The sequence below is a fragment of the Mauremys mutica genome, chromosome 15 (genome assembly GCF_020497125.1).
Source record: "Mauremys mutica isolate MM-2020 ecotype Southern chromosome 15, ASM2049712v1, whole genome shotgun sequence".
In the NCBI taxonomy this organism is placed as follows: domain Eukaryota; kingdom Metazoa; phylum Chordata; order Testudines; family Geoemydidae; genus Mauremys; species Mauremys mutica.
In genome coordinates, this window is record NC_059086.1 from 28,884,262 (window position 1) to 28,942,913 (window position 58,652).

The window sequence follows — 58,652 nt, forward strand, 5'->3', positions numbered from 1 at the left end:
CATGCGGGGAGGCTGAGGGAACTGGAATTGTTTAATCTGCAGAAGAGAAGAATGAGGGGGGATTTGATAGCTGCTTTCAGCTACCCGAAAGGGGGTTCCAAAGAGGATGGATTTAGATTGTTCTTAGTGGTAGCAGATGACAGAACAAGGAGTACTGGTCTCAAGTTGCAATGGGGGAGATTTAGGTTGGATATTAGGAAAAACTTTTTCACTAGGAGGGTGGTGAAGCACTGGAATGGGTTCCCTGGGGAGGTGGTGGAATCTCCTTCCTTAGAGGTTTTTAAGGTCAGGCTTGACAAAGCCCTGGCTGGGATGATTTAGTGGGGAATTGGTCCTACTTTGAGCATGAGGTTGGCCCTTCCAACCCTGATATTCTATGATTCTATGAAAAAGGAAAACAAACAAACAAACAAAACCCCATTTGTTATTTGGGGACAGGTGGATCATAAAATGTATATAAGAAAGTTTTAAATGTGACAGAAGATCAGAGCTGTTTAAACGCCCCAAATCTTTTTTCCTGTGAGAAATTTTGAACAAATAAATTTAATGTGAAAGGTTTGGTTTTTCAGGGAAAAAATTCAGAATGAAATTAAATGACTTTTTTCACTTTTAATAGAAAACCTGGATTCATTTTGAGGTTTCATGGACCACAACATTCAGTCTTTACTTTTTGCTTTTTTAAGTTTTTGTTTCTCCTGATTTCCTGACCCTTTTTTCCTTTTTCTCCTTTTAATTTCTTTCCTTTTTTCTTCTCTGTATTTTTTCCAAGATTAGAGAAGTTTTGTGAAGTTCTAGAAAAAAAAAGAAACACAAACAAACCGTGGACATCATTCAGTTAATCTATTGCATTCAGTGGTGAAAAAGATTTCAATTTGAAATGAAACAAAACAAAAACATATTATTATCCCTCAATATTATATCATGGGGATTTAAATAAATAAATACATTAAAGGGGAAAAAAACAGCCTTCACAACTTACAAGACCTTTAATCATTAAAACAAGAAAACTACTGTCAAAAATGTATCCATATGAAACACCGATAAATCTTGACTATGAACCAACTGTGTAGGTTTGGTAGTCCAGAGTTTTGTTAAATACTCTGCAGAATTCGGGCATTTTAGATATCCATATGAACTTATCCTTTGACTTCCTTAAAATTCTGACAGTTCCTAAGAGTGCTGTCTTCTGGGAGGTAACTCCTAGTGTGTTCCTGGGTTGTTCATTTGTGCCCTTAGGGAGCATTCACAGTGCTCCACTGAAAAATAATGATATAAACCAATATTTTCCCATGAAAAATCTCATGTTTATGAACTCCTATATGTGACTGGAACAGCCACATGCTCATGTCATGAGAATGCATGCTCATGACAAACTGCAAGCAATAGGGCAGACAATCCCCCAAACTGCTGGTTTACTCTATACTTAAATTCCAGTAACAAAACAGCTTCTGCATTATCACTCTGGTTATCAACAAGACAAAATACAGTCTCCTTATACATTGGAGCTACTGGCTCCCATCCACACAGCCAAGTCTAGTACGTTGCGGGATTACTACAAATCTTTTTCACCATATCTAAAGTTCTACCAATCCCAAAAGTCTGGACACATTGCCCACCAGATCAATGAATATTTCAGATCTCACCAAAATACACGCTTACAGCCAATCCTTATTAACGAAATCTAAGATTTCATAATAAAAGAAAAATGAAAGAGTTACTGTGGTTAAAAGACATGCATATAGCTATGAGGTAAAGTTCTTAGGTCAGTTTCATAGCAAGGATAGTGAGGCTGCTGATTTGTAAAGGTCTTTCAGAAATCAATTTAAAAGGTTATAGTTCAGTAGGCAGCCAATGTGCAAAGTTTGTTCAAATTCTTCCATGAGAATCCCAGGGGGAGTCCAGAGTAACCTGGAGATCTCAGTCTTGTGGGCTTAGACTTTCCTTGACAAAGTTTAAGCAAATCTGAGATTAAAAGGATCGGGTCAAAGCTTTCTGTGTAGTTGCAGCAAGCCACCATCACAGCAAAGCCTTTCTGGGATGAAGAATAGACAAAGTATACTGTTGCTCTGAAGGTAATCTGTTTCCTACACATACATAGGTAACTAGTTGTATTCATTAGCATAATGCAATTAACTATTTAAACAGTTCACCAGTAGTTTACTATGTGGGGTTACAAGAGTCAAAGAGAAAAGAGGATAATAAAATTATTACACCACAAGTTCCATCGAAATGATATTATCCCCCTTTGATGTGTGAATCAATAGAATGCAGTAAGGAAGCATTGTGAGACAGGAGCAGAATTTAGGCATCTACAAGCTAATTAGTTCACATTTATAAACTTCAAACAAGATATAGGAAAACAGCGAGAAATCTAATAGAATCATAGAACTGGAAGGGACCTTGAGAGGTCATCTAGTCAAGTCCCCTCACTCATGGCAGGACTAAGTATTATCTAGACTATTCCTGACAGGTGTTTGTCTAACTTGTTCCAGTGCTTAAGCACCTGGACAGTTAGGAAGTTTTTCCTAATGTCCAACCTAAACTTCCCGTGCTGCAATTTAGGCCCATTGCTTCTTGTCCTACACTCAGAGGTTAAGAAAAAAAAATTTCTTCCTGCTCCTAACAACCTTTTACATACTTGAAAACAATAATCCTGTCTCCTCTTAGTCTTCTCTTTTCCAGACTAAACAAACCCAGTTTTTTAAATTTTCCCTCATAGGTCAAGTTTTCTAGACCTTTAGTCATTTTTGTTGCTCTTCTCTGGACTTTCTCTAATTTGTCCACATCTTTCCTAAAATGTTGCTCCCGGAACTGGACACAACACTCCAGCTGAGGCCTAATCAGCATGGAGTAGAGCAGAAGAATTATGTCTTGTGTCTTGCTTACAACGTTCCTGCTAATACATCCCAGAAGAATGCTCACTTTTTTTGCAAGAGTGTTACACTCATATTTAGTTTTTGGTCTGCTATGACCCCCAGCTCCCTTTCTGCAGTACTCCTTCCTAGGCAGCCATTTCCCATATTGTATGTGTGCAACTGATTGTTCCTTTCTAAATGGAGTAATTTGTACATGTCCTTTTTGAATTTCATCCTATTTGAAATTTAATGTTGATAAATGCAAAGTAATGCACATTGGAAAGCATAATCCCAACTATATCTATAAAATAGCTGTTACCACTCAAGAGAGATCTTGGAGTTATTGTGGATAGTTCTCTGAAAACATCCACCCAATGTGCAGCGGCAGTCAGAAAAGTGAACAGAATTCTAGGAATAATTAAGAAAGAGATAAGTAATATGACAGAAAATATCATCTTGCCTCTATGTAAATCCATGGTACACCTACATCTTGAATCCTGTGTGCAGATGTAGTCACCACACCTCAAAAGAGATACACTGGAATTGGAGAAGGTTCAGAAAAGGGCAGCAAAAATTATTAGGGGTATGGAACAGCTTCCGTATGAGGACAGATTAATAAGACTGAGGCTTTTCAGTTTGGAAAAAAGACGGCTAAGGGGAGATATGATTGAGGTCTATAAGATCATGACTGGTGTAGAGAAAGTAAATAGGAAAGTGTTTTCATGTGAGGCAGTGGATGTTTTCAGAGACCTATCCACGGTGACTCCATGGGCTCTTTCTTGAGTGGTAACAGCTAATTTAGAACCCATCATTTTATTCATATAGTTGGGAATATGTGTTCCAAGGGGCATTACTCTTAGGAAGCAGGGATAGCTCAGTGGGTTGAGCATCATCCTGTTCAAGCCTCAAAAGGGCCATTTAGAGATCTGGGACAAAAATCTGTCTAGGGATTAGCCCTACTTTAAACAGGGGGTTACATTAAATGACTTCCTGAAGTCTCTTCCAACTCTAATATTATCTGGTCCTGGTGACTCTGCTTTCAATTTCAAATACAGAAATTAACCTCAAAATGGCTGCAGTCTCTTTCTCACTCAGCACTTTTGACACCATGGAATGATCTTGGAGTTCATTAAACAACAAACCATAGAGTATCTGTGGTGAACTGCTGTATACAGTTGTACTGTGTTCTCACCCTCTGTTTTCAGGGCACAGCTCAGAATTCCTATAGTCCTTTATAAGGGAGCCTCTCTAAATAATAATTTTGCACAAACACATCTCCACACCTGCTGTCCCTGCAGTGGGAGGGAATGGATTAGGTAACATCCACCCAGGTGCCCTAGCAGGTGATCCCATGCTTCCTTATCACAAACTTGTCCCTGTTTTCCATTGAAAAAAAGTTTGAAAATTTTCACCCAGCTCTGCTAATCCCATTCAGAGATGTTTTGAAAGCAGTGCATGGGATTTGGGATGCTATTTATAAACGAACCTGAGGGCTGTTTACTTGAATTTTGCAGAGCAATAAATACACAGCCCTGCCTGCCCCCTTCCCCACACCGAGAAAGCTGCTCTCATTTTTCACTCCTCACTTAACAAATAACTTTAGGGAATAACCTCTCTGGCTTCATTAGCAGCCATTCCTCAGTGGCAGAGTTTAAAGGTAGCACTCAGGTGAATGAAGTGTTAAATTCCTGTTCTAGCACAATTGTACTTTGTACAAGGAAGTAATTGATATTTGAGTTTGTTATATTTTTAAAGCCCTCTGGGAAGAAAAATACTGCAGTAGCTGTACAGAAATTGTTACTCCGTGGCCTGATTCTTTAAGGCTCACTCACAGAGACATTAAGTACTTATTTCTCCTATGTTGCTCTCTACTTTACAGGGTGTGTGACTGTCATCTGAGTAGCAGCTGAATCAGCATCACTGGAAACAGAAATACAGTGAATTTACAAGACGATACATCGTGAGTTAGAATTTGAATTTTTTCTTTTAAATAATTTTTGTTAGTGAAAAGTTCTCACATGATATCAGTGGAGGATAAGTTATTTCATAACATCTGCAGCAGAAATAATAATAATAATAATAAAAAAGAAGCACAAATTCCCCAGTCTTGTTCTACAAACCACAATGGTAAATGCCAGGTCATGTCTATGCTACACAAGCCCCATCCAGCAAAGGAGGAGATTAGTACTAGTCTGTTTGTTTTGTGTGTGTTTTGTTTCACTTTTTAGTGAGAACATTTTGCTATTAGAAACTTGGCTGGAAAAATCAGCACATTTCACATAGCCCAGAATAGAATCACTGAATGTGCTGAGTTTACGTCCCCCCACAGCTTGGTCTGCATTTTATCCATGCAGCCACTGACAGGTGAAAGTGTCTAGGGTTAACTAAATATCACAGGAATTATCTTGTCTTCCCTCAGCCTACTTCCACAAAGGATAATTTTTTTCTTAGTGTTTTGTGTTTCAGGAAAGTAGACATTGCCATTTAAAATAAATGCAGTTTTGTATAGAGCTGGTCAAAATTCAAAATTTCCATTCTGTTGTAAATTCTGAAATTTTGAAAGTTTTAATTTTGATTTGGAACAAAAAGTGGAAAGTTTGAAATTTCTCACATAAAGGAAATTCTGAAAAAAAATTATTTAAAATCAAATGGTTTTGATTCAGCTTTCCTAAAATGAAATCGAGCTGCTGGATACCCCAAGTCCTAGAAACTCCCTTGGCTGTGTGGGGAGTCCCCCAAAGTTTGGGGAGTCCTCTGATACAGGAGTCCAGACTCCCCTGGCCAGGCCTCCTGTTTGGTTTTGATGAATAAGCATTTTTGGATGCAGTCACATTGTAGAAGAATTACTGACCAGCTCTAGTTGTGTGAACACCTCATGGTACAGTTTGTGATGTTTTCAATTTCCATTAGCAGAGAGTTGGATGAATTATATTGCAATCACTTCACAATGCACAGAGGAATCATTGTGAAATCCACCTTTTTCTCCAGCATTGCATTTATTTTAGTCATGACATCGTTTTGCGGTAAGAACATCATTTTTTATTACCTACTGATTAGATAATAAATATATACATATCCATTGCTGCCTATCTAAATACTGTGTAAGGAAACCATGATGCAATATAAAGAGGGAAATCCAAACAAAATTTGATAGCTCTAATGGCAATGTGGTGGGAATAACATCATTGTGTTCTGGAGCCTGTCTATCTCTTCAGCTGTTTTTACATGATCTCAGATGTGTGTAAATTCTCAGTGACCCTGCTTCATTAACCGGGGGAGAGGGTAATGACCATACAAGGTCCTTGTCTGAACACAAGTCATTAGTCATGCTCCTCAAGCTGCTGAAAAGTACAGAGAGCCGTGTTTCAGGATGAAAGCACAGTGACACTGCTGCTTAGAAGGGACATTTACCCTACCAGTGGATATTGTTAGGAGAAGCCTAAACTAACAGAATGATTGTTACTATTCCAAAGTAACAGAAAGCTTGGCAATGGCCAGGTACAATTGCTTTTCCTGCATTCAGGGACTACTCTCTCCTACTTCTTCTGGAGGCACAAGCCACCTGAAAGGGTTGGGCAGAAAGCAGGACCATAACTAAGCTTGGAAGGATTCGATTTTTATTGGTATCAATAAATGGCGATTTCACTGTATGCACACAAACTGATGAGAAAATATTTCCATTGCTGCTAATCAAAATACTCAAAGAGGTAAAGTAACAAAAATGGGGCTTGAGAATTTCTTAGAGTTTGATTTAAGGCTAATATTTCAACATATGCTGTTGATAGTTTCTGTTTTAATCATTATTTGCTTTCACTTTTTGAATCACAGAATCTACAGTCATTAAGTAATTGTATGTGTGTTTCTCCCCTCAAATTTCACGAAACTCTGAAATTTTAAATTGATACAAATTTTTAAAAGTCTAAACACCATAAATCTACAAAACTCTGAAAATTTCAGTAAACATAGAAAAAATGCTTAAAAATAAACACTGATTATATATATGTGTGTGTCTGTGTGTCTAACCCTAGCTCTGCTGTCCATCCCACCATGCACAGTCATTCTCAGTGAGAATTGTTTGCTCCTTAGCTGCTGAGGTTTCAGTTGTCACCATGAAATGTTCTGGGGCTGCTTTCCATGGGGAGACTTTTCTGCTCTGGCTTGGAGCAGCCCAAGTGTCAGAGCAAAAGCAGAAGAGCAATTTTGCTATAAGCAGGGAAAACGGCACAGAGGAGTTTCATAATAATCTAGAGGTTAGGCACCTGTGCTTTCCCACATCACAGTCTAAAGGGGAGTTTTCATTGTTGGCAGAGACCCCCTTCACAGTGCACTGTGAACTTTCAGAGCTACTAAGCTAAATATAGTTAAACCTGGTTAGAGTAACTCATTCACTAATGCAGTAAATTGTTTCCACAGAAAATTTCAATATTTCTTATAAATTTAATTACCAAAATTTTGTGGCCGAAACAGAAATAAAAAAACCATCAGCTGAAAAAGAGGTATTTTGCTTGCTCTTTCTCTCATGCATGCTCTCAGCTTGTTCCATCTTTGAATGTGCTATTATAATTAGCAGTTGTTGTCAGTTAGTGTCATTTTATGTCCTTGACCCCTCCTCTCCCTCACCGAATGAGACTCTGGTACCAGCACTGTCTTCTGGTTATTATTTCAGAGATACAAAAGCAAATACAGAAAACCAAAGGCTGAGAGTAGCAAATGAGTTCTGATGGAATTGTACTTTTCTCTTTATATGTGAACTTAAAATTCCTAATAAAGAGATACATGAGATGCACTGGCTCTTTTGGGCCCAGGAAGGAGATGGCTCCAGGAGAGGACTGGAATAGGTTGAGGACCCTGTAACCCTAGTGTAATATGTTGACATATGCATCTGGTTACTGTCATTTTCCTGCAAATAGAATCATGTGGCAATTCCATATATTTTCTTTCTTTTCTTGCCATCTTATTAACATAACGTATTTATCGCTGAGCAGATGGGGCAGTTGCACCCATTAGTTGCTACACAAAATGAGTCCTTCATGTGCCCTTTTGCTGAACTGTGCCACTGTTAGTATGGCAGCTGTCTAGTAACGACATAGAACAGTGATATTTGTCCATTTTTGGGTTGATTTTTTTTCTATAAAGGTTGTGAAGAGTGATGGGGTTATTCAGGCTGAGACACACTCTGTAAAGGTGCAGTGATTGGGGCTTTGGCTGGAGCTCAGTCTTTCTCTTTGTGGAGCACATTCAGCACAGTGAAAATATTCCGGGCAAATTCTGCCCTCTGTTAACTCCGTTAGCCCCTTATTAGCTTCACTGAGGTTGTACAAGTGTAAATGAGAGCAACACTTGAAACTTCATCTTTGTTCAGGCAGTGCATCTGCTTCTGGAAAGAGGAAGATTATTTCCCATTGTTTCCACTGGCTTTAATCTTAAATCACATTCACCAACCCCCCCCCCTTTTTCAGGTAGTTGAAAACAGCTATCAAATCCCTCCTCACTCTTCTCTTCTCCAGACTAAACAAGCCCAGTTCTCTCAGCCTCTCTAAATCATGTGCTCCAGCTAGGGTGACCAGATTTTATAGAGACAGTCCTGATTTTTGGGTCTTTCTCTTATATAGGATCCTGTTACCTCCCATGCCCTGTCCTGATTTTTCACCTTTGCTGTCTGGTCACCCTAGTCCCAGCCCCCTAGTCAGTTTCGTTGTCCTCTGCTGGACGCTCTCCAGTTTGTCCTCAACCTTTCTGTAGTGGGGAGCCCAAAACTGGACCAGGTCAGCCCAGAGGTGGGGGCAAGTGGGGCAATTTGCCCCAGGCCCTGCAGGGGCCCCCACGACAGTTTTTCAGGGCCTCTGGAGTGGGGTCCTTCACACGCTCCGGGAGCCCCGGAGCTTCTTCCGCTCCAGGTCATTGTTGGCAATTCGGCAGCGGGGGGTCCTTCCGCTCGGGGATCTGCCGTTGAAGAGCTGGGTCTTTGGCGGTAATTCGGCAGCAGGGGCCCCACACCGCGGGTCTTTGGGGCACTTTGGCAGCGGGTCCCAGAGCAGAAGGACCCCTCGCCGCTGAATTACCGCCGAAGTGGGGGCCCCCTGCTGCCGAGGACTCCAAGACCCCTGAATCCTCTGGTCGGCCCTGAACTGGACAAAGTACTCCAGATTTGGCTTCACCAGTGCCAAATAGAGGGGAATAATCACTCCTGTCGATCTGCTGGCAAAGCTCCTACTAATGCAGCCCAATATGCCGTTAACCTTCTTGGCAACAAGGGCACACTGTTGACTCATATCCAGCTTCTTGTCCACTGTAATACTTAGGTCTTTTTGTGCAGAACAACTGCTTAGCCAGTTGGTATCCAGCCTGTAGCAATGCATGGGATTCCTCTGTTCTAAGTACAGGACTCTGCACTAGTCCATTTAGAACCTCATCAGATTTCTTTTGGCCCAATCCTCCAATTTGTCTAGGTCACTCTGGAGCCTATTCCTACCCTCAAGTGTATCTACCTCTCCTCACAGCTTAGTGTCATCTGCGAACTTGCTGAGTGTACAATCCATCCCATCATCCAGATCATTAATGATGGGTGTTGTCATAAACAGATAGTTAATGCCTCTTTTACCTGTAAAGGATTAAGAAGTTCACCTAGCCTAGCTGAGACCTGACCAGAGGAACCAATGGGGGAACAAGATGTTTCAAAGGGGAGAAGGGAAGTTTCCTTTGTTTAGTAATGGTAATAATTGGAGATATACTAATCTCCTAGAGCTAGAAGGGACCTTGAAAGGTCATTGAGTCCAGCCCCCTGCCTTCACTAGCAGGATCAATTTTTGCCTTAGATCCCTAAGTGGGCCCCTTAAGGATTGAACTCATAACCCTGGGTTTAACAGGCCAATGCTCAAACCACTGAGCTATCCATCCCCCCTAGTCAGTTTCAGTTTCAGTTTCAGTTTCAGCTGGAGTGAAAAAGATCAAGGAACCAGCCTCTTATCAAAGTAGTAAGTTTTAGAAAAGAATAAATAGGTTTATGTTTATTTTCTTTTGTAACTTGTCTTTGTGCAATTACAGGAATAATCTAATTGGGAATTCTTTTGTGTACTCAATTTTCCCCAGGGGAACATCCTCTGTGTTTTAAATCTGTTCTCTGTGAGAGTAGCTGGTTTGCTAATCTCTCCCGGAGGTTTTTTTTTTAAAACCTTTCTTTTCTTTAATTAAAAGCCTTCTTTTTAAAAACCTGATTAATTTTTCCCTGTTGTTAAGATCCAAGGGAATTGGACCTGGACTCACCAGGAATTGGTGGGGGAATGGAGGGGGGATGGTTAAATTCTCCTTGTAATAAGATCCAAAGAGTTTGGATCAGTGTTCACCAGGGAATTGGTGGAGGAGTCTTTCAAGGCTACCCAGGGAGGGGAAAGTTTTTGGGGGGAAGATAGAGTTTTTCAGATGACTCAAACATTTGGATGATGGCAGCAAAACCAGATCTAAGCTGGTAATTAAGCTTAGGGCTTCTCATGCAGGTACTCATATCTGTACTCTAAAGTCCAGCGTGGGGGTGAAACCTATGACAGGGGTCACTCAGGATGAGAGATTGCTTAGCAAGGCTTTTGTATCTCTTGCATGCGAAGGAGGAATAGCTGTCTGCCAATGGTTTTATCAGTGATCTAGGAAAGGAGCTACTGTTATGGTATATACATGTGTACAGTCAGATCAGAGAATGGCTACAACTGCTGTTGCCACCACCAATGTATTTATCTCTCCTCCAGCCCCCCCCTCTCTCTCTCTCTCTCTCTCTCACACACACACACACACACACACCCTCAAAACCTGAAGAGCTCATCACAGACTCCAATTGTTATAACTTTTTGGATGATTTCAGCCATATTTACATACCTAATAAGGCTATCTGACTTCTATTTAAGAGTCTCTCTTTAGGTCCCTATTTTGAATATTTTGACCAAAAGCTCCAAATCACTCACATTGTACGAAGGCTGGTCTCCACCAAAACTATTTTAGTAAGAAATTGGGCTTTTGACTGAATTATTTTTTGTGTAGAAAGTGTCTGCCTCCCTCAAATTTTTCTGATGTTTCATTAGAAACCCCCAAACCCCATTTTTTTAGGAAAAAAAAACATGCTGACTTTTGTTAAAAAATTGCATTTTGGTTTAATAACAAAAAAATGAAAACTCTCCATGGAAGGGAAAGAAATTTTCCAACCATTATTATACCACATTACATATGCTAATGTTGCATTACTTTTATGAATTGGAATTTATTTCTTAGTTTGTTAGTGATAACTAGGGCTGAGTGCATTTTTCACTATATATGATGATTGCCCTCTCATTATCTGCATATTTCATAGAATCATAGAATCATAGAATCTCATGGTTGGAAGGGACCTCAGGAGGTCATCTAGTCCAACCCCCTGCTCAAAGCAGGACCAAACCCAACTAAATCATCCCAGCCAGGGCTTTGTCAAGCCTGACCTTAAAAACCTCTAAGGAAGGAGATTCCACTACCTCCCTAGGTAACCCATTCCAGTTCTTCACCACCCTACTAGTGAAAAAGTTTTTCCTAATATCCAGCCTAAACTGGAACTTGAGACCATTACTCCTTGTTCTGTCATCTTCTACCACTGAGAACAGTCTAGATCCAACCTCTTTGGAACCCCCTTTCAGGTAGTTGAAAGCAGCTATCAAATCCCCCCTCATTCTTCTCTTCTGCAGACTAAACAATCCCAGTTCCCTCAGCCACTCCTCATAAGTCATGTGCTCCAGCCCCCTAATCATTTTTGTTGCCCTCCGCTGGACTCTCTCCAATTTATCCACATCCTTCTTGTAGTGTGGGGCCCAAAACTGGACACAGTACTCCAAATGAGGCCTCACCAGTGCTGAGTAGAGGGGAATGATCACATCCCTTGATCTGCTGGAAATGCCCCTACTTATACAATCCAAAATGCCATTAGCCTTCTTGGCAACAAGGGCACACTGTTGACTCATATTCAGCTTTTCGTCCACCGTAACCCTAGGTCCTTTTCTGCAGAACTGCTGCCCAGCCATTCGGTCCCTAGTCTGTAGCAGTGCATGGGATTCTTCTGTCCTAAGTGCAAGATTCTGCACTTGTCCTTGTTGAACCTCATCATATTTCTTTTGGCCCAATCCTCTAATTTGTCTAGGTCCCTCTGTATCCTAGCCCTACCCTCCAGCGTATCAACCACTCCTCCCAGTTTAGTGTCATCTGCAAACTTGCTAAGGGTGCAGTCCACACCATCCTCCAGATCCTTAATGAAGATATTGAATAAAACCGGCCCCAGCACCGACCCTTGGGGCAATCCACTTGATATCGGCTGCCAACTAGACATGGAACCATTGATCACTACCCGTTGAGCCCGACCATCTAGCCAGTTTTCTATCCACCTTACCGTCCATTCATCCAGCCCATACTTCTTTAACTTGCTGGCAAGAATACTGTGGGAGACTGTATCAAAAGCTTTGCTAAAGTCCAGAAATAGCACATCCACTGCTTTCCTCTCATCCACAGAGCTGGTTATCTCATCATAGAAGGCAATTAGGTTAGTCAGGCATGACTTGCCCTTGGTGAATCCATGCTGACTGTTCCTGATCACTTTCCCCTCCTTTAAGTGGTTCAGAATTGATTCCTTGAGGACCTGTTCCATGATTTTTCCAGGGACTGAGGTGAGACTGACTGGCCTGTAGTTCCCTGGATCTTCCTTCTTCCCTTTTTTAAAGATGGGCACTACATTAGCTTTTTTCCAGTCATCCGGGACCTCCCCCGATCGCCATGATTTTTCAAAGATAATGGCCAATGGCTCTGCAATCTCATCGGCCATTTCCCCAAGTAGAAAGTAAAATTCTCAAATATATTAATCATTTGGAATTATTTGCCAAATGGACATTCTACCCACAGGATAAACCTCACCCGCAGATAATTGGAGATTCCTAAGACATAACATAAATTAAGAGTAGAGTTTTACCCTATTATGTAATTTGTGTTATTTCCTGGGAGTCTCCAATTATAGGTGCACACATAGATAATGCCAATGAATTTCCCCAATCACATGACCCAATATAGCAAACATAAAATTGAGTGTCCTGTTAGTCTGTGCACTTTGTAGGAGCCCTTGATGACCTGTGACCACGGTATCTTCTGTGCAGCAGTAGTTAGCAGCTTGGCTAACTGGGCTCAGTGTCGCCCAGATGATAAGGCAGTAAGTCCGTCCACGTGTTTAATGGGCAGCAGGTAGTGAAATCACCACTCCCTCACCCCCTGGCTTGAGGACACAGTTCAGGTTCAGAGATGGATCTGGCCTCCTCAGTCACTGCAGAGGGGCTGATGATTGCTGCTGGCAGGAGTAAGGCTGCTTCTGGTCCCAGGCTTTACCCTTACCACAAAGGAGAGGGGGCAGGGCTCAAGGTGAAGATTACAACAACTCTACTAAAATCCTAACTGTAGTCTCCCACCCTAGGGCTCAGACGCACTGACATCAGGAGCAGGGACGGTGCAAGGATGTTTCACGCCCTAGGCAAAACTTCCACCTTGCGCCCTCCCCCATCCCCGAGCCCCGTCCCTGAGCCCTTGCAGCAGCTCCCCCGCTCCACCCTGAGGCATCCCCCCACCCCAGCTCACCCCTGCTTCGCCTCCTCCCCGAGCACGCCGTAGATGCTTCACTTCTCCTGCCTCCCAGGCTTGTGGCACCTTCCTTCAAGGTTTTTAAGGTCAGGCTTGACAAAGCCCTGGCTGGGATGATTTAGTTGGGAATTGGTCCTGCTTTGAGCAGGGGGTTGGGCTAGATGACCTCCTGAGGTCCCTTCCAACCCTGAGAGTCTATGAACTTATCTCTTTTTTTTTAAACACCATTATATTTTTGCCCATTACAACATACTTTGGCAACGAGTTCACAGGTTGACTGGGAAGCAGTAATTCCTTTTGTTTGTTTTAAACCTACTGCCTAGTCATTTCATTGGGTGACCCCTGTTTGTTGTGTTATGGGAAGGGGTAAATAATGCTTCCTTATTTACTTTCTTCAGCGATTCATGATTTTATAGACTTCTATCATATCCCGCCTTAGTAGTATCTTTCCTATGTTGAACAGTCCCAGACTTTTTAATCTCTCCTCATATGGAAGCTGTTCGATACCTCTAAACATTTTTTGTTGCCTTCTCTCTACTTCTTCCAATTCTAATATATCTTTTTTTTTGAGGGGTTTGGAAAGGGTCCCATATGAGGAGAGATTAAAGAGGCTAGGACTTTTCAGCTTGGAAAAGAGGAGACTAAGGGGGGATATGATAGAGGTATATAAAATCATGTGTGGTGTGGAGAAATTGAATAAGGAAAAGTTATTTGCTTGTTCCCATAATATAAGAACTAGAGGCCACCAAATGAAATTAATGGGCAGCAGGTTTAAAACCAATAAAACACACAGCACACAGTCAACCTGTGGAACTCCTTGCCTGAGGAGGTTCTGAATTCTAGGACTATAACAGGGTTTAAAAGAGAACTAGATAAATTCATGGAGGTGAAGTCCATTAATGGCTATTAGCCAGGATGGGTAAGGAAGGGTATCCCTAGCCTCTGTTTTTCAGAGGGTAGAGATGGATGGCAGGAGAGAGATCACTTGATCATTACCTGTTAGGTTCACTCCCTCTAGGGCACCTGACAGAGTACTGGGCTGGATGGACCTTTGGTCTGATGAGTAGGGCCATTCTTATGTTCTTATGTTGTTGGTTTTTTCCCCTAGATCAAGCAGGGGACAACAAACATAAATTTTCTCTGATGGCTGCAGTTTGAAGGGGGAAGGGCCTGACATTTGCACAGTGAGGGAACTCAAGGCAGTTCAGACTTTTTCACTGGAAGATTGTGTCTCTGCTTGGTCAGAGTGAGAATTTCAGAACAGGACTTGACAGAGGAAAGATGTGTTTGTTAAGCCAATTTGAAGAAAAAACAAAAACAAAAGAGGTGACACATTGAGAAGTGTCTGCCTTTGCAAAACAATGACTGGAAGGCAAGGGTGAAGTTGCTTTGATTGCAGAGCCAATCACACACAGTGAGGTTTCATTATGGAAATGTTTAGCAGTGAACTCTAGCTTCCACAGCACAATTTTTTATAACAACTGTAGCATAAATACCTTCTTTTTGCCAAGGAGAATAATTTCTACTAAAGGGCCCGATCATCCCCTCTTATGGGAAACCTCTGCTGGGAGATCCAGAAGCCTCTCCCAGGGATGTTTCCTTGGTATCCAGAGAGTTATCACCTCACAAAGTGGAGAGTAAAGCAGACAGAAATTTCCACAGAGCCCAAGACTGATGGGAAATGAGGCCTCATGCTCATGAGTCTTGGGCTTTGAATACTAGTATGCTCTTTTCCAGAGCAGTTTCCTGGCCTCCCTCATCTCTGCCAGCCTCATGTTCTTGAGTTCTACAACCAAAAGTTCCTTTTCTGTGCCCCTCTCTGCTTCTTCACCATACACCACACACAGTGGCTGTCCTTGGTCAGTGAGGACCCAGGGTTCAGAGGTGCACCTGTATGAGTTCACCTCCGATCTGGGGAAAAAGGCACCTTGCTTGCTCCGCTATCTGAGCACTTGCTGTGGCTGGCTGCCCCACCTGTCACTGTTTCTCCCTACTGGCCTCCCTGCCAGCCGTTGTTCCTTCCCCGCTTGCTTCCCAACCAGCCACTGTTCCTCCCACACTGACCTTCCTACCAGCTGCTGATCCTCCCACTTTCTAACTCTTCATAATCTGCTTTCCACTTAACTATTATGATCAATTTAGTATCATCTGCAAAGTTTGCCACCTCACTTTACCCTTTTTACCAAGTTTACCACTTTTTACAGATCCCCTGGTCCTAGTACAGATTCTTTGGGGAATCTTGTCTTTCTACTACCTAGGGGGAAGAGCATGGGACCAGCCCACAGATTGACTAGTTTGTGAATAGTCTATGCCCTTCATTAACTATGGCTGATATTTATGCTACTCAGAAAGGGGAGAGAAATGATCTCATTCACCCTCTTCAATGTTTAACTCCATCGACATATGCTGAACTGTTTCCTTGTTGTCCCTACTTTTCTTTTGCAGAGGAACTCCATGAGGAAACAGGTGAGTTTGCCTATTTTAATGAATACTTACAGTCCACAGACCCAACTTTGCATGCCCTTTATGGGTTCTAACAGCTCCAACTGCTGCAGGGACTCTCACATTGCATGGTTCTTCGGTCTGGGAAGAGGAGGGTTCATATAGGGGACTCTGGAATTATAGGCTCTGCAATCATAGACTTTCATAGAACTGAGACTTCACCAGCACTTTTCAAAGAAGGTCTGAACAGGAGAGGTTGAAGGAGTCAGGAATGAGCAAAAACATGTACGAGCTCCAGGAACTGAACATATATCCTATAGGACAAAGCTCTCAATATGGAATGCAGCAGGACAGAGTTCCTAAAGCTGGGCCTGAGCTGTAGCTGAGGCCAGGCTGACACCACATCTGCTGCCTCAGGGATGGGAAGAGAATAGTCTTCCCCAGAAAGAGTCCTCCAAACTGGTAACCTACATCCTGTGTAGAACACAGAGGAGGCTCTTTGAAAATCCCTCTGCTAAGGAAGTGGTGATAGTCACACAGGAATGTTTGCTAGAGGAGGACATAAAACCCAGATAGTCTGTTCTCTGGCCCAGTGTATTCAGTACCAGTACTAGTACCCTGGCTCCATGGTTACAGGTTCACTAACACATGAGTGCCCAGTGGCAAGGAGCAGCTCACTCAACAGCAGGACTTGCTGCTGTTCCCTAGGCTACACAAAGGGTTAAGGCAGTGGTCCCCAACCTTTCCGTCTGGCAGATGCCAGACGAAGAACCACGGTGGCCGTGGAGCACTGGCATTTCGGCGGCGATGCCTCTCGATGACGTCTCTTCTTGGCGGCAAGCGGCAGATGCCGCAGAATTTTGGAGGGTGCTCCACCCGGGGTCAGGATGCGGGCGCATTTAGTGCCCCCGTGGTCGCCATGGCGCCCGCAGGCACCGCGTTGGGGACCCCTGGGTTAAGGCAAGGTACCCTGACACTAATAGACTGGCTAGATGAACCTTTTGTGTGATCCAGTATGGCCATTCTTATGTTCTTAAGACAAATATGTGACACGTGGAGCTGTATGTCCTTTTGGAATCATAGACTATTAGGGTTGGAAGAGACCTCAGGAAGCCATCTAGTCCAAACCCCTGTTCAAAGCAGGACCAACACCAACTAAATCCTCTCAGCCAGGGCTTTGTCAAGCCTGACCTTAAAAACCTCTAAGGAAGGAGATTCCACCACCTCCCTAGGTAACCCATTCCAGTGCTTCACCATCCTCCTAGTGAAAAGTTTCCTAATATCCAAACTAGACCTCTGCCACTGCAACTTGAGACCATTGCTTCTGCTACCATTGAGAACAGCCTAGCTCAGTCCTCTTTGGAACCCCCATTCAGATAGTTGAAGGCTGCCATCAAATTCCCCCTCACTCTTCCCTTCTGTAGACTAAATAATACCAGTTCCCTCAGCCTCGCCAAGCAACTTTCTGTAGGACTTAAACAACTCAGTGGGGTTTAATACCCTGCCCCAAGGGGGAACTCTTCATAGTGAAGTGCAAGAGCATCCCCTTGGATGGGAAATTATAGCTGGGAACTTCAGGGGCCTTCACTGTACTTCACTGTAGCCTCTCCTGATGAGGAGGGCTCTCCCCTCACACAGGAGAGTGCAGAGCATCCTGGAATCACAGCAAAGCTAACAAGACTGCTGGAAGAGAGGCATCATGCTCAGTGCTTCTGTGCCTTCTCTGCTCTTGGCACCAGGGTGCTGAGGGTGCTGTCCCCCTCGGTGCCTGGAATCTTCAGGAGGAGCTGTTCATCTCTTGAGGCACAATCACACACAGAGCTCCACAGGGCGGTGCAGTTTACCAACCCATTCACATTTCCCACCGCCCACAGCCACAGCCATGGAGCTGTTTCTTAAATTGCCCAAAGATTGAATAGCTAGCTCACTACCCATGGCCAATATTTATGCTAATCAACAAAGAAAGGATCTAATTCACCCAATCATGTGGGGGAAGTGTAGGCACAGGCACCAAGTTTTTGATTTACTCAGAGGTTCTTGACAACCTCTCTGCCCCAGGCTGTGCCTCTCCTAACCCCCTTCCCTTAAGACCCAACCCTTGCCCGCTCTCACTTGGCCTCTTCCTGCCCAGGACTGGCACTAGGTTTTTTGCCCTGGACTCCCCTGCACCCTCTGCCGTGCCAGCACTGGACTTTCCTCCCCACCCCACCCGTACCCCCTGCTACCCCAACCCTGGGCTTTCCCCCACCAGTGCTGACTCCGCCTGCTCCCCGCTCGCCTCCAGCCGGTCCAGTGCTGGCATGGTCAGGTAAGCATCGGGGCTCCTGGGCCGCGCCTCAGCCCAGGGTCCCTCCAGCCAAGGCTCCCGCCTCCAGGACCGGCCAGGACCCAGGACTGCAGAGCCGGGGGACCGCCCAGCAGGGGACTGAGAAGCCGGGGCAGGGCAGCTCCAGAGTGAGCAGAGTCCCAGAGAGCAGGACGCGGGCCCAGCATGGCAGCGCCCCATGCACCGGTCCCCTCTATGGCCCCGCTGCTGCTGCTGATGATGATCTTGGCCGCCCTGCCGCAGTCCCTGGGAGGCTTGGGCTGCTTTGCCCAGCCCTGGCTGCAGCGCTGGGTGGTGGCCACCCTGCGGCACCTACAGGTGGCTCCACGAGCCCCGCGGAGCAGCCCTCAGCCCAAGTGTGCTGCGCTCAAAGCCCGCCCAGCCATAAGTCTCCCCGACGCAAACCGCAGCAGCTCCAGGGCACTCCCCGTGCAGGACGCGTGCTGCTGCCGGAGCTGGCTCTAAACTTTTGCTGCCCCAAGCGAAAAGAAAAAAAAGCTGGCTGGAATTCCGCCCCTGAAAATGTGCTGCCGCAAGCAGGTGCTTGGTCTGCTGGGGCCAGGAGCAGGCTCTGTTCTCCCCCTCCCAAGAGTGCCCCACCCTCGTCCCACCTCTTCCTTCTTGAGCTCCTCCCCCACTCAATAATAGCTGATCAGTGGTGAGCAGGAGGCGCTGCGGTGGAGGGGGAGGAGCTGATTTGTGGGGCCTGCCTGTGAGTGCAATTTCTGTCTCAGAAAAGGGTACCCCTTTCACTGGAGCTCACATAAGCCCTTCAGTAGGAAAGTGTTCGCTAGGCCCCAAACCAGAGGGCATAGGGATTATCTTAATTAGGACTATAGAGGTTATATTAGCTCAGTTTTTGGCTCTGTTGCTGGAATACTGAGTGCAGTTCCGGTGTCCCAAACTGAAGAAAGAAGTTGTCAAACTGGAGAGGGTTCAGAGAAGAGCACCAGAATGTTTAAAGGATTAGATACCATGTGTTCTAGTGATAGACTCAAAGAGCTCAATCTATTTAGCTCACCAAAAAATGGTGTGACTTGATTACACTCTAGACGTATGTAGATAGAGAACATATATGTGATAATAGGCTCTTTAGTCTAGCAGAGAATGGTCTGATGAGATGTGCTACCTTCCAGCTTTAGACACTATGGTGTTCATTGTGTCACTTGTTCCCTCACAGCTATTCTCCAATAAATACTGCTTTAGTTATTTTAACTATTAGTTATCTTTGTTCTTGGCCATATTATTACAAAAGGTGCTATTGTTATATTTAAATATATATATTTTTCTTTTTTAGGGGACTTGGAAAAGAGAATGAGTAAGTCTGTGTCCTTTTGCTTCTGTGTGCTCTACTGCTGTGTAGGAATCTTGTAGAACAGCTCTGCACAACTCATAAAGCGGCAAGGGCCATATTACTCCAAAGCAAACAGCTGAGGGCTGAACACCCCCGGCCTCGCCGAACCTCCCACCCAGTGCCACCCAGCCCCCCTGAAATACTCCCCCCCTCAGCAGCGCCTGCCCCACGGAAACAAACCCTCCTTCGCCAGCGCTGCCCCACCGGAACATCGGTATTGGACCTTGGTAATATGTTATAGCGGGCCCCTAAGGTAGTATAATTAAGGTAAAAGAAAAATGTCTTTTTGTTAGAAGTAGAACAAGTTCTTCACCCAACTTTGTAATCAATTGCCCTGTTCAATGAAAGAGGTGTGACTGAGGAAGGTGTGGAAGGCAGACACCTCCAGACAGCTGCAACCCTTGGAGAGGGGATGGGAGCCAGACCAGATTAGCACAACAGATCAGCCACTGACTCACCACTCCCCTCCTCAGCCCCTCCCCCTCCCCCAGCTCATCTCCTCATCCCCTGCCACTGCCCGCCCGCCTCTTCAGCCCCCCCGCCGCTTCCCTACTCCCCCCTCCGCAGGCCGCACAATGAGCCCACTTACTGACCCCCCATGGGCCATACAGTGAGCCCACCTGTTGTGCAGGATTGTTGTTGAATGAAAAGAAAAATCATTGAGTTATTAGACCTCACTCCACTTTCCTGTTTTGTTAGAGCAGGAACTGAGACACGTTAAGGTTTGATTCAGTTACAAAATAATGTGGAGGCAGTATAAGCACAAGCACCAACTTGTTGATTTCCTTGGGGGTACAAGACAACCTCGGTGCTCCAGACCCTGCCTCTCCTAACACCTTGCCCTTAAGGCCCCAACCTTGCCCGCTCTCCCTCTGTCTCTTCCTGCCCTGTTCTTCCCCTCACAAGAGTGCCCCACCCTCGTTCCACCTCTTCCTTCCTGAGCTCCCCCCCACCCCAGCGCCTTCTGCCCTCTCCAGAAGAGCTGATCAGTGGTGAGCAGGAGGCGCTGTGGTGGTGGGGGATGAGCTGATTGGTGGGGCCTGCCTGTGAGTGCCATTTCTGTCTCAGAAAAGGGTACCCCTTTCACTGGAGCTCACATAAGCCCTTCAGCAGGAAAATGTTCGCTAGACCCCAAACCAGAGGGCATGGGGATGATGTTAATTAGGACTCTAGGGGTTATATTAGCTCTGTATTTGACTCTATTGCTGGAACACTGAGTGCAGTTCCGGTGTCCCCAACTGAAGAAAGAAGTTGTCAAACTGGAGAGGGTTCAGAGAAGAGCACCAGAATGATTAAAGGATTCGATAGCATGTGTTCTAGTTATCAACTCAAAGAGCTCAATCTGTTTAGATCATCCAGGAAAAGGGGTGACTTGATTACACTCTAGAAGTACATAGATAGAGAACATATATGTGATAATGGGCTCTTTAGTCTAGCAGAGAATGGTCTTGCAAAATCCAACAGCTGGAAACTGAAACTAGGAAAGTCAGACTAGAAATAAGGAATACATTTTTAAGAGTGAGGATGATTAGCCATTGTTACAATTGACGAGGGGTTGTGATGCATCCTCCATCACTGGAAATATTTTTCTGAAAGTACTGCTCTAATGCAAACATAAATTGCTTGGGGGAAGTTCTCTGCCCCATGTAATAGATGATGAGAGTGCTTCCTTCTGGCCTTAGACACTATGTTGTTCATTGTGTCATTTGTTCCCTCGCAGCTATTCTCCAATAAATACAGCTTTTGATATTTGAATTATTAGTTACCTTTTTTCTTGGCCATATTATTACAAAATGTCCTATTGTTATCTTTAAATACATTTTTCTCTTTTTTAGGAGAAATGGAAAAGACTATAAGTAAGTCTCGTGCCTTTTTCTTCCGTGTGCTCTACTCCTCTTTTTGATAGAGCAGATTACTTGGCTAATTTTGTGAATAACATATATGAGCATTTGGTGGTTCTGAGCAGTGCTGCTCATACATTGTTGAAATTTAAATAGACTCTCCCACTACTTGTTTTTATTCTTCAAGAACCGTGACACCATTGCAGAGAAACACTATGAAAGACAATACACATATTGAAAGGATTCTGCATTGAATTAAGCAACTGGAATTCAACTCATGATGTAAATTGTGTTACTGCTCCTTTCATAGCAGATCCCATATTAGCAGAGGAGCATAGTGTGTCAAATTCACCTTTTCCTGATTACTTTTGGCTATGAAGCTTCTTTTTAAATGTATTAACGCAAGAATATAATCTTCTCTATCTACTACGTAGTGGGCCATGTATGGGGCTAGCCCACAGATTGAATAGCTAGCTCACTACCTATGGCCAATATTTATGCTAATCAATGAAGAAAGGATCTAATTCACCCTCTTCAATTCATAAGTCAATGGATATACAGTAAACTGTTTTCTTTTCCTCCCTTTTCTTATTTTACAGAGCAAATCCAGGAGGAAAAGGGTGAGTTTGCCTACTTTAATCAATACTTACAGTTCACTGACCAAACTTCATGTGCCCTGTATTGGTTGCAACGACTTCAGCTGCAGAAGGGACACTATCATTGCATGCCCCATGGACAGGGGAACTGGAGGGTCTGTGTAGATTACTCTGTAATAGTGGTATGTCATCAAGCTGAGACCTCACCAGCAATTTACAGAGAAAGTCAGAGGGGTAGGGTCTCAAGGACAGTCAAACATAAGAGAAAAAAAATATGCTACAGGAACTGAACATGTCAATTGAAAAAAAAAAAAAAAAAAGCTCTGGACTGAGTTGCTAGTGCTGTGCCTGACCTTGTAGTAGCTGAGGCCATGCGGCCACTCCACCCTGTACCTCAGGGATGGAGGGAAAATTGTCTTTCCCAAAAGAGCTTCCCCCAAACTGGGACCCCACATCCTGTGCAGAGCACCCAGTGCAGGCTCTTTGACAATCCCCTTGCAAAGGAAGTGCTGATCATCACACAGGAAAGTTTGCTACAGCAGGAAATAGAACCTAGATACTCTGTCTTCTGGTTTGGTGTATTCATTATGAGAGGAAGGTGTGGGCAGAAACTTTCCATGGGAATGTGTGTATTTCAGGTGGAAAAAAACTTTTAGGATGAAAAAAAGAACAAGAAAGAAGCAAAAGCATCTCAGTACAGTCAGAAGTTTCTGTTTCCTCTGATTTGAAAAGGAATGTTCTGATTTTTCACTTCAAAAGAAAGGAGACATTGTTAAGTTTCGATTCAGTTACCCAATCATGTGGGGGAAGTGTAGGCACAGGCACCAAGTTTTTGATTTACTCAGAGGTTCTTGACAACCTCTCTGCCCCAGGCCCTGTCTCTCCTAACCCCCTTCCCTTAAGGCCCCACCCTTGCCCGCTCTCACTCGGCCTCTTCCTGCCCAGGACCGGCACTACGTTTTTTGCCGCCCCAAGCAAAAGATCTTTTGGCTGCTCCCCACCCCAGCTCTGGACTCCCGCCACACCCTCTGCTGCGCCAGTGCTGGGATCTCCCCCCAAACCCACCCGCACCCCCTGCCACCCCAGCACTGGACTTTCCTCCGCACCCCTGCTGCCCCAACCCCTGGGCTTTCCCCCACCAGTGCTCACTCCGCCTGCTCCCCTCTCGCCTCCAGCCGGTCCAGTGCTTGTAGGGTCAGGTAAGCATCGGGGCTCCCGGGCCGCGCCTCAGCCCAGGGTCCCTCCAGCCAAGGCTCCCGCCTCCAGGACCGGCCAGGACCCAGGATGGCAGAGCTGGGGGACAGCCCAGCAGGGGACTGAGGAGCCGGGGCAGGGCAGCTCCGGAGTGAGCAGAGTCCCAGAGAGCAGGACGTGGGCCCCGCATGGCAGCGCCCCATGCACCGGTCCCCTCTATGGCCCCGCTGCTGCTGATGATGATCTTGGCCGCCCTGCCGCAGTCCCTGGGTGGCTCGGGCTGCTTTGCCCAGCCCTGGCTGCAGCGCTGGGTGGTGGCCACCCTGCGGCACCTATAGGTGGCTCCACAAGCCCCGCGGGGCAGCCCTCAGCCCGAGTGTCCTGCACTCGAAGACCGCCCAGCCATAAGTCTCCCTGACGTGAACCGCAGCAGCCCCAGGGCAACCCCCGTGCAGGACGCGTGCTGCTGCCGGGGTCGGCTCTAGGATTTTGCTGCCCCAAGCACACACACAAAAAAAAAAAAAAAGCTAGCTGGAATTCCGCCCCTGAAAATGTGCTGCCGCAAGCAGGTGCTTGGTTTGCTGGTACCTGGAGCCAGCCCTGTTCTCCCCCTCCCAAGAGTGCCCCACCCTCGTCCCACCTCTTCCTTCCTGAGCTCCCCCCCACCCCAGCGCCTTCTGCCCTCTCCAGAAGAGCTGATCAGTGGTGAGCAGGAGGTGCTGTGGTGGTGGGGGAGGAGCTGATTGGTGGGGCCTGCCTGTGAGTGCCATTTCTGTCTCAGAAAAGGGTACCCCTTTCACTGGAGCTCACATAAGCCCTTCAGCAGGAAAATGTTCGCTAGGCCGCAAACCAGAGGTCATGGGGATGATGTTAATTAGGACTCTAGGGGTTATATTAGCTCTGTATTTGACTCTATTGCTGGAACACTGAGTGCAGTTCCGGTATCTCCAGCTGAAGAAAGAAGTTGTCAAACTGGAGAGGGTTCAGAGAAGAGCACCAGAATGATTAAAGGATTAGATAGCATGTGTTCTAGTTATCAACTCAAAGAGCTCAATCTGTTTAGATCATCAAGGAAAAGGGGTGACTTGATTACACTCTAGACGTACATAGATAGAGAACATATATGTGATAATGGGCTCTTTAGTCTAGCAGAGAATGGTCTTGCAAAATCCAACGGCTGGAAACTGAAACTAGGAAAGTCAGACTAGAAATAAGGAATACATTTTTAAGAGTGAGGGTGATTAGCCACTGTTACAATTTACAGGGGATTGTGGTGCATCCTCCGTTACTGGATTTTTTTTCTAAAGGTACTGCTCTACTGCAAACATGAATTGTTTGGGGGAAGTTCTCTGACCCATGTTATAGATGATGAGAGTGCTTCCTTCCAGCCTTAGACACTATGATGTTCATTGTGTCACTTGCTCCCTCACAGCTATTCTCCAATAAATACTGCTTTAGTTATTTTAACTATTAGTTATCTTTGTTCTTGGCCATATTATTAAAAAAGGTGCTATTGTTATATTTAATTTTTTTTTCTTTTTTAGGGGACTTGGAAAAGAGAATAAGTAAGTCTGTGTCCTTTTGCTTCTGTGTTCTCTACTGCTGTGTAGGAATCTTGTAGCACAGTTCTGCACAACTCGTAAAGCAGCAAGGGCCATATTACTCCAAAGAAAACAGCTGAGGGCCGAACCCCTCCGGCCTTACCAAAGCCTGCCCCCAGCGCCACCCAGCCCCCCCAAAATACTCCCCCCCGAGCACCACCCACCCCACGGAAACAAACCCTCCTTCCCCAGCGCTGCCTCACCGGAACAGCGGTGTTGAACCTTGGTAATATGTTATAGGGGGCCACTAAGGTAATATAATTAAGATAAAAGAAAAATGTCTTTTTGTTAGAAGTAGAACAAGCTCTTCCCCCAACTTTGTAATCAATTGCCCTGTTGAATGAAAGAGGTGTGACTGAGGAATGCAGCACCTCCAGACAGCTGCAACCCTTCGAGAGGGGATGGGAGCCAGACCAGATCAGTTTAACACGTCAGCCACTGACTCACCACTCCCCTCCTCAGCCCCCTATCCTCCTCCGGCTCACCTACTCCCCACCCCATGCCACTACCCAGCCAGTCGCCTTCTCAGACCCCCACCCCTCGGCTCGCCTACTCAACCCCCGCCACTGTCCATCCGCCCACTCGCCTCCTCAGCCCTCCACTCTTCCTCAGCTAGCCTCCTCATCCCCCACCACTGCCCGCTCATCTCTTCAGCCCCCCTCCCTCACCTGCCGCTTGCCTACTCACCTCCCGCGGGCCGCACAATGAGCCTACCTACCCTCCCCCCATGGGCCGCATGTTGTGCAGGACTGTTGTAGAATGAAAAGAAAAACCACTGAATTATTAGACCTCACCCCACTTTCCTGTTTTGATAGAGCAGGAACTGAGACATTGTAAAGGTTTGATTCAATTATGAAATAATGTGGGGGCAGTAAAAGCACAGGCACCAACTTGTTGATTTCCTTGGGGGTACTAGACAACCTCTTTGCCCCAGGCCCTGCCTCTCCTAACCCCTTTCACTTAGGGCTCCACCCTTGCCCACTCTCACTCTGTCTCTTCCTGCCCTGTTCTCCCCCACACAAGAGTGCCCCACCCTCATTCCACCTTTTCCTTCCATGTCTCCTCCCCCACCAGAGCCTTCTGCCCTCTCCAGAAGAGCTGATCAGTGGTGAGCAGGAGGTGCTGTGGTGGTGGGGGAGGAGCTGATTGATGGGGCCTGCCTGTGAGTGCAATTTCTGTCTCAGAAAACGGGTACCCCTTTCACTGGAGCTCACACAAGCCCTTCAGTAGGAAAGTGTTCTCTAGGCCCCAAACCAGAGGGCATGGGGATGATGTTAATTAGGACTCTAGGGGTTATATTAGCTCTGTATTTGACTCTATTGCTGGAATACTGAGTGCAGTTCCAGTGTCTTCAACTGAAGAAAGAAGTTGTCAAACTGGAGAGGGTTCATAGAAGAGCACAGGAATGATAAAGGATTAGATAATGTGTTATAGTGATCGATTCAAAGAGCTCAATCTATTTAGCTCACCAAAGAAAAGGGGTGACTTGATTACACTCTAGACGTATGTTGATAGAGAACATATATGTGATAATGGGCTCTTTAGCCTAGCAGAGAATGGTCTTGCAAAATCCAATGGCTGGAAACTGAAACTAGGAAAGTCAGACCAGAAATAAGGAATACATTTTTAAGAGTGAGGATGATTAGCCATTGTTACAAGTGACGAGGGATTGTGGTGCATCCTCCATCACTGGAAATATTTTTCTGAAAGTACTGCTCTAATGCAAACATAAATTGCTTGGTTGAAGTTCTCTGCCCCATGTAATAGATGATGAGAGTGCTTCCTTCTGGCCTTAGACACTATGATGTTCATGGTGTCACTTGCTCCCTCGCAGCTATTCTCCAATAAATACAGCTTTAGTTATTTTAACTATTGGTTACCTCTGTTCTTGGCTATATTATTACAAATGTTATCTTCAAATACATTTTTCAATTTTTTAGGAGAAATTGGAAAAGACAATAAGTAAGTCTTTTTCTTCCATGTGCTCTACTCCTCTTTTTGATAGAGCAGATTACTTGGCTAATTTTGTCAATAACATATATGAGCACTTGGTGGTGCTCATATATGTTATTGACAAATCTGTCTGGGGATTGGTCCAGCTTTGAGCAGGAGGTTGGACTAGATGACTTTCTGAGGTCCCTTCCAACCCTAATATTCTATAGAGATGTTCATTTAAAAATGCAAAAATAGAAAAGAAACTCTCCTCAGATCTAGCAAATATTCATAGATGCTCTTGTGAAGCCAGGAAAAAAAGACCTAACCAGCACTTTGCAAACAAAGTCAGAGGGGTAGGGGTTCAAGAGCAGTCAGACATTAGAGAAAAAACATTCATGTGCTACAGGAACTGAACATGTCCATTAAAAAAAAAAAAAAAAAGCTCTTGACTGAGTTGCTAGTGCTGTGCCTGACCTTGTAGTAGCTGAGGCCATGCGGACACTCCATCCTGTGCCTCAGGGATGGAGGGAAAATTGTCTTTCCCAAAAGAGCTTCCCCCAAACTGGGAACCCATATCCAGTGTAGGCTCTTTGACAATCCCCCTGCAAATGAAGTGCTGATAGTCACACAGGAAAGTTTCCAGAGCAGTTTCCTGGCCTCCCTCATCTCTGGCAGCACGGTGCTAAGATAGCTTTGTCCTCTCCATGCCTGGGATCTCAAGGAGGAACTGTTCACCCCTTAAATCACAATCCCCGCTGGATGTCTCCTCTGGGCAGCGTGGTTCTGCAACTCAGTCCCCTTCCCCAGTACAGATCTGGTCCTATCATGCAGAAATATTTGATAGGTGCAATGTCTTCAAAGAAAACTTTTCAGCAAAGAGCCTTGAACAGCTATTCAATCTATGAGGCTCGCCATATGCCCATACCCCTGTATTGAAGATTAGAAGAGAGATTAAAGCCCAACCATTTTTGAACAATTTTGGCAAGAACCTTCATAGTCACTATTAAATAGAAAAATAATAAATAAAACTCAATAGGACACAATTCAACTCTCCTAATATGGACATCAGCTATTAAAAAGTCATGATACTGCTTATGTAATAAATTATGTCCCATTTTCTGTTTCCATGTGCAGTTCTTTTCATATATACATTTTCTTTCATACAAGATTTGTTTTCTGGAGAGTTACATTTCTAGAGGATACTGAATAGCACACAGGGAGAGGAATAGCTCACTGGTTTGAGCATTGGCCTAATAAACCCAGGGTTGTGAGTTCGGCTTATGTGGCCTGCATCTTGCAGGAGGTCAGACTAGATGATCATAATGGTCCCTTCTGATCTTGAATTCTATGATTCTATGATTCAATCCTTGAGGGGGCCATTTAGGAAACTGGGGTAAAAATCTGTCTGGGGATTAGTCCAGCTTTGAGCAGGGGGTTGTACTATATCACTTTCTGAGGTCCCTTCTAATTCTAATATTCTATAGAGGTGTTCATTTAAAAATGCCAAAATAAAAAAGAAACTCTCCTCAGATCTAGCAAATATTCAGAGATGCTCTTGTGAAGCCGGGAAAAAGGGATCAGGAGAGAGCAGAGAAGTTTAAAAATAAATTCTTCCACTTTCCACTCTACAAGTTTCATGTAAAAGCAGCAAAGAATCCTGTGGCACCTTATAGACTAACTGACGTTTTGCAGCATGAGCTTTCGTGGGTGAATACCCACTTCTTCGGATGCAAGACTTGCATCCGAAGAAGTGGGTATTCACCCACGAAAGCTCATGCTGCAAAACGTCAGTTAGTCTATAAGGTGCCACAGGATTCTTTGCTGCTTTTACAGATCCAGACTAACACGGCTACCCCTCTAATACTTTACAAGTTTCATGTGTATTAACCAGACTGTATATGAGAAATAAGACACAGACTTACCTATTGTCTTCTCTAAGTTTTCTGAAAATGAAACAAATGCTCAGTGATAATGACTGAAACTTCCATTGTGTAAGGGCCAGGCAGGAAGATAGCTTACCGGTTAAAGATGTGCAGTATTGTCCTGTCTGTGCAATCAGAGGGAGTAGGAAGGGGAGCAATGTGCATTATCTGCACTTCCCGCACACCAGTCCCTCCAGCATTTGCAGTTGTATGCATCCTAGAACCAGATAAGGGGCTTTGTGACATCTGGGTGAAGGGTGACATCACAGGAGTCAGCTGAACCCTCCTCTTTTGTGGGGGAGAAAAAAAAACTTTGGGCTTGGCTACACTGGCGCTTTACAGCACTGCAACTTTTTCACTCAGGGATGTGAAGAAACACCTCCCTGAGCACAGCAAGTTAGAGCGCTGTAAATCGCCAGTGTAAACAGTGCTCCAGCACTGGGAGCTGCACTCCCAGCACTGTAAGCTAATACCCTTGTGGAGGTGGAGTACCTGCAGTGCTGGGAGAGCTCTTTCCCAGTGCTGTCGCTGGAGCCGGATTAATTTTTTGTGGACCCCTCTGGGGAAAAATTGTAAAAAGGGCCGGGAGTAAAAGCACAATGGGGCAGGAGCTAGGATTGGTCTCTGGAGCAAGGGAGGAGTCAGGAGTAAACTACAAGCACAGCAGGACTGGGAAGGCGGTAACCAGGATCGCCCCCCCCCCCCCTGCCCACATAGAGCGGGTACCTACCTGGTTCTAGCCCATTCTCTTTGTCTCTCTCTGCACTGAGCTGCACCTCCTCCCGCAGCAGCAGGACAGGTTCTCTTCCAGCTCTCTGGGGTGGGTGTTGGGAGTAGGAGGACCGGAGGCTAATGTGGTTACTCCTATAACCAGACATTTAGTTTCCAGTCAGCACTGCTAACCGGACAGTCAGGTCCCATTTTCTACTGGAATTTCCAGTCTAAAACTGGATACCTGGCAATAGGGCTGCCGGAAAAGCCTGAGGGGCGGGGAGTGGGAGAGGGGCAAGCAATCATTTTTAAAAGTAAGAGGGCTAAGCCTTAAGGGGGGAGGCAAGTGGTGGGTGGGCTCGGAAGTGGAGAGGAGCTAGTGGGCAGGGCCATGTCTGCTGTACTGCCCAGGTAGGCTGGAGACTGTGGGGATCAGCTGACAGAGTATCCAGGGCCGGTTGAAGGATATTTTGCACCTTAAGCAAGACTTCCACCTTGTGTGCCCTGCCCCAGAGCATCACTTATTATAAATAAATCGGCTTGTGTGCCACCTTTGGCATGCGTGCCATAGGATGAGGACCCCTGTTCTAGTGTATACTGTGTATACTGTATTTTCACTATACATGCATATATACTGTATTTTCACTTGCATCCGACGAAGTGGGTATTCACCCACGAAAGCTCATGCTGCAAAACGTCTGTTAGTCTATAAGGTGCCACAGGATTCTTTGCTGCTTTCACTATACATGATTTTCCTCTTACGTGGTGACTTTAGAACCTAACCCCCATGTAAGATGTGATTCCACTATAGTGTAAAAAACAATTTTGGGGCACCACTTTTTGGCACCCCCAAATCTTGGTGTCCAAGGTGGTCGCCTAGTTTGCCTAGTGGTTACACCAGCCCTGACAGTATCCCTAGCCCAGGTGACATGACAGCCAGTGGTGGATTTAAAGTTAGTGGGGCTCCCAGCCCTGTGCTCAGCTTCATTTTTGGGGCTCCTCCTTGGGACCTAGTCAAGAAAAAGAACATTCTCTCTTATTTCCCCCTGCCCCAGTTTTTCATTCTTTTTTCTTCATCCTCCTCCCATAAGTAATAGCAAGTAAATGAAAATACCTTGATTGTTCTTGTAGTCTAACTTATTTTTTCCGCAGACCACTTGAAATTCACGGAGGGTCTCAATGGACCACTTAATGATCTTTCCAAAGATTGTAAAAAAAATGTTCGAGGACGGGGTCTGGCCAGGAGCTAGGACAAGGGAGAGGGCTCAGGGTTGGGGCAGGAGTTTGGGGTGCAAAGCGCTTACCTGGGGCATCACCTGCTTGGTTCTCAGGATGGGGGTGGGGATGTGGGGAGTACAGGTTTCAGGGCAGGGGCTGGGCGCTTGGGAGGTGTGAGGGTCTGAGAGGTGGATGCAGGGAGCTGGGGAGGTGTGGGGGTACAGGGGTCAGGGAAGGGGGCTGGGGATGTGTGAGGGGGTGCTGAGGAGGTTTGAGGGGAGTGCAGGGTCAGGGCAGGGGTCTCAGAGTGTGTGAGAGGGTGCAGGGGGAGGGTGGTGGTGTAGGGGGGTGCAGGAGTTAGGGCAGGGGCTGGGTGTGTGTGAGGAGGTGCAGGGGGCTGGGGTGGTGTAGGGGGGTGCAGGAGTCAGGGCAGGGGCTGTGGATGTGTAAGGGGGCTGCATGGGGCTGGAAGTGTCTAGGGGGGTGCAGGAGTCAGGGCTGGGGGCTGGGGAGGTGAGAGGGGGGATGCAGGGGTTAGGGTGGGCAGGGGCTGGGGGATGGGTTCGGGTCATAGAGGTGCTCACACAAGGGGCTGGTCGGGGTATGCCCCAATTCCAGTCCCTTCCCCAAAGCTCACCCTGCCTCTTTTCCTCCTTCTTGCTGGAGCGGCGTGCTGCGGTTCCCTCCTCCGCACTTTCCCCCTCCTGCCGGCAAGGCTGATCCAGCTGATCGGTGGCAGGAAGAAGGGGGGAATGTAGCATGCTGGGAAAAGGGGTGGGGCAGGATACAGGCTGATGGCAGAGGCTGCCATGGAGCCCCAGCAGCAGCAGAGTCAAGCTTCTCTGACCCCACAGGAGAAAGCAGGAGCAGAGGAGACTGGGCTGGGGCCCCTTTTGACCCTGGGCCTGGCACCATGGCGACAATGGCTCCATTGTAAATCCAGTATTGGCTGGCACGCGACCACACTCACACTTCAAAGCGCTGCCGCGGGAGCGCTCCCAGGGCAATGCTTTGAAGTTTCGAGGGTAGCCACGGCCTTAGTGTGGAGGGGATTAGTTTGGCAGAGGCTCACTGGAGCATGTAAGGGACACTCAGCAGGAAGAGGAGATCACCAACATGGCTAATATTTATTCTATTCTAACCCTTCTGCCAGGTGGAGCCGGCAGCAACCAGGGCTGGGTTCAATATCTAGGGGTTCCTTTTCAACAATACAACACGGAACTGGCTTGATCCCCCACACAGTAACCTGGGTAAATGTCCCTGAGAGGCAATACTGCCCCATTCGCAAGCAGAGAGTCTAAGTGTAGGAAAGAAACTTTTAATGAAAAGAGAGAAGTGACCCAACATTAATTAGGGAAAATGCCACAAGCAGGTTTGATAAAGATAAAGCTGTGAGCAGGACACACACCCTAGAGTGCGTGGGGCAGAGTCTTTTGCCTCCTGTTCTTGAGTTCTAAGACCAAAACTTCCTTTCCTGTGCCCCTCTCTGCTCCCTTACCATACCCCACTCACATTCATTACCCTTGGTGAGGACCCAGAGTTCAGAGGTGCATCTGTGTGAGTTCACCTCCCATTTGTGGAAGAAGGCACCTTGCTTGCTCCACCATCTGAGCACTTGCTCTGGCTGGCTGCCCCACCAGTTGCTGTTCCTCCCCCTCTGGCCTCTCTGCCAGCTGTGGTTTCTCCCCTGCTGGCCGCCTACCAGACGTTATTCCTCTCTCACTTGTTCCAGTCGCTGGTCACCTTCTGCCATCTGCCTCTCTGCTGTGACCTCTGTAGATCAGTCTCTTGAGAGTCCACTGAACTCTTAGTGATTGTCAGCTCCTAGTGACTTTTAGTTCTTAGCAGGCTGGGCAGAAATGCTGTCCCATCACACATGATTTAATCTCTTATTGAGCACTTAAAATAACAAAAGACCCCTAATGTAGCCTATTTTGCTGTCTTTGAATGGTGGGGAGGAACAGGTAAAACCAGACTGGGGACCCTTAGATAGAGTCCACATCTCCTGGCAGGGACATCTGTTCATATCCCATCATTGTTCATACTCCATCAAAAGTCCATCATTGTTTAGGTACAAAACTGTAACACTTAGAAATACCTTCCAAGTTTGAGGCTACATGGTGGTGATATTAACATGTTCTATCTTTCCATAGTTGCCTTAATCTGTTTATTGCTGCCTAGTAGTGTGATCATCATCTCTTTTCTTGGAAAATGCATACGTAAGTTAACTTAATTTTCTTTTGTTTAATTTGCATAAGGTGTACATTTTTAATAGTGAAGATGATTAATCATTGGAACAATTTACCAAGGGTTGCAGTGGTGTCTCCAACCCTGACAATTTCTGAATCAAGATTGAATGTTATTTTAAAAAAAAAAAAAAACCTCTGCTCTAGGAATTATTATGGGGCAGTTCTCTGGCCTGTGTTCTAGAAGTGATCAGACTAGATGATCACAATAGTCCCTTTTAGCCTTGGAATCAATAAAAAAACTGTTATATTGCACGTGAATGAGGTTAATTTTGCTTTAAAGAAACACTGGAGAAGTGACTGACAGCAGCAGAGAGAACACAATGCTGGTCAAATTTACTGATAGCAAAAGTACTGGATCCGAATATTTTTCCACATGAATCTCACTGAAGGTGGCTAATTTATGATGTTCAAGATCTTTAAAATACAATTAGCTAATTTTAATATCCCCAAGCAATGAATTCCACAGGGTGACTGTGTTTGTGTGAAAAGTACCTCCTTTTGCTTGTTCGTTTGTTTTAAACCTATTAATTTAATCAAGTAACCCCTAGTTAAAGTGTTATGCACATGGGTAAATAATATTTCCATTTTCCCTTTTCTCTTTCTCCACAGCATTCATGAATTGTTTGAGGGAAGTTCTCTGGCCCATGTTCTAGAGGCCTTAAACAGTATGATGTTCACTGTGTCACTTGCTCCCTCACAGCTATTCTCCAATAAACACAGCTCTTGATATTTTTCACTAGGAGGGTGGTGAAGCATTGGAATGAGTTACCTGGGGAGGTGGTGGAATCTCCATCCTCAGAGATATTTAAGGCCCGGCTTGAGAAAGCCCTGGCTGGGATAATTTAGTTTGTCCTGATCCGGTTTTGAGCAGGGGTTTGGACTAGATGACCTCCGGAGGTCTCTTCCAGCTCAAAGCTTGTATAATTTTTTGAACTATTAGTGACCTTTGTTCTTGCCCATATTATTACAAAAGTTGCTATTGTTATGTTTAAATATATTGCTTTTCTTTTTTTTTAGGAGAATTGGAAAATAAAATAAGTAAGTCTGTGTCCTTTTTCTTCCATGGGCTCTACTGCTCATTTTGATAGAGCAGATTACTAGGTTAATTTTGTCTATAACATCTATGAGCCTTTGTTGGATCTCCGCAGTGCTGCTCGTATATTGTTGAAATTTAAATAGAGTCACCCCTCCTGATTTGTATTCTCCAAAAACCATAACACTCTTGCAGAGACACAGTATGAAAGGCAATGTACACATTGAAAGGACTGAAACATTGAAACAGCAAATGGAATGGAGCTCATGATGTAAATGGTGTTATGCTCCTTTCATAGCCAAACCCATATTAGCAGAGGAGCGTAGTGTCTCATATGCAACTTTTGCAAATTAGTTGTGGACATGAAGCTTCTTCTGAAATTGATTAAAGCAAGAATATACTGTCTTCTATCTACTACGTAGCGGGATAAGAATGGGACTAGCCCACGGATTGAAGAGCTAGTTCACTACCCATGGCCACTGTGTATGCTAATCAAGAAAGAAAGGATCTCATTCACCCTCTTCAATTCATAAGTCTATGGACATACACTGAACTGTTTTCTTCTCCTCCCCATTTTTCTTTTGCAGAGGGACTCCAGAAGCAAATGGGTGAGTTTTCCTACTTGCTTGAATTCTTACAGTCCACTGACCACAGGTTGTCCGCCCTGTATAGGTTCCAACAACTTCACCTACAGAAGGGACGCTCTCATGGCATGTCCCATGCATCCGGGAAGTGGAGGGTCTTTGTAGTTTACTCTGTAATTGTGGTATGTCATCGAGCGGAGACCTCACTAGCACTTTGCAAAGAAAGTCGGACGGATAGAGTTTCAAGGACAGTTAGGCATGTGAGAAAAAACATCCATGAACTACAGGAACTGATCATATCCACTGAATGGAAAAGCTCTGGATGGGGAGAGTGGCGGGAATGAGTTGCTAATCTTCCATGATTCAATGAACTCTTAGTTACCTTTGTTCTAGGCCTTATTATTACAAAAGGTGATATATCTATATCTATATCTATATATTTTTTGCCCCTTTTTAGGAGACTTGGGAGACAAGAGAATAAGTAAGTCTGTGTCCTTTTTCTTTTGTGTGAGCTACTGCTCTGTCGGAATCTTGTAGAATGAAAAGAAAAATGATTGAGTTATTAGACCTCACCCCACTTTTCTGTTTTTGATAGAGCAGATTACTAATTTTGTCCACAACATCTATGAGCACTTGCTGATTCTCAGCAGTCCTCTTCATACATTGTTGAAATTTAATAAGACTTACACTTTCCTGGTTTGTATTTTCCAAGAACCATAACACTCTTGCAGAGACATAGTATGAAAGGCAATGTACACATTGAAAGGACTCTGCGTAAAACAGTAAATGGAATGCACCTCGTGATGTAAATGGTGTTACATCGTACATTCGTAGCCGAACCCCTATTAGCAGAGGAGCATACTGTCTCATATTCAGCTTTTGCCAGTTAGGTGTGGCCATGAAGCTTTTTTTTTAATTGAATAAAGCAAGAATAGAGAAGATTATATCTACTACGTAGTGGGATAGGAATGGGGCGAGCTCACGGATTGAATAGCTAGTTCACTACCCATGGCCAATATTTATGCTAATCAACAAAGAAAGGATCTGATTCACCCTCTTTAATTCATAAGTCAGTGAACATACACTGAACTGTTTTCTTCTCCTCTCCATTGTTCTTTTGCAGAGGAAGCCAAGGAGAAAATGGGTGAGTTTGCCTAATTTCCTCACTCTTGACAGTCCACTGACCAAACTTTGTGTTCTCTCTATTGATTCCAACAATTTCAACTGCAGAAGAGATGTTATCCTTGCATATGCAATGATCCTGAGAAGTGGAGGGTCTGTGTAGCTTTCTCTGGAATCATTGTATGTCATAGAGCTGAGACCTCACTAGCACTTTGCAAAGAAAGTCAGAAGGGTAGAGGTTCAAGGGCAGTCAGGCATGTGAGAAAAAACATCCCTGCATGACAGGAACTGATCATATCCATTAAATGAAAAAGCTCTGGATGGGGAGTGTGGCAGGATTGAGTTGCTAGTGCTGTGCCTGACCTTGTAGTAGCTGAGACCATGCAGACACTCCACCCTGTGCCTCAGGGGTGGAGGGAGAAATGTCCTGGCCAAAGAGCTTCCCTGAAACTTGGAGCACACATTCTGTGCAGAACACCCAGTATAGGCTCTTTGACAATCGCCCTGCAAAGGAAGTGCTCATCGTCACACTGAATGTTAGCTTGAGCAGGAAATAGAACCTAGATATTCTGTCTTCCGGTCCCGTGTATTCACTATGAGAGCAACGTGTTGGCAGAAACTTTCTATGGGAATGTGCTTATTTTGGGTGTTGGGGGGGGGGAGACACAACAACTTTTGGGATGAAAAAAAGAGGAAGAAAGATACAAAAGGGTTTCCATAGAATGTAAAGTTTCTATTTCCTACTTACTAAAATGGAACGTTTGATTTTTCACCTCAAAATGAAGGAGACATTATTAAGGATCATTTAAATTCCCCAATGCTGTGGAGGCAGTGTATGCACAGGTGCCAACTTTTTCATTTCCTCGATGGTGCTTGGCCACCTCTCTGCCCCAGGCCCCCTGCCTACTATACCCCTCTCCCCAAGACTCCCTCCCCGTGTCCTCCTGCTCCAACTCCACCTCTTCCTGCCCCGTTCCACCCCCTCTTCCAAGAACACTCCACACTCTTTCTGCTTCTTCCTGTCCATGTTCCTCCCCATGAGTACTACCTGCCCTCTGAAGAAGAGCTGCTCAGTGGAGGGCTGGAGCTACTGGGCTAGTGGGGTTGGAGCTGATTGGTGGTGCCAGCCACTGGTGTAATTTTTGTCTCAGCAAGCTGTTTCCCTATCACTAGAGCTGAAACAAGCCCTTCAGTAGGGAAGTTTTCGCTGGGCCCAGGCCAGAGGGCATGGGGCTGACTTTAATTAGGACTATAGGGGTTATATTAGCTCTGCATTTGGCTCTGTTGCTGGAATAGTGTGTGCAGTTCTGGTGTCCCCCACTGAAGACAGAAGTTGTCAAACTGGAGAGGGTTACTGGTCCTTTCATAGCAGAAGCCATATTTGCAGAGGAGCTAATATGTTATATTCACCTTTTGCTAATTCGTTCTGGCCATGAAGCTTTGTCTTAAATTGATTAAAGTAAGAATATAATCTTCTTATCTACTACATAACGAGATAGGAATGGGGCTAGCCCACGGATTGAAGAGCTAGCTCACTACACATAGCCAAGATTTATGCTAAGTCAATGGACATACCCTGAACTGTTTTCTTCTCCTCCCCATTTTTCTTTTGCAGAGCAACTCCAGAAGCAACTGGGTGAGTTTGCCTACTTTCCTCAATTCTTACAGTCCACTGAGCAGAGTTTGTCTGCCCTGTCTAGGTTCCAAGAACTTGAACTGCAGAAGGGACGCTCTCATTGCATGTCCCATGCAACTGGGAAGCGGAGGGTTTGTGTAGATCACTCTGTAATTGTGGTATGTCATCAAGCTGAAACCTCACCAGCACTTTGCAAGGAAAGTCAGAAGGGTAGGGGTTCAAGGGCAGTTGGATATTTGAGAAAAAAACATCGGCACCCTAGAGGAACTGAACATATCCATTGAATGAAAAGCTCTGGCTGGGGAGTGTGGCAGGACCGAGTTGCTAGTGCTGTGCCTGACCTTGTAATAACTGAGGCCATGTGGACACTCCACCCCGTGCCTTAGCGATGGAGGGAGAATAGTCTTTCCAAAGAGCTTTCCCCAAACTTGGAACCCGCATCCTGTTCAGGACACCCAGGGTAGGCTCTTTGAGAGTCCCCCTGCAAAGGAAGTGCTGATCGTCACACAGGAATGTTTTCTAGAGCAGGAAATAGAACCTAGATACTCTGTCTTCTAGTCCTGTATATTCACTATGAGAGCAAGGCATAGGCAGGAACTTTCCATGGGAATGTGTCTATTTCAGAGGGGGGAAAAAACTTTTTGGATGAAAAAAAGAACAGGTAAGACACAAAAGGATTTCCCTAGAGCCATTAATTAATATTTCTTACATGTTAAAACGGAGTGTTCTGATATTTCACTTCAAAATGTAGGAAACACTGTTAAGGTTCAATTGAGTTACCCAGTCACGTGGGGGCAGTGTAGGCACAGGCACCAACTTTTTCATTTCCTCGATGGTGCTTGACCACGGCTCTGCCCCAGGTCCCGTCACCACTATATATACCCTTTTCCCCAAGACCCCAGCCCTACCCCACCTCTTCCTGCTCCCACGCCGCCTCTTCCTGCCCTGGTCCACTCACTGTCCCAAAAACACCCCACCGTCATTCTGCCTCTTCCTTCCCTGGCTCCTCCCCCCCAGCACCTCCTGCCCTCTGCAGAAGAGCTGATCAGTGGCAGGCAGGAGGTGCTGGGGTTGAGGGGGAGGAGCTGATTGGTGGGACCAGATGCTTGTGCATTTTCTGTCTCAGCAAGCTGTTTCCCTATCACTAGAGCTGACACAAGCCCTTCAGTAAGGAAGTGTTCGCTGGGCCCAGGCCAGAGGGCATAGGGATGACTTTAATAAGGACTATAGGGGTTATATTAGCTCTGTATTTGGCTCTGTTGCTGGAATAGTGTGTGCAGTTCTGGTGTCCCCCACTAAAGAAAAAAGTTATCATACGTGAGAGGGTTCAGAGAAGAGCACCCAAATGGTTAAAGAATTAGATAACATGTGTTATAGTGATAGACTCAATGAGCTCAATCTACTTAGTTTAAAAAAGAGAAGGGGTGACTTGATTGCACTCTAAATGTATGAACATAGAGAAGAAATATTTGATAATGGGCTCTTTGGTCTAGCAGAGAAGGGTCTAGTAAAATCCAATGGCTGGAAATTGGAATTAGGAAGTCAGACTAGAAAATGAGAATACAATTTTAAAAGTGAGGATGATTAAATACTGTAACAATTTACCATGGGATCTGGTGGATCCTCCATCACTGGAAAGGTTTGAAATCAAGGTTGTATGTTCTTTATAAAGGATCTACTGTCATGCAAACATGAATTTTTTGGGGGAAGTTCTCTGGCCCATGTTCTAGAGGCCTTAGACAGTATGATGTTCATTGTGTCCCTTGGTCCCTCACAGCTATTCTCCAATGAACAGAGTTCTTGATATTTTTCACTAGGAAGGTGGTGAAGCACTGGAATGGGTTACCTGGGGAGGTTGTGGAATCTCCATCCCTAGAGGTATTTAAGGCCGGCGTGAGAAAGCCCTGGCTGGGATAAATTAGTTGGTGCTGGTCCTGTTTTGAGCAGGGGCTTGGACTAGATGACCTCCGGAGGTCTCTTCCAGATCAAACCTTCTATAATTTTAGGAACTATTAGTTACCTTTGTTTTCTTCTCCTCTTGATTTTTCTTTTGCAGAGAGTCTCGAGAAGCAAATGGGTGAGTTTTCCTACTTGCTTGAATTCTTACAATCCACTGACCATAGGTTGTCCGCCCTCAATAGGTTCCAACAACTTCACCTACAGAAGGGACGCTATCATGGCATGTCCCATGCATCCGGGAAGTGGAGGGTCTTTGTAGTTTACTCTGTAAATGTGGTATGTCATCGAGCGGAGACCTCACTAGCACTTTGCAAAGAAAGTCGGACGGATAAAGTTTCAAGGACAGTTATGCATGTGAGAAAAAACATCCAGGCACTTCAGGAACTGATCATATCCATTCAATGAAAATGCTCTGATGGGGAGAGTTGCGGGGCTGAGTTGCTAATCTTCCATGAGTCTATGAACACTTAGTTACATTTGTTCTTGGGCATATTATTATAAAAACTGTTATTGTTATCTTTAAATAAATATGTATCTATATGTATCTACATATATATTTTCCTTTATAGGAGACTTAGGAGACAAGAGAATAAGTAAGTCTGTGTCCTTTTTCTTCTCTGTGCTCTACTGCTATTTATGAATCTTGTAGAATGAAAAGAAAAATGATTGAGTTATTAGACATCACCCTGCTTTTTCGTTTTTGATAGAGCAAATTACTTGTCTATTTTTGTCAATAACATCGATCAGCACTTGCTGATTCTCAGCAGTCCTCTTCATACATTGTTGAAATTTAAATAGACTTACCCTGTGCTGATTTGTATTTTCCAAGAACCATAACAGTCTTGCAGAGACATAGTATGAAAGGCAATATACACATTGAAAGGACTCTGCCTAAAACAGTAAAAGGAATACAACTCTTGATGTAAATGGTGTTACATCGTACATTCGTAGCCGAACCCATATTAGCAGAGGAGCGTAGTGTCTCATATTCACCTTTTGCTAATTAGGTGTGGCCATGAAGCTTTTTTTTAATTGATTAAAGCAAGAATAGAGAATATTATATCTACTATGTGGTGGGATAGGAATGGGGCTAGCCCACGGATTGAACAGCTAGTTCACTACCCATGCCCAATATTTATGCTAATCAACAAAGAAAGGATCTCCTTCACCCTCTTCAATTCATAAGTCAGTGGACATACACTGAACTGTTTTCTTCTCCTCTCCATTGTTCTTTTGCAGAGGAAGCCAAGGAGAAAATGGGTGAGTTTGCCTACTTTCCTCACTGTTGACAGTCCACTGACCAAACATTTTCTGCTCTCTATTGATTCCAACAATTTCAACTGCAGAAGACATGTTATCATTGCATATCCAATGATCGTGAGAAGTGGAGGGTCTGTGTAGCTTTCTCTGGAATCGTTGTATGTCATCGAGCTGAGACCTCACTAGCACTTTGCAAAGAAAGTCAGAAGGGTAGAGGTTCAAGGGCAGTCAGGATGTGAGAAAAAACATCCATGCACAACAGGAACTGATCATATCCATTAAATGAAAAAGCTCTGGATGGGGAGTGTGGCAGGTTTGAGTTGCTAGTGCTGTGACTGACCTTGTAGTAGCTGGCACCATGCAGACACTCCACCCTGTGCCTCAGAGGTGGAGGGAGAAATGTCCTGGCCAAAGAGCTTCCCCGAAACTTGGAGCACACATTCTGTGCAGAACACCCAGTGAAGGCTCTTTGACAATCCCCCTGCAAAGAAAGTGCTCATCGTCACACTGAATGTTGGCTAGAGCAGGATGTAGAACCTAGGTGGTCTGTCTTCCGGTCCCGTGTATTCACTATGAGAGCAACGTGTTGGCAGAAACTTTCTATGGGAATGTGTCCATTTCGGGGAGGGAGGATCGGAGGGACAACTTTTTGGATGAAAAAAAGTGCAAGAAAGACACACAAGGGTTTCCATAGACTGTAAAGTTTCTGTTTCCTACATACTAAAATGGAACGTTTTGATTTTTCACTTCAAAATGAAGGAGACATTGTTCAGGTTCGTTTCAGTTCCCCAATCATGTGGGGGCAGTGTAGGCACAGATGCCAAATTTTTCATTTCCTCGACGGTGATTGACCACCTCTCTGCCCCAGCCCCCGTGCCTACTATACCCCTCCCCCCAAGACTCCCTCCCCGTGTCCTCCCTCTCCAACTCCACCTCTTCCTGCCCCGTTCCACCCCCTCCTCCAGGAACACCCCACACTCTTTCTGCTTCTTCCTGTCCATGCTCCTCCGCCTGAGTACCACCCGCCCTCTGAAGAAGAGCTGCTCAGTGGAAGGCTGGAGGCGCTGGGGTGGAGGGGGAGGAGCTGATTGGTGGTGCCAGCCGCTGGTGCAATTTCTGTCTCAGCAAGCTCTATCCCTTTCACTGGAGATGACCCAAGCCCTTCAGAAGGAAAGTGTTCACTGGGTCCCGGGTCAGAGGGCACGGTTTTGATCTTAATGAGGACTATAGAGGTTAGATTAGCTCTGTATTTGGCTCTGTTGCTGGAATAGTGTGTGCAGTTCTGGTGTCCCCCACTGAAGACAGAAGTTGTCAAACTGGAGAGGGTTACTGGTCCTTTCATAGCAGAAGCCATATTTGCAGAGGAGCTAATATGTTATATTCACCTTTTGCTAATTCGTTCTGGCCATGAAGCTTTGTCTTAAATTGATTAAAGTAAGAATATAATCTTCTTATCTACTACATAACGAGATAGGAATGGGGCTAGCCCTCGGATTGAAGAGCTAGCTCACTACACATAGCCAATATTTATGCTAAGTCAATGGACATACCCTGATAGTGCTGTGCCTGACCTTGTAATAACTGAGGCCATGTGGACACTCCACCCCGTGCCTTAGCGATGGAGGGAGAATTGTCTTTCCAAAGAGCTTTCCCCAAACTTGGAACCCGCATCCTGTTCAGGACACCCAGGGTAGGCTCTTTGAGAGTCCCCCTGCAAAGGAAGTGCTGATCGTCACACAGGAATGTTTTCTAGAGCAGGAGATAGAACCTAGATACTCTGTCTTCTAGTCCTGTATATTCACTATGAGAGCAAGGCGTAGGCAGGAACTTTCCATGGGAATGTGTGTATTTCAGAGCGGGGGGGGGGGGAACCTTTTGGATGAAAAAAAGAACAGAAAAGACACAAAAGGGTTTCCCTAGAGCCAAAAGTTACTATTTCTTACATGTTAAAATGGAGCGTTCTGATATTTCACTTCAGAATGAATGAGACACTGTTAAGGTTCGATTGAGTTACCCAGTCACGTGGGGGCAGTGTAGGGACAGGCGCCATCTTTTTCATTTCCTCGATGGTGCTTGACCACGGCTCTGCCCCAGGTCCCGTCCCCACTATATATACCCTTTTCCCCAAGACCCCAGCCCTACCCCACCTCTTCCTGCTCCCACTCCGCCTCTTTCTGCCCTGGTCCACTCACTGTCCCAAAAACACCCCGCCGTCATTCCGCCTCTTCCTTCCCTGGCTCCTCCCCCCCCAGCACCTCCTGCCCTCTGCAGAAGAGCTGATCAGTGGCAGGCAGGAGGCGCTGGGGTGGAAGTGGAGGAGCTTATTGGTGGGGCCAGACGCTTGTGCATTTTCTGTCTCAGCAAGCTGTTTCCCTATCACTAGAGCTGACACAAGCCCTTCAGTAGGGAAGTGTTCGCTGGGCCCAGGCCAGAGAGCATGGGCTTGACTTTAATTAGGACTATAGGGATTATATTAGCTCTGTATTTGGCTCTGTTGCTGGAATAGTGTGTGCAGTTCTGGTGTCCCCCACTGAAGAAAGAAGTTGTCATACGGGAGAGGGTTCAGAGGAGATCACCCGAATGGTTAAAGAATTAGATAACATGTGTTATAGTGATAGACTCAACGAGCTCAATCTATTTAGTTTAAAAAAGAGAAGGGGTGACTTGATTGCACTCTAAATGTATGAACATAGAGAAGAAATATTTGATAATGGGCTCTTTGGTCTAGCAGAGAAGGGTCTAGTAAAATCCAATGGCTGGAAATTGGAATTAGAAAGTCAGACTAGAAAGTGGGAATATATTTTTAAGAGTGAGGATGATTAAACACGGTAACAACTTACCATGGGATCTGGTGGATCCTCCATCACTGGAAAGGTTTGAAATCAAGGTTGTATGTTCTTTGTAAAGGATCTCCTGTCATGCAAACATGAATTGTTTGGGGGAAGTTCTCTGGCCCATGTTCTAGAGGCCTTAGACAATATGATGTTCATTGTGTCACTTGCTCCCTCACAGCTATTCTCCAATGAACAGAGCTCTTGATATTTTTCACTAGGAAGGTGATGAAGCACTGGAATGGGTTACCTGGGGAGGTTGTGGAATCTCCATCCTCAGAGATATTTAAGGCCCGGCTTGAGAAAGCCCTGGCTGGGATAATTTAGTTTGTCCTGATCCTGTTTTGAGCAGGGGTTTGGACTAGATGACCTCCGGAGGTCTCTTCCAGATCAAACCTTCTATAATTTTAGGAACTATTAGTGACCTTTGTTCTTGCCCATATTATTACAAAAGTTGCTATTGTTATGTTTAAATATATTGCTTTTCTTTTTTTTTAGGAGAATTGGAAAATAAAATAAGTAAGTCTGTGTCCTTTTTCTTCCATGGGCTCTACTGCTCCTTTTGATAGAGCAGATTACTAGGTTAATTTTGTCTATAACATCTATGAGCCTTTGTTGGATCTCCGCAGTGCTGCTCGTATATTGTTGAAATTTAAATAGAGTCACCCCTCCTGATTTGTATTCTCCAAAAACCATAACACTCTTGCAGAGACACAGTATGAAAGGCAATGTACACATTGAAAGGACTGAAACATTGAAACAGCAAATGGAATGGAGCTCATGATGTAAATGGTGTTATGCTCCTTTCATAGCCAAACCCATATTAGCAGAGGAGCGTAGTGTCTCATATGCAACTTTTGCAAATTAGTTGTGGACATGAAGCTTCTTCTGAAATTGATTAAAGCAAGAATATACTGTCTCCTATCTACTACCTAGCGGGATAAGAATGGGACTAGCCCACGGATTGAAGAGCTAGTTCACTACCCATGGCCACAGTGTATGCTAATCAAGAAAGAAAGGATCTCATTCACCCTCTTCAATTCATAAGTCTATGGACATACACTGAACTGTTTTCTTCTCCTCCCCATTTTTCTTTTGCAGAGGGACTCCAGAAGCAAATGGGTGAGTTTTCCTACTTGCTTGAATTCTTACAGTCCACTGACCACAGGTTGTCCGCCCTGTATAGGTTCCAACAACTTCACCTACAGAAGGGACGCTCTCATGGCATGTCCCATGCATCCGGGAAGTGGAGGGTCTTTGTAGTTTACTCTGTAATTGTGGTATGTCATCGAGCGGAGACCTCACTAGCACTTTGCAAAGAAAGTCGGACGGATAGAGTTTCAAGGACAGTTAGGCATGTGAGAAAAAACATCCATGCACTACAGGAACTGATCATATCCACTGAATGAAAAAGCTCTGGATGGGGAGAGTGGCGGGACTGAGTTGCTAATCTTCCATGATTCAATGAACTCTTAGTTACCTTTGTTCTTGGCCTTATTATTACAAAAGGTGATATATCTATATCTATATATTTTTCGCCCCTTTTTAGGAGACTTGGGAGACAAGAGAATAAGTAAGTCTGTGTCCTTTTTCTTTTGTGTGAGCTACTGCTCTGTCGGAATCTTGTAGAATGAAAAGAAAAATGATTGAGTTATTAGACCTCACCCCGCTTTTCTGTTTTTGATAGAGCAGATTACTAATTTTGTCCACAACATCTATGAGCACTTGCTGATTCTCAGCAGTCCTCTTCATACATTGTTGAAATTTAATAAGACTTACACTTTCCTGGTTTGTATTTTCCAAGAACCATAACACTCTTGCAGAGACATAGTATGTAAGGCAATGTACACATTGAAAGGACTCTGCGTAAAACAGTAAATGGAATGCACCTCGTGATGTAAATGGTGTTACATTGTACATTCGTAGCCGAACCCCTATTAGCAGAGGAGCATACTGTCTCATATTCAGCTTTTGCCAGTTAGGTGTGGCCATGAAGCTTTTTTTTTAATTGAATAAAGCAAGAATAGAGAAGATTATATCTACTACGTAGTGGGATAGGAATGGGGCGAGCTCACGGATTGAATAGCTAGTTCACTACCCATGGCCAATATTTATGCTAATCAACAAAGAAAGGATCTGATTCACCCTCTTTAATTCATAAGTCAGTGAACATACACTGAACTGTTTTCTTCTCCTCTCCATTGTTCTTTTGCAGAGGAAGCCAAGGAGAAAATGGGTGAGTTTGCCTAATTTCCTCACTCTTGACAGTCCACTGACCAAACTTTGTGTTCTCTCTATTGATTCCAACAATTTCAACTGCAGAAGAGATGTTATCCTTGCATATGCAATGATCCTGAGAAGTGGAGGGTCTGTGTAGCTTTCTCTGGAATCATTGTATGTCATCGAGCTGAGACCTCACTAGCACTTTGCAAAGAAAGTCAGAAGGGTAGAGGTTCAAGGGCAGTCAGGCATGTGAGAAAAAACATCCCTGCATGACAGGAACTGATCATATCCATTAAATGAAAAAGCTCTGGATGGAGAGTGTGGCAGGATTGAGTTGCTAGTGCTGTGCCTGACCTTGTAGTAGCTGAGACCATGCAGACACTCCACCCTGTGCCTCAGGGGTGGAGGGAGAAATGTCCTGGCCAAAGAGCTTCCCCGAAACTTGGAGCACACATTCTGTGCAGAACACCCAGTATAGGGTCTTTGACAATCGCCCTGCAAAGGAAGTGCTCATCGTCCCACTGAATGTTAGCTTGAGCAGGAAATAGAACCTAGATATTCTGTCTTCCGGTCCCGTGTATTCACTATGAGAGCAACGTGTTGGCAGAAACTTTCTATGGGAATGTGCTTATTTTGGGTGTTGGGGGGGGGGAGACACAACAAATTTTGGGATGAAAAAAAGAGGAAGAAAGATACAAAAGGGTTTCCATAGAATGTAAAGTTTCTATTTCCTACTTACTACAATGGAACGTTTGATTTTTCACCTCAAAATGAAGGAGACATTATTAAGGTTCGTTTCAATTCCCCAATGCTGTGGAGGCAGTGTATGCACAGGTGCCAACTTTTTCATTTCCTCGATGGTGCTTGGCCACCTCTCTGCCCCAGGCCCCCTGCCTACTATACCCCTCTCCCCAAGACTCCCTCCCCGTGTCCTCCCTCTCCAACTCCACCTCTTCCTGCCCCGTTCCACCCCCTCTTCCAAGAACACCCCACACTCTTTCTGCTTCTTCCTGTCCATGTTCCTCCCCGTGAGTACTACCTGCCCTCTGAAGAAGAGCTGCTCAGTGGAGGGCTGGAGCTACTGAGCTAGTGGGGTTGGAGCTGATTGGTGGTGCCAGCCACTGGTGTAATTTCTGTCTCAGCAAGCTGTTTCACTAGAGCTGAAACAAGCCCTTCAGTAGGGAAGTTTTCGCTGGGCCCAGGCCAGAGGCCATGGGACTGACTTTAATTAGGACTATAGGGGTTATATTAGCTCTGCATTTGGCTCTGTTGCTGGAATAGTGTGTGCACTTTCCTCACTGTTGACAGTCCACTGACCAAATATTTTCTGCTCTCTATTGAACATAGAGAAGAAATATTTGATAATGGGCTCTTTGGTCTAGCAGAGAAGGGTCTAGTAAAATCCAATGGCTGGAAATTGGAATTAGGAAGTCAGACTAGAAAATGAGAATACAATTTTAAAAGTGAGGATGATTAAATACTGTAACAATTTACCATGGGATCTGGTGGATCCTCCATCACTGGAAAGGTTTGAAATCAAGGTTGTATGTTCTTTATAAAGGATCTACTGTCATGCAAACATGAATTTTTTGCGGGAAGTTCTCTGGCCCATGTTCTAGAGGCCTTAGACAGTATGATGTTCATTGTGTCCCTTGGTCCCTCACAGCTATTCTCCAATGAACAGAGTTCTTGATATTTTTCACTAGGAAGGTGGTGAAGCACTGGAATGGGTTACCTGGGGAGGTTGTGGAATCTCCATCCCTAGAGGTATTTAAGGCCGGGCGTGAGAAAGCCCTGGCTGGGATAAATTAGTTGGTGCTGGTCCTGTTTTGAGCAGGGGCTTGGACTAGATGACCTCCGGAGGTCTCTTCCAGATCAAACCTTCTATAATTTTAGGAACTATTAGTTACCTTTGTTTTCTTCTCCTCTTGATTTTTCTTTTGCAGAGAGTCTCGAGAAGCAAATGGGTGAGTTTTCCTACTTGCTTGAATTCTTACAGTCCACTGACCATAGGTTGTCTGCCCTCAATAGGTTCCAACAACTTCATCTACAGAAGGGACGCTATCATGGCATGTCCCATGCATCCGGGAAGTGGAGGGTCTTTGTAGTTTACTCTGTAATTGTGGTATGTCATCGAGCGGAGACCTCACTAGCACTTTGCAAAGAAAGTCGGACGGATAAAGTTTCAAGGACAGTTATGCATGTGAGAAAAAACATCCAGGCACTTCAGGAACTGATCATATCCATTCAATGAAAATGCTCTGATGGGGAGAGTTGCGGGGCTGAGTTGCTAATCTTCCATGAGTCTATGAACTCTTAGTTATGTTTGTTCTTGGCCATATTATTATAAAAACTGTTATTGTTATCTTTAAATAAATATGTATCTATATGTATCTACATATATATTTTCCTTTTTAGGAGACTTAGGAGACAAGAGAATAAGTAAGTCTGTGTCCTTTTTCTTCTCTGTGCTCTACTGCTATTTATGAATCTTGTAGAATGAAAAGAAAAATGATTGAGTTATTAGACATCACCCTGCTTTTTCGTTTTTGATAGAGCAAATTACTTGTCTATTTTTGTCAATAACATCAACCAGCACTTGCTGATTCTCAGCAGTCCTCTTCATACATTGTTGAAATTTAAATAGACTTACCCTGTGCTGATTTGTATTTTCCAAGAACCATAACACTCTTGCAGAGACATAGTATGAAAGGCAATATACACATTGAAAGGACTCTGCCTAAAACAGTAAAAGGAATACAACTCTTGATGTAAATGGTGTTACATCGTACATTCGTAGCCGAACCCATATTAGCAGAGGAGCGTAGTGTCTCATATTCACCTTTTGCTAAGTAGGTGTGGCCATGAAGATTTTTTTTTAATTGATTAAAACAAGAATAGAGAATATTATATCTACTATGTGGTGGGATAGGAATGGGGCTAGCCCACGGATTGAACAGCTAGTTCACTACCCATGCCCAATATTTATGCTAATCAACAAAGAAAGGATCTCCTTCACCCTCTTCAATTCATAAGTCAGTGGACATACACTGAACTGTTTTCTTCTCCTCTCCATTGTTCTTTTGCAGAGGAAGCCAAGGAGAAAATGGGTGAGTTTGCCTACTTTCCTCACTGTTGACAGTCCACTGACCAAACATTTTCTGCTCTCTATTGATTCCAACAATTTCAACTGCAGAAGACATGTTATCATTGCATATCCAATGATCGTGAGAAGTGGAGGGTCTGTGTAGCTTTCTCTGGAACCGTTGTATGTCATCGAGCTGAGACCTCACTAGCACTTTGCAAAGAAAGTCAGAAGGGTAGAGGTTCAAGGGCAGTCAGGCATGTGAGTAAAAACATCCATGCACGACAGGAACTGATCATATCCATTAAATGAAAAAGCTCTGGATGGGGAGTGTGGCAGGTTTGAGTTGCTAGTGCTGTGACTGACCTTGTAGTAGCTGGCACCATGCAGACACTCCACCTTGTGCCTCAGAGGTGGAGGGAGAAATGTCCTGGCCAAAGAGCTTCCCCGAAACTTGGAACACACATTCTTTGCAGAACACCCAGTGAAGGCTCTTTGACAATCCCCCTGCAAAGAAAGTGCTCATCGTCACACTGAATGTTTTCTAGAATAGGAAATAGAACCTAGATATTCTGTCTTATAGTGCTGTATATTCACTATGAGAGCAAGGCGTAGGCAGGAACTTTCCATGGGAATGTGTGTATTTCAGAGCGGGGGGGGAACCTTTTGGATGAAAAAAAGAACAGAAAAGACACAAAAGGGTTTCCCTAGAGCCAAAAGTTACTATTTCTTACATGTTAAAATGGAGCGTTCTGATATTTCACTTCAGAATGAAGGAGACACTGTTAAGGTTCGATTGAGTTACCCAGTCACGTGGGGGCAGTGTAGGCACAGGCGCCATCTTTTTCATTTCCTCGATGGTGCTTGACCACGGCTCTGCCCCAGGTCCCGTCCCCACTATATATACCCTTTTCCCCAAGACCCCAGCCCTACCCCAGCTATTCCTGCTCCCACGCCGCCTCTTCCTGCCCTGGTCCACTCACTGTCCCAAAAACACCCCGCCGTCATTCCGCCTCTTCCTTCCCTGGCTCCTCCCCCGCCAGCACCTCCTGCCCTCTGCAGAAGAGCTGATCAGTGGCAGGCAGGAGGCGCTGGGGTGGAAGTGGAGGAGCTTATTGGTGGGGCCAGACGATTGTGCATTTTCTGTCTCAGCAAGCTGTTTCCCTATCACTAGAGCTGACAAAGCCCTTCAGTAGGGAAGTGTTCGCTGGGCCCAGGCCAGAGGGCATGGGCTTGACTTTAATTAGGACTATAGGGGTTATATTAGCTCTGTATTTGGCTCTGTTGCTGGAATAGTGTGTGCAGTTCTGGTGTCCCCCACTGAAGAAAAAAGTTGTCATACGGGAGAGGGTTCAGAGAAGAGCACCCAAATGGTTAAAGAATTAGATAACATGTGTTATAGTGATAGACTCAATGAGCTCAATCTACTTAGTTTAGAAAAGAGAAGGGGTGACTTGATTGCACTCTAAATGTATGAACATAGAGAAGAAATATTTGATAATGGGCTCTTTGGTCTAGCAGAGAAGGGTCTAGTAAAATCCAATGGCTGGAAATTGGAATTAGGAAGTCAGACTAGAAAATGAGAATACAATTTTAAAAGTGAGGATGATTAAATACTGTAACAATTTACTATGGGATCTGGTGGATCCTCCATCACTGGAAAGGTTTGAAATCAAGGTTGTATGTTCTTTATAAAGGATCTACTGTCATGCAAACATGAATTTTTTGGGGGAAGTTCTCTGGCCCATGTTCTAGAGGCCTTAGACAGTATGATGTTCATTGTGTCACTTGGTCCCTCACAGCTATTCTCCAATGAACAGAGTTCTTGATATTTTTCACTAGGAAGGTGGTGAAGCACTGGAATGGGTTACCTGGGGAGGTTGTGGAATCTCCATCCCTAGAGGTATTTAAGGCCGGGCGTGAGAAAGCCCTGGCTGGGATAAATTAGTTGGTGCTGGTCCTGTTTTGAGCAGGGGCTTGGACTAGATGACCTCCGGAGGTCTCTTCCAGATCAAACCTTCTATAATTTTAGGAACTATTAGTTACCTTTGTTTTCTTCTCCTCTTGATTTTTCTTTTGCAGAGAGTCTCGAGAAGCAAATGGGTGAGTTTTCCTACTTGCTTGAATTCTTACAGTCCACTGACCATAGGTTGTACCTCCCTCAATAGGTTCCAACAACTTCACCTACAGAAGGGACGCTATCATGGCATGTCCCATGCATCCGGGAAGTGGAGGGTCTTTGTAGTTTACTCTGTAATTGTGGTATGTCATCGAGCGGAGACCTCACTAGCACTTTGCAAAGAAAGTCGGACGGATAAAGTTTCAAGGACAGTTATGCATGTGAGAAAAAACATCCAGGCACTTCAGGAACTGATCATATCCATTCAATGAAAATGCTCTGATGGGGAGAGTTGCGGGGCTGAGTTGCTAATCTTCCATGAGTCTATGAACTCTTAGTTACGTTTGTTCTTGGCCATATTATTATAAAAACTGTTATTGTTATCTTTAAATAAATATGTATCTATATGTATCTACATATATATTTTCCTTTTTAGGAGACTTAGGAGACAAGAGAATAAGTAAGTCTGTGTCCTTTTTCTTCTCTGTGCTCTACTGCTATTTATGAATCTTGTAGAATGAAAAGAAAAATGATTGAGTTATTAGACATCACCCTGCTTTTTCGTTTTTGATAGAGCAAATTACTTGTCTATTTTTGTCAATAACATCGATCAGCACTTGCTGATTCTCAGCAGTCCTCTTCATACATTGTTGAAATTTAAATAGACTTACCCTGTGCTGATTTGTATTTTCCAAGAACCATAACACTCTTGCAGAGACATAGTATGAAAGGCAATATACACATTGAAAGGACTCTGCCTAAAACAGTAAAAGGAATACAACTCTTGATGTAAATGGTGTTACATCATACATTCGTAGCCGAACCCATATTAGCAGAAGAGCGTAGTGTCTCATATTCACCTTTTGCTAATTAGGTGTGGCCATAAAGCTTTTTTTAAATTGATTAAAGCAAGAATAGAAAATATTATATCTACTATGTGGTGGGATAGGAATGGGTCTAGCCCACGGATTGAACAGCTAGTTCACTACCCATGGCCAATATTTATGCTAATCAACAAAGAAAGGAACTCCTTCACCCTCTTCAATTCATAAGTCAGTGGACATACACTGAACTGTTTTCTTCTCCTCTCCATTGTTCTTTTGCAGAGGAAGCCAAGGAGAAAATGGGTGAGTTTGCCTAATTTCCTCACTCTTGACAGTCCACTGACCAAACATTTTCTGCTCTCTATTGATTCCAACAATTTCAACTGCAGAAGAGATGTTATCATTGCATATCCAATGATCGTGAGAAGTGGAGGGTCTGTGCAGCTTTCTCTGGAATCGTTGTATGTCATCGAGCTGAGACCTCACTAGCACTTTGCAAAGAAAGTCAGAAGGGTAGAGGTTCAAGGGCAGTCAGGCATGTGAGAAAAAACATCCATGCACAACAGGAACTGATCATATCCATTAAATGAAAAAGCTCTGGATGGGGAGTGTGGCAGGTTTGAGTTGCTAGTGCTGTGACTGACCTTGTAGTAGCTGGCACCATGCAGACACTCCACCCTGTGCCTCAGAGGTGGAGGGAGAAATGTCCTGGCCAAAGAGCTTCCCCGAAACTTGGAACACACATTCTGTGCAGAACACCCAGTGAAGGCTCTTTGACAATCCCCCTGCAAAGAAAGTGCTGATTGTCACACTGAATGTTGGCTAGAGCAGGAACTAGAACCTAGATAGTCTGTCTTCCGGTCCCGTGTATTCACTATGAGAGCAACTTGTTGGCAGAAAGTTTCTATGGGAATGTTTCCGTTTCGGGGAGGGAGGATCGGGGGGACAACTTTTTGGATGAAAAAAAAGAGCAAGAAAGACACACAAGGGTTTCCATAGACTGTAAAGATTCTGTTTCCTACATACTAAAATGGAACGTTTTGATTTTTCACTTCAAAATGAAGGAGACATTGTTCAGGTTCATTTCAGTTCCCCAATCATGTGGGGGCAGTGTAGGCACAGATGCCAACTTTTTCATTTCCTCGATGGTGCTTGACCACCTCTCTGCCCCAGCCCCCGTGCCTACTATACCCCCCCCTTGACCACCTCTCTGCCCCAGCCCCCGTGCCTACTATACCCCTCCCCCTGCTTGCATCCGAAGAAGTGGGTATTCACCCACGAAAGCTCATGCTGCAAAACTTCTGTTAGTCTATAAGGTGCCACAGGATTCTTTGCTGCTTCTACAGAACCAGACTAACACGGCTACCCCTCCCCCTAAGACTCCCTCCCCGTGTCCTCCCTCTCCAACTCCACCTCTTCCTGCCCCGTTCCACCCCCTCTTTCAGGAACACCCCACTCTCTTTCTGCTTCTTCCTGTCCATGCTCCTCCCCCTGAGTACCACCTGTCCTCTGAAGAAGAGCTGCTCAGTGGAAGGCTGGAGGCGCTGGGGTGGAGGGGGAGGAGCTGATTGGTGGTGCCAGCCGCTGGTGCAATTTCTGTCTCAGCAAACTCTATCCCTTTCACTGGAGATGACCCAAGCCCTTCAGAAGGAAAGTGTTCACTGGGTCCCGGGTCAGAGGGCACGGTTTTGATCTTAATGAGGACTATAGAGGTTAGATTAGCTCTGTATTTGGCTCTGTTGCTGGAATAGTGTGTGCAGTTCTGGTGTCCCCCACTGAAGACAGAAGTTGTCAAACTGGAGAGGGTTACTGGTCCTTTCATAGCAGAAGCCATATTTGCAGAGGAGCTAATATGTTATATTCACCTTTTGCTAATTCGTTCTGGCCATGAAGCTTTGTCTTAAATTGATTAAAGTAAGAATATAATCTTCTTATCTACTACATAACGAGATAGGAATGGGGCTAGCCCACGGATTGAAGAGCTAGCTCACTACACATAGCCAAGATTTATGCTAAGTCAATGGACATACCCTGAACTGTTTTCTTCTCCTCCCCATTTTTCTTTTGCAGAGCAACTCCAGAAGCAACTGGGTGAGTTTGCCTACTTTCCTCAATTCTTACAGTCCACTGAGCAGAGTTTGTCTGCCCTGTCTAGGTTCCAACAACTTGAACTGCAGAAGGGACGCTCTCATTGCATGTCCCATGCAACTGGGAAGCGGAGGGTTTGTGTAGATCACTCTGTAATTGTGGTATGTCATCAAGCTGAAACCTCACCAGCACTTTGCAAAGAAAGTCAGAAGGGTAGGGGTTCAAGGGCAGTTGGATATTTGAGAAAAAAACATCGGCACCCTAGAGGAACTGAACATATCCATTGAATGAAAAGCTCTGGCTGGGGAGTGTGGCAGGACCGAGTTGCTAGTGCTGTGCCTGACCTTGTAATAACTGAGGCCATGTGGACACTCCACCCCATTCCTTAGCGATGGAGGGAGATTTGTCTTTCCAAAGAGCTTTCCCCAAACTTGGAACCCACATCCTGTTCAGGGCACCCAGTATAGGCTCTTTGAGAGTCCCCCAGCAAAGGAAGTGCTGATCGTCACACAGGAATGTTTTCTAGAGCAGGAAATAGAACCTAGATATTCTGTCTTCTAGTCCTGTATATTCACTATGAGAGCAAGGCATAGGAAGGAACTTTCCATGGGAATGTGTCTATTTCAGAGGGGGAAAAAACTTTTTGGATGAAAAAAAGAACAGGTAAGACACAAAAGGATTTCCCTAGAGCCATTAATTAATATTTCTTATATGTTAAAACGGAGTGTTCTGATATTTCACTTCAAAATGTAGGAAACACTGTTAAGGTTCAATTGAGTTGAAGGGGGAGGTTTAGGTTGGATATTAGGAAAAACTTTTTCACTAGTAGGGTGGTGAAGAACTGGAATGGGTTACCTAGGGAGGTAGTGGAATCTCCTTCCTTAGAGGTTTTTAAGGTCAGGCTTGACAAAGCCCTGGCTGGGATGATTTAGTTGGGTTTGGTCCTGCTTTGAGCAGGGGGTTGGACTAGATGACCTCCTGAGGTCCCTTCCAAACCTGAGATTCTATGATTCTATGATTCTATGAGTTACCCAGTCACGTGGGGCCAGTGTAGGCACAGGCACCAACTTTTTCATTTCCTCGATGGTGCTTGACCACGGCTCTGCCCCAGGTCCCGTCCCCACTATATATACCCTTTTCCCCAAGACCCCAGCCCTACCCCACCTCTTCCTGCTCCCACGCCGCCTCTTCCTGCCCTGGTCCACTCACTGTCCCAAAAACACCCCACCGTCATTCCGCCTCTTCCTTCCCTGGCTCCTCCCCCCCAGCACCTCCTGCCCTCTGCAGAAGAGCTGATCAGTGGCAGGCAGGAGGTGCTGGGGTTGAGGGGGAGGAGCTTATTGGTGGGGCCAGACGCTTGTGCAATTTCTGTCTCAGCAAGCTGTTTCCCTATCACTAGAGCTGACACAAGCCCTTCAGTAAGGAAGTGTTCGCTGGGCCCAGGCCAGAGGGCATAGGGTTGACTTTAATAAGGACTATAGGGGTTATATTAGCTCAGTATTTGGCTCTGTTGCTGGAATAGTGTGTGCAGTTCTGGTGTCCCCCACTAAAGAAAAAAGTTATCATACGTGAGAGGGTTCAGAGAAGAGCACCCAAATGGTTAAAGAATTAGATAACATGTGTTATAGTGATAGACTCAACGAGCTCAATCTACTTAGTTTAAAAAAGAGAAGGGGTGACTTGATTGCACTCTAAATGTATGAACATAGAGAAGAAATATTTAATAATGGGCTCTTTGGTCTAGCAGAGAAGGGTCTAGTAAAATCCAATGGCTGGAAATTGGAATTAGAAAGTCAGACTAGAAAATGAGAATACAATTTTAAAAGTGAGGATGATTAAAGACTGTAACAATTTACCATGGGATCTGGTGGATCCTCCATCACTGGAAAGGTTTGAAATCAAGGTTGTATGTTCTTTATAAAGGATCTACTGTCATGCAAACATGAATTTTTTGGGGGAAGTTCTCTGGCCCATGTTCTAGAGGCCTTAGACAGTATGATGTTCATTGTGTCCCTTGGTCCCTCACAGCTATTCTCCAATGAACAGAGTTCTTGATATTTTTCACTAGGAAGGTGGTGAAGCACTGGAATGGGTTACCTGGGGAGGTTGTGGAATCTCCATCCCTAGAGGTATTTAAGGCCGGCGTGAGAAAGCCCTGGCTGGGATAAATTAGTTGGTGCTGGTCCTGTTTTGAGCAGGGGCTTGGACTAGATGACCTCCGGAGGTCTCTTCCAGATCAAACCTTCTATAATTTTAGGAACTATTAGTTACCTTTGTTTTCTTCTCCTCTTGATTTTTCTTTTGCAGAGAGTCTCGAGAAGCAAATGGGTGAGTTTTCCTACTTGCTTGAATTCTTACAGTCCACTGATCATAGGCTGTCCGCCCTCAATAGGTTCCAACAACTTCACCTACAGAAGGGACGCTATCATGGCATGTCCCATGCATCCGGGAAGTGGAGGGTCTTTGTAGTTTACTCTGTAATTGTGGTATGTCATCGTGCGGAGACCTCACTAGCACTTTGCAAAGAAAGTCGGACGGATAAAGTTTCAAGGACAGTTATGCATGTGAGAAAAAACATCCAGGCACTTCAGGAACTGATCATATCCATTCAATGAAAATGCTCTGATGGGGAGAGTTGCGGGGCTGAGTTGTTAATCTTCCATGAGTCTATGAACTCTTAGTTACGTTTGTTCTTGGCCATATTATTATAAAAACTGTTATTGTTATCTTTAAATAAATATGTATCTATATGTATCTACATATATATTTTCCTTGTTAGGAGACTTAGGAGACAAGAGAATAAGTAAGTCTGTGTCCTTTTTCTTCTCTGTGCTCTACTGCTATTTATGAATCTTGTAGAATGAAAAGAAAAATGATTGAGTTATTAGACATCACCCTGCTTTTTCGTTTTTGATAGAGCAAATTACTTGTCTATTTTTGTCAATAACATCGATCAGCACTTGCTGATTCTCAGCAGTCCTCTTCATACATTGTTGAAATTTAAATAGACTTACCCTGTGCTGATTTGTATTTTCCAAGAACCATAACAGTCTTGCAGAGACATAGTATGAAAGGCAATATTCACATTGAAAGGACTCTGCCTAAAACAGTAAAAGGAATACAACTCTTGATGTAAATGGTGTTACATCGTTCATTCGTAGCCGAACCCATATTAGCAGAGGAGCGTAGTGTCTCATATTCACCTTTTGCTAATTAGGTGTGGCCATAAAGCTTTTTTTTAATTGATTAAAGCAAGAATAGAGAATATTATATCTACTATGTGGTGGGATAGGAATGGGGCTAGCCCACGGATTGAACAGCTAGTTCACTACCCATGGCCAATATTTATGCTAATCAACAAAGAAAGGAACTCCTTCACCCTCTTCAATTCATAAGTCAGTGGACATACACTGAACTGTTTTCTTCTCCTCTCCATTGTTCTTTTGCAGAGGAAGCCAAGGAGAAAATGGGTGAGTTTGCCTACTTTCCTCACTGTTGACAGTCCACTGACCAAACATTTTCTGCTCTCTATTGATTCCAACAATTTCAACTGCAGAAGACATGTTATCATTGCATATCCAATGATCGTGAGAAGTGGAGGGTCTGTGTAGCTTTCTCTGGAATCGTTGTATGTCATCGAGCTGAGACCTCACTAGCACTTTGCAAAGAAAGTCAGAAGGGTAGAGGTTCAAGGGCAGTCAGGCATGTGAGAAAAAACATCCATGCACGACAGGAACTGATCATATCCATTAAATGAAAAAGCTCTGGATGGGGAGTGTGGCAGGTTTGAGTTGCTAGTGCTGTGACTGACCTTGTAGTAGCTGGCACCATGCAGACACTCCACCCTGTGCCTCAGAGGTGGAGGGAGAAATGTCCTGGCCAAAGAGCTTCCCCGAAACTTGGAACACACATTCTGTGCAGAACACCCAGTGAAGGCTCTTTGACAATCCCCCTGCAAAGAAAGTGCTGATCGTCACACTGAATGTTGGCTAGAGCAGGAACTAGAATCTAGATAGTCTGTCTTCCGGTCCCGTGTATTCACTATGAGAGCAACGTGTTGGCAGAAACTTTCTATGGGAATGTGTCCATTTCGGGGAGGGAGGATCGGGGGGACAACTTTTTGGATAAAAAAAAAGAGCAAGAAAGACACACAAGGGTTTCCATAGACTGTAAAGTTTCTGTTTCCTACATACTAAAATGGAACGTTTTGATTTTTCACTTCAAAATGAAGGAGACATTGTTCAGGTTCATTTCAGTTCCCCAATCATGTGGGGGCAGTGTAGGCACAGATGCCAACTTTTTCATTTCCTCGATGGTGCTTGACCACCTCTCTGCCCCAGCCCCCGTGCCTACTATACCCCCCCCTTGACCACCTCTCTGCCCCATCCCCCGTGCCTACTATACCCCTCCCCCTGCTTGCATCCGAAGAAGTGGGTATTCACCCACGAAAGCTCATGCTGCAAAACTTCTGTTAGTCTATAAGGTGCCACAGGATTCTTTGCTGCTTCTACAGAACCAGACTAACACGGCTACCCCTCCCCCTAAGACTCCCTCCCCGTGTCCTCCCTCTCCAACTCCACCTCTTCCTGCCCCGTTCCACCCCCTCTTTCAGGAACACCCCACTCTCTTTCTGCTTCTTCCTGTCCATGCTCCTCCCCCTGAGTACCACCTGCCCTCTGAAGAAGAGCTGCTCAGTGGAAGGCTGGAGGCGCTGGGGTGGAGGGGGAGGAGCTGATTGGTGGTGCCAGCCGCTGGTGCAATTTCTGTCTCAGCAAACTCTATCCCTTTCACTGGAGATGACCCAAGCCCTTCAGAAGGAAAGTGTTCACTGGGTCCCGGGTCAGAGGGCACGGTTTTGATCTTAATGAGGACTATAGAGGTTAGATTAGCTCTGTATTTGGCTCTGTTGCTGGAATAGTGTGTGCAGTTCTGGTGTCCCCCACTGAAGACAGAAGTTGTCAAATTGGAGAGGGTTACTGGTCCTTTCATAGCAGAAGCCATATTTGCAGAGGAGCTAATAT

The 58,652-nt window shown here is 44.9% G+C and overlaps 1 protein-coding gene across 1 annotated transcript; it reads left to right on the forward strand.

The window, feature by feature from the left end:
- Positions 1–4,706: 4,706 nt before the first annotated feature.
- LOC123350613 (golgin subfamily A member 6-like protein 22) lies at positions 4,707–57,130 on the forward strand. Its single transcript, XM_044989266.1, has 22 exons — positions 4,707–4,815; positions 5,769–5,878; positions 15,924–15,944; positions 19,544–19,564; positions 21,436–21,456; positions 22,041–22,061; positions 24,776–24,796; positions 32,772–32,837; positions 33,885–33,905; positions 34,488–34,508; positions 34,942–34,965; positions 35,608–35,628; positions 37,222–37,242; positions 43,791–43,811; positions 44,394–44,414; positions 44,842–44,865; positions 45,508–45,528; positions 47,462–47,482; positions 47,934–47,957; positions 48,605–48,625; positions 53,614–53,634; positions 57,081–57,130. Exons 2-22 carry the CDS (start codon positions 5,803–5,805, stop codon positions 57,128–57,130), a joined length of 579 nt encoding a protein of 192 aa, XP_044845201.1. The 5' UTR covers positions 4,707–4,815; positions 5,769–5,802.
- The last annotated feature ends 1,522 nt before the right edge of the window (positions 57,131–58,652 follow it).

What these genes read in the sequence shown, in the direction of transcription:
- LOC123350613 (XM_044989266.1), top strand. Translation starts at nt 5,803, where the DNA reads ATGCACAGAGGAATCATTGTGAAATCCACCTTTTTCTCCAGCATTGCA. An exon ending in GGGACTCCAGAAGCAAATGG is followed by an intron (nt 34,509 to 34,941) that starts GTGAGTTTTCCT and finishes GCCCCTTTTTAG; the next exon opens with GAGACTTGGGAGACAAGAGA. An exon ending in GGAAGCCAAGGAGAAAATGG is followed by an intron (nt 45,529 to 47,461) that starts GTGAGTTTGCCT and finishes TTTCTTTTGCAG; the next exon opens with AGAGTCTCGAGAAGCAAATG.